The 67394-nt window shown below is 44.5% G+C and overlaps 10 protein-coding genes across 19 annotated transcripts in view; 3 read left to right on the forward strand and 7 right to left on the reverse strand.

The window, feature by feature from the left end:
* Nucleotides 1-1335: 1335 nt before the first annotated feature.
* rab11al (RAB11a, member RAS oncogene family, like) lies at nucleotides 1336-10677 on the reverse strand. Its single transcript, XM_037454551.2, has 5 exons — nucleotides 10316-10677; nucleotides 7266-7461; nucleotides 6334-6527; nucleotides 4924-5004; nucleotides 1336-3157 (listed from the first exon to the last, which is right to left on the reverse strand). The coding sequence occupies exons 1-5, from the start codon at nucleotides 10353-10355 to the stop codon at nucleotides 3018-3020; spliced, it is 651 nt and encodes a 216-aa protein (XP_037310448.1). The 5' UTR covers nucleotides 10356-10677; the 3' UTR covers nucleotides 1336-3017.
* Nucleotides 10678-12562: 1885 nt separating this feature from the next.
* rab25b (RAB25, member RAS oncogene family b) lies at nucleotides 12563-19944 on the reverse strand. Its single transcript, XM_037455168.2, has 5 exons — nucleotides 19619-19944; nucleotides 15239-15434; nucleotides 13390-13583; nucleotides 13213-13293; nucleotides 12563-13134 (listed from the first exon to the last, which is right to left on the reverse strand). Exons 1-5 carry the CDS (start codon nucleotides 19653-19655, stop codon nucleotides 13016-13018), a joined length of 627 nt encoding a protein of 208 aa, XP_037311065.1. The 5' UTR covers nucleotides 19656-19944; the 3' UTR covers nucleotides 12563-13015.
* Nucleotides 19945-20680: 736 nt separating this feature from the next.
* lamtor2 (late endosomal/lysosomal adaptor, MAPK and MTOR activator 2) lies at nucleotides 20681-23043 on the reverse strand. The gene is made up of 4 exons (XM_037454152.2): nucleotides 22848-23043; nucleotides 22130-22292; nucleotides 21935-22024; nucleotides 20681-21222 (listed from the first exon to the last, which is right to left on the reverse strand). Exons 1-4 carry the CDS (start codon nucleotides 22913-22915, stop codon nucleotides 21166-21168), a joined length of 378 nt encoding a protein of 125 aa, XP_037310049.1. The 5' UTR covers nucleotides 22916-23043; the 3' UTR covers nucleotides 20681-21165.
* Nucleotides 23044-23338: 295 nt separating this feature from the next.
* On the reverse strand, nucleotides 23339-29521 carry ubqln4 (ubiquilin 4). Its single transcript, XM_037453535.2, has 8 exons — nucleotides 29514-29521; nucleotides 28653-28893; nucleotides 27507-27658; nucleotides 27222-27388; nucleotides 26514-26776; nucleotides 25809-25924; nucleotides 25395-25569; nucleotides 23339-24966 (listed from the first exon to the last, which is right to left on the reverse strand). The coding sequence occupies exons 1-8, from the start codon at nucleotides 29519-29521 to the stop codon at nucleotides 24826-24828; spliced, it is 1263 nt and encodes a 420-aa protein (XP_037309432.2). The 3' UTR covers nucleotides 23339-24825.
* Nucleotides 29495-30781, forward strand: LOC119197651 (uncharacterized). The gene is made up of 3 exons (XM_062565621.1): nucleotides 29495-29557; nucleotides 29699-29773; nucleotides 29860-30781. Exons 2-3 carry the CDS (start codon nucleotides 29721-29723, stop codon nucleotides 30704-30706), a joined length of 900 nt encoding a protein of 299 aa, XP_062421605.1. The 5' UTR covers nucleotides 29495-29557; nucleotides 29699-29720; the 3' UTR covers nucleotides 30707-30781.
* Nucleotides 30782-32040: 1259 nt separating this feature from the next.
* On the forward strand, nucleotides 32041-36368 carry LOC119197099 (uncharacterized). Its single transcript, XM_037453094.2, has 7 exons — nucleotides 32041-32185; nucleotides 33382-33569; nucleotides 33641-33760; nucleotides 34492-34548; nucleotides 34699-34950; nucleotides 35708-35833; nucleotides 35967-36368. The coding sequence occupies exons 2-7, from the start codon at nucleotides 33393-33395 to the stop codon at nucleotides 36030-36032; spliced, it is 798 nt and encodes a 265-aa protein (XP_037308991.2). The 5' UTR covers nucleotides 32041-32185; nucleotides 33382-33392; the 3' UTR covers nucleotides 36033-36368.
* Nucleotides 36369-36493: 125 nt separating this feature from the next.
* Nucleotides 36494-41638, forward strand: LOC119197100 (uncharacterized). Of its 5 annotated transcripts, none has more exons than XM_037453099.2 (7): nucleotides 36494-36956; nucleotides 37561-37697; nucleotides 37790-37900; nucleotides 38022-38078; nucleotides 38179-38364; nucleotides 41085-41201; nucleotides 41383-41638. In XM_037453099.2, exons 1-7 carry the CDS (start codon nucleotides 36908-36910, stop codon nucleotides 41449-41451), a joined length of 726 nt encoding a protein of 241 aa, XP_037308996.2. In that variant the 5' UTR covers nucleotides 36494-36907; the 3' UTR covers nucleotides 41452-41638. The 5 variants fall into 5 exon arrangements, with proteins under 5 accessions (XP_037308996.2, XP_062421315.1, XP_037308994.2 ...); XM_037453096.2 differs by lacking the exons at nucleotides 36494-36956; nucleotides 37561-37697; nucleotides 37790-37900; nucleotides 38022-38078; nucleotides 38179-38364 and adding exons at nucleotides 39361-39724; nucleotides 39882-40048; nucleotides 40131-40241; nucleotides 40426-40482; nucleotides 40713-40877; XM_062565331.1 differs by lacking the exons at nucleotides 41085-41201; nucleotides 41383-41638 and adding an exon at nucleotides 38444-38903.
* Nucleotides 41639-45563: 3925 nt separating this feature from the next.
* LOC119197097 (protein rapunzel) lies at nucleotides 45564-55180 on the reverse strand. Of its 6 annotated transcripts, none has more exons than XM_037453091.2 (3): nucleotides 51003-52241; nucleotides 48386-48445; nucleotides 45564-48231 (listed from the first exon to the last, which is right to left on the reverse strand). In XM_037453091.2, the coding sequence occupies exon 3, from the start codon at nucleotides 48209-48211 to the stop codon at nucleotides 47033-47035; it is 1179 nt and encodes a 392-aa protein (XP_037308988.2). In that variant the 5' UTR covers nucleotides 48212-48231; nucleotides 48386-48445; nucleotides 51003-52241; the 3' UTR covers nucleotides 45564-47032. The 6 variants fall into 6 exon arrangements, with proteins under 6 accessions (XP_037308988.2, XP_037308990.2, XP_037308989.2 ...); XM_037453093.2 differs by lacking the exon at nucleotides 51003-52241 and adding an exon at nucleotides 50354-50975; XM_037453092.2 differs by lacking the exon at nucleotides 51003-52241 and adding an exon at nucleotides 48907-50347.
* A 1218-nt stretch (nucleotides 55181-56398) lies between these two features.
* On the reverse strand, nucleotides 56399-58585 carry LOC119197748 (uncharacterized). Its single transcript, XM_037454332.2, has one exon. The coding sequence runs from the start codon at nucleotides 58523-58525 to the stop codon at nucleotides 57344-57346; it is 1182 nt and encodes a 393-aa protein (XP_037310229.2). The 5' UTR covers nucleotides 58526-58585; the 3' UTR covers nucleotides 56399-57343.
* Nucleotides 58586-65917: 7332 nt separating this feature from the next.
* LOC119197069 (uncharacterized) overlaps nucleotides 65918-67394 on the reverse strand; it is a 3099-nt gene continuing 1622 nt past the window's right edge. Inside the window, exons 2-3 of the mRNA XM_037453027.2 lie at nucleotides 67292-67394; nucleotides 65918-67205 (exon numbers count right to left, since the gene is read on the reverse strand). The exon at nucleotides 67292-67394 is cut by the window's right edge and continues 395 nt beyond it. Of these exons, the coding sequence (XP_037308924.2) occupies nucleotides 66515-67205; nucleotides 67292-67394 (794 nt within the window). The 3' untranslated portion in view covers nucleotides 65918-66514. The remainder of the gene's footprint in view (nucleotides 67206-67291) is intronic.

The following is a 67394-nucleotide window of genomic DNA, read 5'->3' on the forward strand; positions in this document are numbered from 1 at the left end:
CACTACTCCGAACGGTTTTGTGATCAATAGCGACAGAGCGTAATCAGCTTAACGGAAGCCTTTGAGAGACTTTCCCCTCGTGTGTCAATCGGGCGACGTGTGCAAAAAAAAAAAAAAAAAAAAGGTAAAAAGAAAAAGAAAACTGAGAGGAAGCAGCTCGGAGAGGACGGCGGCGGCGCGCTGTGTCGTAGATCTATGTAACTAGACGCACACATATACACAAAACAGGTTCATTACCGTACTAGCTTGCATGTATGTTGTATGGTCACTTAGACGGGAGAGGCGGCGCAGGGCCCGTTCGGCGTCCCCCCCCCCCCCACCCCCTTTTAGCGCCGGCGCACTTGGGCCGTTTCTCCCATGTAGATTTTCATAGTTGGGAGTCTCTTTGGAAAGTCGAACAAGAGTTTGGAGCCAGACAAAAAAAATAATAAAAAGAGTCCATTTCAGTCCCCGCATCAAACGTTGGATTTCTTGTATTTCTACGTTCCCAGTTTGAATCAATCTAAAAACACCGTTCTCCCCCCCCCACCCCTCCCTCCCCGCACGAATTAACTCGCCATTCTCAGTTCTGCAATGAAAAGACTTAGAGAAAAACTTAAAGAGCGCCACACAGCGGTGGCGCAGAAGGACGGACGGGGACTGAAGTGGCGCTCGCTGGTGAAGCTCGCGACCTCTTCCAGGGGGGGTCAACACAGTCTGACAGTTTGTCTTTGGTAGCGTTTCCAAATGTTCCAGCACAGTAGAGGTGTTTCATGCCGGTCTAATAGTGGTCGTAGTGCATTAGTTTTTTGGGTCAGCATCAGCTGGCGTTAGTTTCTGGTTTCTCTGTGAACGGTGGAAGAGGGGCGCCGACGTGGCCCCCCCGGTGGCTGACTGTCAACTTTTGATGGATTTAAAAAAAAAAGAGAAAGAGAAGTCTTTGAACTCTGTTACAGTATGCCGTGCCATTACAAGGCATGCATTATTGCAGGTTTATTTGTTATAGCACATGTTTTTTTTGTGAATTACATTTTTGGGGACGTTTTTATTATTATTGTATCTGCGCCATGTTAGTTCTGGTTCTTTGTTATTTTTCCAAGATTCAAGATGTATTGTAAATGTTTCTAATAAAACAAAAATGAAATGATGAATTGTAACACTTGCATTTATTTTCTATCCTACTTTAATCCCGGTGATCATAGAAACTATAATTTTACAGCAAAGAGTTTAATAACAGTAGACATTAAGAATTATTTAATTAAATGAATTCTGCCCTCCACCAGATTCATTAAATGAAAAAGCCAGCCACTTGCAGCCTTTGTTGTTTAAAGCATCTTAAGAGAGACATGAGAAGAGTCGGGCTATAACAAATAAGATTTATTTATACATATGCAGTCCAAATATACATATATTAGAATAAATGTTTAAAAAGCCCTAACCCTCACCACCCAGTTTAAGACCTGTGAAGTCAACAGAAGTTGGTGTTTATGTGGACAAACACATAACCAGGATAAACACCATCTGTGTGCATAACCTTTGGATTTAATTAAGCCCCTCCTAACGCTAACCCTCCCTTCTCCTTTTCCCTCGATCTATTAAACTATTAGATACGAACAAACCCCATCCTGGTTCCCCGAATACAACCCCCGCACCCTCCACAGGAAATAAAGACAAGTGAGCGCGAGGGCAGACCTCAGGGAGATCCCAGAAGGCAGAGTCCTGTTCCAGTTACATACAGTGTGGAGAGACAGAGAGGAGGAGCAGGTAGCAGGCAGTGGAGGATTTCACTTACAGTAAAACAAGCCGTCTCGGCTGCACCAGAGACCACAGCAGCAGGGCAGGGCTGAGTGCCCTCACTAACTCATCCCCTGAAACAGTATCCAACCATCTATCCCCAGCAAGCAGGCAGCAGCAGCAGCAGCAGCGTAGGGTTGTCCGTGCACTCAAACCTATTCCCCAAACCCTCCCACTCCCTCCAAAAGCTCAGGGGGGTGGGGGGCACTGAAACAGCCGTCAGGAGAGCCGATGCTGCCGTCCCACTGACTTGTGAGGCGTTTAACGCGCTCACTAGCGGCGCAAGCTTTGCGCGCCGTTAACTCTAAATGAGACGGGATAGCTGCAAGAGCATGACTCATCTGTAGAGCCCAGAGTGTGCAGGGGCAGGGAAGCCTTCAGAAAGAAATGACATGTAAGCCGGTGGGGAGGGATGTTGTTGCTCTCGAGTGGAACACAACCGACTTTGACCAAATTCCAGCATTAGCATTTAGGAAAAAAGAAGGAAGAGGACAACTTGAAATCCTCGTTAATGCGTCAGTGAGATAGAGTTGCTCCCTCAAACGGGGATATGATTGTGGGCATCGAAATTCAAGAGATCTTTCTCCTCTGCAAAGCCATCAGTGGGGAAGATCTAAACCAAATAGTGTTAAAAATAGTTTAGCTGGAAAAGACCTTAATCTAGTGTTCAATAAATAATGTACGAGACATTATTTTACTAAATAATATACATTTAAGTGAAAATAGGAATGACTGCGGCGACAGAAGGGTAGCAGGTCAGTCTTTTGGATGTGGATTTTTATTGCCCAATATATTGGTGATGGGGAAATGAGAAACTGGCAGAAATAGAGCTTTCAAAAAAATAAGGACAGTTTTGAAAGACAGAAACCATGATGAGATACAAAAAAACAACAAAATACATTTTTCATTAGATTATGAATCGGTTCTGATCGTATCCCTCTTTTTTTAAATGCCTAAAGCACCGGGTGTACGTGGCATCTCCCCGTTTTCCTCCCATTGATAGAGTTTCCCCGCACACCGCAAACCCTCTCTAAACTTCTTTACCACCCCTCCCTTACCGGTCCCCTTCTTCAAACTCTCATCACGTCGTCTTAACAAGACAACTGACAAATAAACTGTTCTGTGTGAAATGGTAGTCTGTACCTGCCTCTCCTTTCTCCCCGTCCCATCTGCCTGTCTCTGTCTGTCTATCTGGTCGTTTCTCCAACTGCTCGGAGGTGAAGGAGGAGGTCAGTGGTAAGGCCTCAGTTGCTCTGGCAGCAGACGCCCTTATTGGCTGAGTTTTGGGTGGGCTCAACCGTGATGGGCACTACGTTGGAAGCAGGCGAGAAGTCTGAGTCACTTCGCCCTGACATCTGCCGCTGTGACACGATGTTGTAGATGGCTGTGATGGAGAGAAGGAAGAAAAGGGAGTGAGTTACGTGTAGATGCCTACATATCCAGCCCATAGTGGGACATATTGTGATGAGGACAAACAACATGGCAAAACTGAACAACAACTGTTCTATCCAGACTGCTGGCAGCCGGGAAGGATGCTTTTCCTTCCTAAACAGGCATCGTGTGGCAGCGCTGCTTCTCATTTACAGCATTCAACTCTACAATATGCAATACAGTTTAAATTAAAAAATGCACCGCCTAAATAAATATCATACATTGTGAGATTTGCTTCTGTGAGCCTGCTTTCTCGCGTTGGAAGAAAACTACAAGTCACACAGGTGACCTTATAGGGGAAGGCTGTGCAATCAGTGTAGATGGTCAATTCAGCCGGTCGACGGAGTAAATCCCTCCCTGTGCGCCTCATCCACAGAGGACGCTGCCAGATCGGTTGCTCTTCTTCCAGCATCCAGCGCCAGGATGGAAGGTGGCGGTGATGTAGTCGGTGGCAAGAACTAACTTCAGCGTGTTGAGAGGCCACTAAAACGTTTGAAAGCTTTGATTCACGTTACGGTGTATAAAGTACTCTATTGGTATCACTTTTAAGTACTGGAGTACTCGTTAAACATTCTGCAGCTTTAACTTAAAACTACAGCCAGATGTGGAACAAAACAGTCCTAAAATGAAGAAAGCTAATATAGCAAGAAGCTTTAAAAACAAGTCTCATGGCTAATTGTGACGTGACACGTCAGGTGGAGAAATCATGACTCATTACTCCAGATCCTCCACAGCCAATGTAATCCACGAGGACTGACCTACGCTCTGTCTGCCGCCGATATCCACACACACACACACACACACACACACACAAACACGTGACGACTTCTCTGCTCCGCTGGGTCCAAAGTTCAGCTCTAACTGGGCCGCTAACGTTCAGCTTACTTCCTCTCTTCTCCTCCCTTGACGAGCTAATTAGCCACGTTAGCTAAATGGAGGCATGTTGGTTTGATGTTACCGTTTAAAGTTACTGATAAAGCTGCGGTGGGGGGCAGAATGTCTCAAGCGGCTGAGGCTTCGGGGAGTTGAACACAGAGCAGAAGCAGGATATAAACAGTAAGTGGCGCAGATTGATAGCCCTTTGGAGCAATTGAAGTGGAAGCATCACTCGCTGTTGGGATGCTCCTTTACGCACTCCAGGGGTCGACTCAGTCACAGCAATTTTTTTTTTTTTTTTTTTCATGGTACCAAATCAACAACATCTTATGCACTAGTTAGTGCATCCAAATTTCTCCAAGGGACTGTGTAGACATTTGCTTGATAAAACATCTGAACCAGTATCTTGAACAGATGCGTCTGGTACAGTGGGTGTTAGCGCTTTGTCAGTGATCATCAGACATCCTAGCAGCGCTCTCTGCCACTGGTTGGCTGAGTGCTCTTTCATTGTGCAAAACCCATCATATTTTATTCGGGTGGTGTTCTTACCACAGACTGCCAATTCAGTGATGGGCATAGAAAACTGATGAGATGGATTTTGCTGCCATCTAGTGGCAGAAGATGAGTGTTATGTAAACATTCACTGAATGAATAGATGGAAATGTAACACCTTGAGCCAAATCAATAACCAGTGTGTTTCTAATGTATATAGAAATGTGTGTAAATATATTAATATATACACAGGCATATACATCATTTGATTGCTTGGGACCCTCATTCATTCACTCAAATCTGACTTAAACACTCAAACTAGCAAGAAATAACCACAAGTGTGAATCCCACCTGTAAGAATCGTCTGGAAAGCCAGCTCCACATTAGAGGAGTCCAACGCTGATGTCTCCAGGAAAGAAAGGCCATGCTTCTCTGTAAAACACACATGCAACAATGTGAAAAGCCTGCATTATTGTAGACTTTCATAAGTATGCCGAGCTGAGGTGTGTTGCACTGGCATTAACACAGCACTGATTCAGGGATTGATTTCTTCTGCATAATGCACTCACTCCAGGGTTCCCCCGTAGAAGGTTAGTCATTTCAGCTGCTTCCTGTTTGAGTGCTCACAGTGAACGGCTTTGTACTTATAGGATATCTAATGGGTTGTGTGACGGCAGACTGGTCTGCTATATATGTGTGCTGAAATACAATGGTGTTGTTCACAATGCCAGAATAAAGAATATAATGGTTTGTATTCTGACCATGAAAACCCTTTGAAAGCAAATAATATACTCTGCTGGGATACCAATTTAAAAAAAAAACTATACACGGACTAAGGCAAGAGTAATCTGTATCCAAAAAAGGAATAATGGTTTACTCTGTACGTTTCCATTCATGTATCCTTAGCATTGTGAGAGTGAGCCAGGACCCTGAAACCAAAGCAGCTTAATGGAATTCACCCATCATATTGTTTCTTAATGTGAAAAATGTAAAAATGCCTTCCATTTAAAAAAGGGTTAATTAAATCAATGACTGACAAAATCCTATCAAGAAGCCAAAAACTTTTCTTGTTATGCCTAATTTATCTGACCAAACAAAAAAACTAAAAACATATGACATAGAAACTAAGAAACACGTCCTATTTTTATACATATTATTTTGCCAATCATCATGTATCACTCTCATCTCAATTGGTCCTTTCTTCGCAATCTGTACGTTTTGACGGAAGTGTAGAGTTGAAAATTTGTCAATGTCACATGTGCGACATCGGATTGTTCCACTGTTGGGTTCTTTGGGAAACCCTTCACACGTGGCATTGCAACACACTTTGTCCGCCCCCGTGGTATTTATGTAAATTAGGCATCATAAATTGTTTCACTGTGGTCCAGAAAAACAAATCAAATATTCCCAGAGCAAAGAAAAATTATTCTTTTTACCCCAATATAAATCAACAAGCTGGACATTCTTACAGGTCGTCCTACCAAGAGTCATTTTACCAGTCAAAGCAAATACATCACTGACTTGGACCCATGCCGACAAACTCAAGGGCACAAGGAAACACGTGGCCCAAGCAATCTAAAAATAAATAAAAAATAAACTGAAAAAAAGAACTGAGTTTCAAGGTGGGGAATAGAAATTGTACTGCAAGGCTACACATCTTAAAATCTAATTACAGAAGCTCGATTCCAGCTCAGTTCATCTAGCTCATTTTCCCAGCTTTAACGTGGCAGTAGTGAGTCAGTCCACAAGCACACGCAATACCTGCCAAGGCCTTGGCCTCCTCTGTTGGCACCGCCCTCAGGTGGCGTAGATCACTTTTGTTGCCCACTAGCATGATGACTATGTTGCTGTCCGCGTGGTCCTGCAGCTCCTTCAGCCAGCGCTCAGCATTTTCGTACGTCAAGTGCTTGGCGATGTCATAAACCAAGAGAGCGCCAACTGCTCCGCGGTAGTACCTGAAAAACGCGAGAGGAGGTGGACATGAAATACATGAAACTGAAGCAGCAAACTCCTTCTTGTCACAGCCTGTTGAAAAAACAGCAGACAAAGCTCATAAGACAAGTGAACATTAGCTGACGTTACTCATTTTTAATTGAGGACTGGCTATAAAAGCTTCTTCCGCGGTGCCTGTGGGGGAGGGGGGGCATGTACAGCGCACACATGCCAATGCCTCAGGGTCGGTTACGCCATCGAGGCAGACAACTAAAAAAAGAGGGACAAACGCCAGGACGGGAACTCGATCGAGAGACAAGGAGAAGAGGAAGCTGTGATTAACTAAACGCTTCCTGCCCCGGGGTAAAAAGGTGGTATTTGTAGAATTAATCCCTCCAGAGAATATATTGTTCTAACTATTTTAGGTAGACTAAATCTAAACAAATGGATTGAGGACTCTCCCACAACCCTACACATTCATAATGCAGTGAAGCAACGTGGGATTGTTAATAGCCTATTTTTAAAAACATAATGAAAAAATATATGTATAAGCAAAAGAGTCACTTTTACGTTCCTGTGCCTATTATGAATCTGTAGCGAGAACATTGACAATTAAATTGCTGAGTCTCATTTGAGGAACCATCATATACCTCAAGAGAACTTGTGTGAAGTAGTTAGTATCACTGCTTATGTGTGACAGACATGACAACGATGTAATTGAGCATCCACAAAGGCTTCAACGATGACTGTGTTGTACTCACGCAGAAGTGATGGCCCGGTATCGCTCCTGTCCAGCCGTGTCCCAGATCTGAGCCTTGACGGTCTTGCCCTCTACCTGGATGCTGCGAGTGGCAAACTCCACCCCGATGGTGCTTTTGCTCTCCAGGTTGAACTCATTTCGGGTGAAGCGGGACAGCAGATTACTCTTCCCTACCCCTGAATCTCCAATCAGCACCACTACGGGGAGATACAAGGGGGGGATCTCAGTTAAAGAATGGAACAGGCCTCATCAATTACAGGGTTTATTGGAGGCTCTGCACCTTTTTCACTTTTTAAAATTCAACCCTTCCTACCGTGGGTATAAAAAAACATAATTGTATTTAACCATAAAGCAAAACAAGATGGGTAGATCCTTCTTAAATTAAATCTGATCCTCAGTATTCTCAGATAGACTGATTCATCCATGACGCATGTGTGTGGCCCCCGGCCAAACTTTGGCAGACACTCAGAGGCCGCCCACCAATAGTAGTAGCATCTGATCTTTTCAGGAAATACCCACAGTTTGGAAGAGGGTGAGACAGGTGACTCATTACAGATTTCACCAGTCAAATGTACCGAGGCATATATTATACTGCATGGTTATTAAAATAAATTTGTACATGTTAAGTTCTGCTTCTGAATTTTAAAAAAAATCTAATTGAAAACGTTTGGACATCCGCGTCTAAAAACTTTGCTGAAGTTTGTGCATTTAAACTTCCCAAACCAAAACAAAGCATACAAATCTGTTAAATATAACACAAGTGTTGGACTGGAAGTCACCTAGCCCTCCCAACTGCTCCATGTGGTTAAAGGACCTGTTGTGTTTTTAAACCCTACACTCAGAAAAGGACCCTCATTTTGGATAAGTAAGTAGAGCTTTTACCGATTATACTAAGACTGTAAATGAATAAATTTACAATGTAGAGCTTTTCCTTATATGCTTACTGAGTATTCATGACAATAAAAAAAGAGAAGTGTTGATGCTGCAATTCCTCTTCTGGACCTGTGCCTAAAGTATACTTAAACAGGCATTATTAGGGTGGGTTGTTTTTAATCAGAAAAATACTTCCACAAATGGCAGGTGTGGCATTGTGACAAAGGAACCAACCACACATACCTCCCTGCTATCATGAAATAGGAACTTGTTATGGAATGTTGAAATGGCATTAACCAACCGACCACCGTGTCTACACTTGCATTTAAGCAATACAGAGTCCACGGAGCTCTGGTGTAACAGGCACGAGTAGAAACCTGCTGATATTAAAAGGGCTGACTTAGACCTCACATACCAGCAGTGTGGCTCCTCTACGTGTCGTAAAATAAGGTAAGATTGTGATTCCTGATATCGTCAAAGACAAAAGATTTGGGTGAAGGACAAAAAACACATTATGCAAACATTTCCAGGTGCTATGCCATGAGACGGGTAATATCATGGCCACATCACAAGCCCACTCACTGTTGGTTTGCATTCTTCAGCTTAAAAAGATATGACACCTCTTACATCATAAATCACTGCACCCATTGATCGAGCCCTGGCTATGGATTGTCAGAAGGTACAGTAGAAATACACAATGGACCTAAATAATACTAAGAATCTGAGTCAAGTGGGCCTGTGCAGTCAATTTATATCCCCTGAATCCTTGTGAATGGAATAACAAATACCCATCACATGAGTCCCACTCATGTGGAATTAATGCAGTGTATAATGCTGCCAATCATCGAGACACAATTTCTATTAAAGCAGGATGACTACTTTCCAGTGCAGATTTTCTAGCGTTAAAATGCCTCATTGACATTTAAATACACATATTGTATGTTCACGGAAATAAGCAGCCGACCGTGACATATGATAATCAGTTGGGCAGAGAAAAAAAAAAAGAATTGAATAATTTAGTATGCAAAGTGTCTACAACAAATACCCATTATTAAATCTCATACCGGTCACTAAAATGAACATGAACAGTAAAATGAAATACAGGAGGACTTCCTGCACTGACGTGTCTCCATCAGAAGGGTTCACATGACTCACTAACAGCTCGCCAAACTTGACTCGGGCAATCTAACAGCAATGGACAAAAGGAGGTTGTAGGAACAAAGGCGAGCCGTGACAATAGAGCTTCAGCTCTTTCCTGGTTCCAGCAGAGGACGGAAATGGCAGCATATTCTTTTTAAGTGTCCTTGCAATATGTTTTAAACAAATATGCTTTTTGGTCATCAAGAATCATGTCCTCGTCATCAGTGGTTGAGTGAGTGATTGTGTAAATCTCATCTTCTCTTTGTTCCACACAAACTAACACACAGAGCTCATGCAGGTATTTCCAGTTTTACCACACATTGGGTGTTCTATAAGTGAACAGACTTTCGCTCGTGACAAGATTCAACTATGAACTAGTTTTTGTACCTGCTAGCCATGAAGCGCAAAAACGCAGTATTTTTAAACACTGTGGTATAGTGTTTCTGCCTTTTAAAAAAAGGACATTGTTCAAAATATGTAGTCACCAGGCAAACTTGCTGTGGCGCAGGATCTGGACCATATCGAGGGATTATTACAGTTAAGGCGGCGTTACAATTGAAGCCGGCATTACCTGTTATTCACAAAAGAGGGGAGGATTTGTCATTTAGATTAAGGTACAGTTCAGTACACCGTAGAAGTCCCCAGGAAGCAAAAAAACAAGGAACCTAAACTCCATTTATTCTCCCATTAGGTGTGGATGGAGGTCTGCAGTCGTTTGCCCTGCCACAGATTGTGACCCCCACTGCCCCCCTTGTTGATCAACACAGCATCCCCTAACGCGGTGACGTCATCGGCCAGATGCCGCTTTATACTTGATGGGTAGAGAGGGTCGCTGAGGTACCTCTACACGCTGCCCGTGTCAGGTGGACGGCTGTGGCGCCGTGTGCAAACGATATGTCCCCGAAGAAAGCAGGTGCCTTCGTCTCTGACGTCGCGCGACCCCTTCTTGTTCGGCACGCGGGTCAACACCTCTGACAGGTGAAGGAGGGCTCGGCGTCGAAGTTTAGCTAACTAGCAAGGCGACAAACAGCTACTCACCCTTGAAGAGGTAGTCGTATTCGTCTTCTCGGTTGGTCATAGCTCCTTCTTCCTTCGGCGTCTCTACGTTACCGAACTCGTGAGTGGAACCAACTTGTGGCGTGTTTCAACTCACGTTACTCGGTGACGGACGACTTTAGCGTTAGTTAGCCTCGGGCGGAAGGCGGTGAAGTCTCACTCAAACGACGGCCGAAGCCGAGGAAATTATGTCAAAGTACAAGAAAAGACAGAGAGAGAGAGACTGCGACACTGCTGCCTGTTATCGAGCATAAGGGCGAACCGACGTCAACTGGTAGCTGAGAAAGTTTCGCCTCGTCTTCCTCGCCCTCTGTCACCAGCCGTTACCCGAGGATGCGACGTAACGTCAGTTTCCTTTGTCCCGCCCCTCTCCGCTCGCTCCCCAATGGCTAGCCGCCGACGGACACCTGTCACGGCGTTCGACGTGATTGGTCCCCGTGCGCCGTCGGTCCTCATTTGTGCCGCCGTGGTAGTTTAACGTCGATGACGTAAGGCGGCCCGAAGCACCAACAGGTACTACGGAGCCGCAAATTCATTAGGAGAAAACCGGAGCGGCGCTGGCGAACCGTGGCATGACAAATGCCTCACTGCGGCGCGTGTCACAGTAGTGCGGAGCAAGTTTAACCAACGTGTACAACACAGGAAGCAATGGAGCCGACCAGGAGGACAGAAGTAGACTTACTGAGAATGTAAAGCTTATTGTCCCGGGTCCTAGTTTAATAAAAGCATTTAACATTTAGCTCGATGCATCATGGCGTGTCCTTAAGTCTATGAGATTTGCTTAGAAACAGGTTTTGGAGCTGATTCATATTGTTGTCCCAGTCCATAAATTAGCTTCCTCAAATGGTTCTAAAGTGGTCGTAATAATAAGTAAATGATTAAATGTTTTCATATTTTCACATATTCTAGTTAGAATGCTGGTTACACCTCCTTAAAAGTGGGAATGTAATGGTTATCTTTGACATACATAAAGTATCTATAATACAAAATATTTATAAAGAAGCCACTTTGAATCTGGCATTTTGACAACATTATGAGTTATTATTAATGACACTGTTCATTAAAAAATGAAAATATTTGTGAGTGGCAGCCCTAAAAAGATTTTTTAGTGTATCCTTCCAGCTTCCTACCATGCACATCACTGGGGCCCTGGTCCACCTAAATGAAATGGGGCCCTAATAATTGTAAATAATTACACCTATGTTTAACCTGCAAAGAAATGTCAAAATGGCTGCTGTGAAAAGCGCCTGTCGTCGATGCAAAACAGTGAGGAAGTAAAGACCGTGTCTGCAGAACAGGTTGATCAAACTCTACCTTCTTCTTTCACAACTTTCTATGCAAAAAGTTATTTTATTCTGACGTTCCTGAAAGACAACATTTCGTGCCCATAGCATAAGTAAAGCGTTTACATTTTCAAGTTGAAATAGTGTTTTATTTATTTGTTAAGTAAGAATTGATTTTGGACAATAGAATTCATGATAAGTCAAGCAGTTAAATGTAGACTTCCATCATTTAAGGGATTTACATAGACTAAAAGTGGCATTCAACACACTGAAATTTGTAAATGTCACTTTCTTTGAGATTGACCTTGAAAGTATATCCATGGATTGACTACAGTAAAAAGTTATTTTGGATACATTTTCATAGTCATTCGATATATTTGGACAATTTATCTCTTGGCAGGAGTTGGAAAGTCCCTGAAACTACGTGCAGTCAGTGTGTAAACTCATCAATGAAATGAGATATGATATCGGTCATGGATTACACTAACGGGCAGAAAGCTTGTGTTTGATAGTCTTGCTTCTCCGTCTGTAATTAAGCAATCCGTAATATAACATCCCATAAAACTGACAGCTGGTTTGGTTTAGCTGATATCAACATTTCCACCTTATCTCCCAGGCCGAATGAAGAGGTTTGTGCACTCAATCACTATTCACCTCATTCCGGAAAGGTTTTTTCAACCTTAATTGGGTCGGCCCGCGCCTCAGAAGAAAAATGAATCTAACGCTTGAAAAGATTGCGTTCCCTTGACCCATTCAAATATTTAGTTTGACAGTTTTCAGACCTCACAAAGGAGTACCTGCACACCAGTGTGACGGTGAGAGAAGCTGAATGGACTTCACCCCATCATTCATCTGATCCTCATTCACAGTCGAGTTGTTCTTATTGCAGGTCAAAACGTCCCTTGAGAAAAAAAACTTGTCCTCAGTCACAAATGGCACGCACAAAGTTCTCCATGAATGATTTATTTTTCAACAGGATTGCAATCCATTTATCCGCGCATGCACAGCTGTGACAGCAAGACTCACAGTGCCAACGACACACAATGAAACAGTCGTGTGCAATTTACATTTACACACACAGTGATGGGTCTACGGTGCGCCAATTGTGTGCACAGATTATAAATATAAAACCTTACAGGTCCCACGGTTAGGTGTTGAACTTTTGACCTATGTTCCATAGTCAGCCGAGGCGAATGATGTTGAACACCAGCTACATTTACTGACACAATAAAGAGGCATCACTTAAGCCAAAAAAAAAAAAAAAAAACGTTTATATTGGCCCCCGTGGTTGTCGCGTGCCTCCCGTCAATCTCAACCGCCGGGTTGTGGGTGAAGGTCACCTGTCTGCCACCCTGAGCCCCCCCCCCCCCCCCCCCGGGGTTCCTGGAGGACCCTGAGATCAGATGTTTCTGCAGCAGGCTTTGTCCTCCTCTGGCTTTTCTGCACTGGAGCTGTTCAAGGTCACAGCACTGATGGGCCCCCGGACCACCTCCTTACTGTTCGCCTTCCTGTGAATCTCTGTTGGTAGAAAATGAATGTAAAAGGCCCAACACACGTCATCGGAGTGGCAGGGTGAAGCACATTGCAATGACTTACCTGCCAGGACATTGTTGAATGCTGCCTCCACGTTAGTTGACTCCAAAGCAGACGTCTCCAGAAACAAAAGTCCATTCTTTTCTAGGTAGTGAAAACAAGCTATGGTGAGTTTTTTTTAAAAATCATCACGCGTTCAAGGTGCCACGACACGGCGGGCAACACCTGTTGAAGTTGTACCTGCGAAGTCTTTAGCCTCTTCGTTGGGCACGGACCTCTCGGATTCCAGGTCGGACTTGTTGCCCACCAGCATGACCACGATGTGCGGGTCGGCGTGGTCGTACAGCTCCTTCAGCCAGCGCTCCACGCTCTCGTAGGTGAGGTGCTTCGTGATGTCATAGACCAGCAGGGCTCCCACAGCACCCCTGTAGTACCTGTTCACAGATGGATTTTACAGTCACTCCTTGTGCGACATGTAGGTTGTGGTTTTTTTTTTTTTTAGGCTACTTTAAAGCCTAGGAAAAATGTTAAAACAACATTCAATCCCATTTTAAGTTGTTAGGGCAAACTTGTTTACACACGGATACACATTCAGAAGTTAAGGAGCAACATAATCATTCGTTTGGTGTCGTGCTTTCGACCAAATGAGGAATTTAGGTCAAACATTCACCGCCGCTTAGCTGTGGGTTTGGTCCCCTCATACACCAAACCTACTGTGTCCGTCCTCTGTTTGGTGCTCAGCGGGTTGTTTACAGTTGCTTTGTATTGCTGCAGAAGCCCCAAATATGCTCTGAGAGCAGTGAACCGAGACCGGGAAGTTAAAGGTTAAAGATGCCATAAAATCCCGGCCTGAGTTGAGGGAAATGATTCTCCCCCGACTCAACACCGAGAGTGACCCTTTTCCCCAAAACACACATAAACGCAATCTTATGAAGGGAATATCGATTGGCCGCTTCAACCACTGTCTTAAATCCTTGTGGAGAATAAGCAGTTTCTCTTGGTGTCAACTGGAAAAAAAACGCAGCGTCTGGGGATTGCCCTGAATTCATGAACCAATCAATAGTTTCTTCACAAATATATCTCGGCTTCCCACTTCCAGCTATATAATTAATTCCGCTTTAATAGGTTTTAGACGGCTGTTACAGCACAAATGGGAAATTCCATGGGTGTGAGAATTAGCATACTGGAATAAGTCGGCAAGTAATTACTCCAAAAGCCAAGCTGTCAGAAAGGAGTTAATCCAGCAGTGTGGCACATCCTCGGATTTTTCCCATGTCTTAAAAATAAAACTGACATGGTGCCATTGTTTTAAAACCAATTTCCACACTGTTAATCCAACTAGATTAATTAATAAGAAGGAGGAACCGTCCTCAGTTAGGACGGGGACTGACGAGAGCAGAAGGTGCCTTTTTAGTTGTTCAGGTAACGTGAGAGGAAACTGTGGGATCAGTTCCTCCCCTTGCGTGTGTTTTGGCTGACAATGACACCACCGGGTTGTTGCCGACATGCAGGTTTCCCAACAACTGTGGGGCAAGAAAGCAAGCCAGACAATGTCTTAGAATGTCAGCGTGCCTGCATGTTTAAGAAATAAATAAAGCATCGTCGGCGCAATGTGAGCCACCATCACCTCCGCTAACTGAGACTTTTGGGCAAAGTGTTTGCGATGCAGAACCAACCAGTTGTGCGTACAGACATTGGCCCGTGATGGCTATCAGGCGAGCTGTTTCCCCAATTGTGGCCTTTACGCTAATCTGAGCTAACCGCAGAATGGTGGACTCTCAACGGGAACATAAATGAGCGGATTTCATATTCTTTTGGCGTACTAGAGAAACAGTATGTTTTGCTTGTTGCAGTATGCACTTGTTTTAACAATGCAGCCCAATGGCGTCTTCATCTCATGTCCAAGGTAACCCCCCCCCCCCTACCCCACCTGGACACCCGCAGTACAAAAACACACAATAAAAGGTCCTTTGAGCCTTTGACCGGAGGGCACGAGGCCACGAGGTCACGGGAGCTCTCCGTGGGGGGGGGGGGGTCCACGTCAGCCGGTTGCCGTGGCGACGGTTCGGCGGATGAAAGCCACACTCACGCGGAAGTGATGGCCCGGTATCGCTCCAGCCCGGCCGTGTCCCAGATCTGGGCCTTGACGGTGAAGCCGCTGAGCTGCGTGGTCCGCGTGCTGAACTCCACCCCGATGGTCGTGCGGCTGTCGTGGCTGAACTCGTTTTTGGTGAAGCGGGAGAGGAGGTTGCTCTTCCCCACGCCGGATTCTCCGATTAGAACCACTGCGGGGAAGGAGAAGGGGGATGGGGGATGGGGGGGGGGACACACACGGGGTAAACGGGTGGAAAACACAGGGTAACACAGATGCCCTTGCATCACAGTTTGGGTTTGGTGTTCAAACCGAACTGACTAACAGGCCGGGGAGGAGGGAGACAAGCCTCGCATTCAACGAGCCTCTCGTGAGCCCATCCTTCACCCTTTTTTTACGCGCCCCGTTCAGGGCGTGTCCGTAAAAACCCTCGTTCTCAGCCGTCTAATACTGGGAGTAATTACACCACCTAGGATCTGATGTACGATTTAAAAATTTTTAAAAAACCACACCTTCATGGTCAATTATTTACCTGTTTTGACTAAAGCAGAGCAAAAAATAAAGAGAGAGTGAAACACCGTAACAGAATACAGCAGATTATTGATCAGTAAGGAGCTAACCAAGGAGCCTCTGGGCCCAGCATGCACTTGCCAAATCTTGAATTGATTTACTTCTTTATTCAGACAGAGAGCAGTGAAGTAAAGGCACAGGCGTGAAACCAGTCGTGGCAGAGATGCAGTTGCCGAAGTATCAGACTTTACTGATACTTCGGCAACTACAATTCTTTTTTTCCGTTGGTTTGTAATCTTCCAAATATTTTCACTTCTATGAAGCGAAAACCTTGAAACAAGCGAACCTTTATTTCAGGAAATAAAGCCGTCTGTGGGAGTGTAAGGTGATCCCGAATCAGGTGGAACAAGTTAAGCTGCCTTTGATCTTGGTCAGAGGAAACCTACCCGGTAAACAGCACGAGAAATAACCCCCCCCCACCGTCTTTCCTCCAGTGACTAATGTTGGTCTCTCAGAAAAAAAAGGGCTTGGCTTAATTGGCACAAATGGGACAATATGACCACACTGTGAAAACCCAGAGGCTGTGGGATCTCTGCACAGGCGAACAAGACACAGTCACGGCTTCCCGCTGAGGCGTGTGAGCTCGTGATCACCGAGGAAATAATCCGAGTTCTTGTGACATCTCCACAAGATATTTACCGTGGACTTAGGGTGTGACGATGGGAGGCCAAACAAGAGTTAGGGTGGTTTTTTCGGGAGTTGTACTTTTTGGCCCTCTTGCCAAGAGTTTAATGACAAGATCGACATCACTCTGCATGTTTGCATGACACCTACCGACAAAAGTCATCAATCAACATGTCAAAACTACTGGGACTCATGCGCATCGAGCTTTGAAGAAACGGAGGTGATATTTGCCCGAAACTATTAAGACGGAGCAAGGCTCGCTGTTTCAAGTCTTTACGTTATTAAACCCATACATTTGGGTTTGTTTCTTATATTTTGTATAAAAGGTAGAAACATTTGGTTTATTTATGAGAAATCAGGTGCTTCTTTAAATAATGCCCAATTTCATTTTTTATGAAGGGATATTACACTTCTGATACTTTTCTGTGGTGACATTTTGAATATAGGGCTTTCACTTTTACTTATAATGTGGTATTGGATTGGTGTGGTATTTTTACTTAAGTAGAATAACTAAACAGCTCACCTACAGAGCAACCATATTGTTTATGACATTTTGACCATATCACACCTTCTTTAGCAGATGGAGGTTGTCATAGGAAAGATTTTCATCCTCCATCTAACATTTCCACATCCGTCAGCTGGTGGAGATCATGTGACGTGGGTTAAAGTTACTAAATGAGTCACAAGTTTTTTGTTTTTTTTCCAAGATTAAACTTTGCACCTTTATCCATGACGCAGACATGGATTGGACGAGAGGTCCTTGAAATGCCTCCACAAAGAAATGCAGATTCCAACGACGCCGCGGTAAACCCCCATCTGCTGATGGAGATCATGTGATTGAAAGCACCTTATGGGACATGTGGGGGCATTGTTTTCTGAACAGCTGTTTCCCGAAGACAAAGAACAAGAACTTCTGTTGGAGCTCACGGATCCTTTCACCAGCCGCAGGGCGGCAGACAGAGAAACGCTCTCTCTCCTCCGGCCCGGTAGCCCTCCGGCCCGGTAGCCCTCCGGCCCGGTAGCCCTTCGGCCCGGTAGCCCTCCGGCCCCGCTTCTCGACTCGTGGAATGGTTGACCTGACGTCTGAAGCCACGGCAAAAGAATGGCTCACGCGTCGTTCCACTTGGACTTGTTTTAGGTAATTGTTCACTCAGATCACTGCACGGCTTTGTTCTCCAATGGGTGAGGTGAGAATGTCCCCCCGCCCCTCCCCCCCTCCACACCCGTTTCCACCACCACTCAGTAACTTCTTATGCAAACACTTCCCGCCCCTGGTTTCCATGGCGATGCAGGACAAGAGGCCTTCGAGCCCTGGTCTGTTGATCTTGAGAAAGAACTTGTGATGGAGTGAGGGGTAAATTGTGCTTTTTTGGAAAAGTGACTCCAGTACTCATTACCGCCATCAACCAGGTCTCTATTCTGCTGTGCTGCATATTAATTCATGTTTAAGGGTCCACGCTAAGAATAATGAATCACGTTTTCAGTGGTTTGTGAGCTAAGTTTAGTTTGTGAGCAAAGAGTTTTGGTGGCAAAATCACAAATGCTTAATCCTATAATCACATAACTGCAGGATGACCACCTTCTATGAACTTTTTAGACTTTTACTTACTGATTAAAACCTGTTTACATCTCTGAGCCTGTTTACACTCAGTTCATTAATATTGCATTTTATTTTATATTGTATGTTTTCATATAGTTTTTCTATATTATATCTGCTCTATTTAGCGTGGTTTTCTTCATATATATCTAATGGTCATTGTTGGAGGGAGCCAGATCAAATATTTGTATTGCCAACGACTGCTTTCACGTAATTGATGCGCATGTGACAATAAATAACCTGAAACCGGAGAGTTCTTTGCTCGACATGCCCGTGTACAGTGGTGCCGGCTCACATTCCAAGCAAACGCTTTGCAGATAGAGATTTAAAAGATTAGTTTATCTGAGCTATCTGTGGATCCCTGGAGGAATGAAGCCCTGCTCGTATCTGGGAGATACTACACCCCCCCCCCCTTTTGTACACATTAAAGTAATACAAACTAGCTAATTGTTTTGTGAGAAACAGCCACGTCGCGTTTTTGCAGTTCGACGAGAGGGTCAATTTGTGCCTCCAAAGAGCTACTCAAACAGCAGGCGGTTAGCTTAGCTTAGCATGCAGACTGGACGCAGGGTGAAACAAGTAGCAGTGACTACCACAACTGTGTGTGTGTGTGTGTGGGGGGGGTGGGGGGGCTCTTGTGTTACTTCAGCCCTTACACAACTTGAGGTCATTCTTTGCACGGATGAAATGAAATACGTCAAGTTGATTTGTGAGCTTTAGAGTCAAAGATGGGCACAGTTTGGTGCATTTGGACAGTGACATGCTAGCATGTATTTATGCTAAGTTATAAATGCAATGTAAGGAGCTTTCTTTGACAAAACAAATACACACAAAGACTCTTTATCATTGATTTAATAAACCTCAGTTTCTCCGGAAAACTATAATGCAAAAGCCCCACATTAAATTGTGTTTCTCGGGCCTGTGGCTCTGATAGTTCACAGTGTAGAGATAAGAGAACCGTTGTCATTTTTCCGTGGAACTCTGATACACAAAGTGTTTCTCACGATTTATAATTCACCCGCAAGTGGCTTTTATCAACATGGCCCTTTGTACCCAAATGTCAAAGGGCTGCAACGGAACCAAATCACCTCTCTGAACCACTTTCACTTCTCTTGTACATCGGCTAAGAGCCACCCCGCTGCACAGAGGGAACAATGACTGTGCCATGTGAGTCGAGTGCTGAATGGATGGAGCCAGAGGCTCCGAGCTGCTTCTCCTCAAGGAACGGGGCACGATTCAAGTCCGACACTCTTACACGAGTTTACAGCTTTGTTCCTCCACGGGATGCCACAGATAAGCAGGAAATGAAGTACACATCCTGGTTTCGACAATAACCTGTAGCACGCTTACTGCTCACTCCCAAAAAGGACAACGTGCTGAAATGGGATTGCAGCATCCGTCACCTAAAGAGTTTTTAAATGATGTCTGTCTGTGTGTATTGTTCATAATAGGCTGTTCATTACTAAAAGAGCACTGCCTTCATTTTCCACACAGCACACGTTCCTCTTCACAGGCAAGTTACTAATGAACAAGGAAGTATCATTTGAAGGGAATCGGATCAAGTAGGCAGGAGAGAGCGCACTCACCCTTGAAGACAAAGTTGTAGACCTCATCTGACCCCATGTTCTGTCCATCCAGTGTTGCCGCCCCTCAGTTCACTGCCGTGTCTCCAGAGCCTACGGGGGCCGACCTGCAGGTCAAGAGGACGCTGACTGACGCCACAACGCGGCCTCCTCCTCCTCCTCAGGTCCTCGGCCTTCGAGGAAACACCGTGGCCGCAGAGATGCTTTTGGCACACGTGTGGCGGTCGCCAGTTTTATTTTCTGCCCTTCGCCACCCGGTCTCTATCTGAGCTGGAAAGCTGGCTTGTTTGAACAAGACATGCTGAGTGTACCCAGGTTGTTGTTGCGCTCTGCGGCAGGCGGGGCTTGAGTCAGGGAGTGGCGGTGCGGCTGCAGAGGTGTGTCTTAATGCAGGGCAGGTTGGACAGGTGGATCCACTATGCGCGGGGGGCTGTCAGGCGCCTCCTGCTGGGCAGGAAGCAGGAAGACGCTCTGAAAACAGAGGTCACAGCTTTTTTTTTTTTTTTTTAATCAGTTTCTACTGAAGTGTGTGGATTTTTTTTGATCCACTGTGGTTTAGTGGAATTATTTTCTTTATTTGACTTACATCCGTTTGTAGATGCATTTTTAAAAGACGTCTAATTATTCTGCAACCTGATATTTTGAGGTGTCTTGTCTTTAATCGACGATTTCATTGACCTCTAAAGAAGTCGAGGTCAATCAAACTGTAGGCCGTTCTCCTATGTTCTGGGCCATAAATGTGACGTAGTGAATATTTGGAGAAAACATGAAGATGTAGTTTTGTTCGTACCTGATGAAACCAGTAGAACAGCTTTATTAAAGAGTAATGATGTAACCAATCCAAAATACATCTAAAGGGCTTCATATTGATACAATATATACTCTCGGGGCTTTTCTTAGGTGACACAAAAGCAACTGATTCCACATTCATTTGTTTTAGAGAATATGGAAACGTTGGCTGCTTTCAAAGCTAAATCCTAAATACAAAGCTTTGAGCAGAAATAAAATGATAGCCCTTTCACACCAAGCACTCTGTTCAGGGCATGAAGACAATAAACAAGTGAATATTATTCCCCAAAAAGGTTTTATTTGACAGCTTTGAAATAAAATGGCGGAATCTTCACTGCATTTTATCAGACAGACTTTCTCGTGGAAGTTCTGCACAAATCATTTTATTCCTCTGACAGGGTTCAAAATGTTACATTTTCAAATCAACCGGGATCGGCAAAGAATGAACTAAAACTAGATATGTTTGAATGAACCGCGGGAACAGTTGACAAATGGAAAACATCCCAGCAGCCGCACACTCTGACTTCATATTGACAGAGGATGTCAATATGAAGACATGAGGGAAGACAAAGTGTTATAAACCCACACACATTAGTTTTAATATCATCATTATAAATACGCTGCCCCCCACCTCTCACACTCACTCTCACACACACACAATCATATATTAATGCATGTACACAGAATGTTACAGTAGTCCATGAATGGCCTGATTCATGTGATGCTTTTGTTCCAGGCAGACAAGAGTCGTCACTTCTCTACTACGACGCAGCCACTTGGGTCAACGGTTCCTCCAGGTACTGCACCAGAGCCTCTGCCTGAGAACACAACATAAACACAGCACAATGTCAACCAGAACTACTCCTTTTGGACATTTGTGTGAGAAAGTCCCATGATACGCGTAGAAATTACACAGTTTGATATTTTCACAGTCGTCGTTGTTATGAACGTTGATCAACTTCATCTGCCAGAGAAGGTATTTTGATCATTTTTAATGTGTGCAATCCAGCACATTCGACGTTTGTTTCCAAAGCACAACTGAACTCAGCCCCCAGAGACCTGAGTTAGTGAAGGCTGACGCCTGTGCAGGATACTCGCCCTTCAGTGACTACTTTAAAAGTTTCCGATAGTCACCTAGAAGGGGAAGATATCGCTCACAATGATGTTGGAGGTTTGAGAATGGAAAACATCAATATGCACCCCACTCGTTTCTAGAGGGATCAGATGTTTCAGTCCAAGTGGCCGGAGTAAGTGAGGGCAAGACATTGCATCCATGATTATATTGAGGATATTAGACTTCATGTTCCACTACGTACCGTGAGCCAGCTGTAACCAAGTTATGGTACGTTCAGAATCAGTGTTGGCATATTCTCTATTGCCCCCAATTTAATGCTCATACATGTCAAATAAATCAATTTCTTTTGTGGACGGTGACGTGTTGGACCTTCAAAGGCCCCATTAAAAAAAAAAAATTGGTTCGATGGGAAACCAATGAATGAGGTCAGCAGGGACTGTTAGACAAACTCTCACCTTGGCTTTAAGCATCCCAAAGCCCACCGTCTCTTTGGCGTACATACACAGCAGCAGGTTGGCGACGCGAGTGATGGCCACTCTTCCCTCCTGAGGGAAACAAAAACAACAACAACAACAAAAAGAGAGCGGAACAAAACGGTTCAAACATGTTTACATCTGGGTCACTGATCACACAGCAAATGCACTACTTACCATACAATCCATGAGTATGAATTTGAGCGTGTCCTCGTTAAAGGCCTGGTGGCCGTTCTTATCGTAGGCCGCCCAGATGTTGCTGGCGATGGCAGCCGTCACTCGTGCGTCAGTGTCTCCGTAGCCGGAGTAGGCCAGAAGGGAACCTTCATTATTCAACAGGCTGGTGGGGAATTTAAGGTTGGATGTTTCAATATCCATGAGATACATAGAAATGATTTTAATATAGACAGTCACTATGTGGATTCTCCTAGATATCAACCACTCGTGATGTGCCACACATTTAACTTCAGTTATATAAAACGGACAAATATAATTCTACCAACAATAAAATGCTTATTTCATATTAAATGATATGCAATTTTTTTGATATGGTAAGTTGTAATGGAGCTTGTTGCACTTAATCGATGATCTTCACATGTTTAATTAAACTGTACTCAAAGAACATACAACAAAAAACTAAAAGAGCATCTGAAGAAATGCAATCACTATCTAACTAACACACTAACTTGTCTTATTTAATGGTTATCACGGTTGTTATTCGCTCGTCAATATTTTATCTTACGTTCGCAGACGTTTAGTTTCTCCCTGCTGTGTCAAAAAATTAACCTCAGTTTTAACCGCGATGGCATACAACACTTTATGAAATGGTCAATAAGCACATCATCACTCGTGTAGCATGTAGCATAGCGCTAGCCTGCTAGCTAGCTGTACTCACAGTGTGCTCTGGACTCCGTTGGTGTTCGCTTGGCTGAGAACCTGCGTCAGCGCCTTTGGTCGTAACATAGCTTACTTTCCCCCTAACGTGTGGGTTTTTAATCACTCATGAAAGGCCTTTAAACTGTCAGGCAACACTCAACTAGACACAGAGTACTGTCAGCTGACGTTCTTTTCCCTTTCCGGTTGCCTTCGCAATGCATTGTGGGACTAGTAGTCATTGAAGTTATTTACTGACGTATTTACGGCTCAATGACGAACGTATTTAACGTTAAGAGTGTATTGTAGTTTACCGAAGTATTTTATATATAGCGGTTTGGCTGAATAGTGTAGAGACTCCAGTTCATACTTTAGTATTTACAGAATTATTACATCTGTTCTATATTTCAGAGGGTCGAGCTTCACTTTCATTGCATTGCATTTTCTGACGTCTGCAGCTCAAGTTCAGTACATGGAATACACAGATGAAGGAAGAATGAGTAATAACACATAATAGGTCATTTAACTTTTAATTATAACAACTGCGTTGTTATGTTTGATAGAAGGCACAAGACAGACTTTTATGATTACCAGATTAGTATTTAAGGTAAGCTACATTTACTTATTTTAAATACTACTCTGCCACTGCATAACTGCACAGCGATGACATTATTTTAACTGATTGGATTTCTAAGGAAGACATATACAGGTCTACTTCTGATACCGTTCAAATATCACACGACAAAAAAAAAACTAACAGGCTACAGGCAAAAACACTCAAGTTTAACTTAATATGGTTAAATTTAACATACCAGTCGTCAAAGTGCCTTTCAAACCATCACACATTTCCAATGGACAAGACACATTGCAAATATTTTATTGGACTGATAAAACCGTGTTTGGCTACTTGGTCCATATAAGGAGACATGCAACAATAGTTTTTAGATTGTTTTGCAGAACAGAAGATGGCAACAATGACTTATCAATTTCTATAGCATAATTGGAAATCACAATTAATCACAGTATAATATAGGCATAGACTATTTTATACTTTAGAAGAAAGAAAAAAATCAATATTGATGAAGCGGAGGTTTTTATACTTTTACACAATCAACATTAAATCAATTTGAACTTCTATTGTTTGCTCAGAAAGTAAGTTCCAATGAAACACAAAGGGTGGGTGGTGTACGGTATTTGTTGTTTTTAAGGCGATACTGTGATTCTGGGGCTTCCTTTGTGGAACAATCTATGGATTCAAACTAAAAAGATGATAATAAAAATACTTTAATAATAAGATGAAAATGACTTTTGGCCAATTCTGTAAATGAAAAACCTGACTAATGTACCTGAGGAAAATCTCCCTCGCCCCCCCCCCCCCCACACACACACACACACACACACACACACATTACACCCGCACTTGGTCCTGGAATTCAAATTCCAATCCTAAAACATTAAAGCAGCAAAAAAGAAAACTTTGAACCAATAACTTAAAAAAGACAAACACAAATAAACAAGCCGAGAGACTACCGTTCAACCTACTGCAACAACAGCCAAACAAAAAGTAATTACAATGTGTTACAATTATATAATGTCAATCTAAGTAGCAATTCAAATTGAATTCCTTGGTAACCATGTGCGGACATCCAGTGAATGCCTCGTCACGTCAGAAATCCTCTCGGGCCACACAGGCAGGGCGAACTCACTGGCTGTTGGCTCTGCCAGTAGCGCCACAGCATGGGACCAGTTCTGTTAGAAACCAACCACAAGCCTCGTCAACCTTCCCCCCAACTGGGATTTCCGAACTTCCCCTGTTTATACTTCCTATAATTTAGAGATCAGACAGATAATAAGTGAAATCTGGGTGCCAAGTCAGACCTGCATTTGATGTAGGACTGCATTTGTGTGTTAACTTCGTTAAAAAAGAAAAAGGAAAAAAAAAAAGAAAAAGAATCTTCCATTCCAGTCCAGGACTGTACCAGTCTTCCACCCCGAGTGGGTCAGGCCAGAAGTCTCTCGATGGCGGCGTTGACGTCCCCTCCCGTGGCGATGAGGGCCTGCAGGTTGGCTTGGCGGTCGATGAAGCCCATGGTGTTGAGCTGGTCGAGCTGCTGCTGGAAACGAACCTCTGGGGTCTGAGGCTAAGAGGGAGGAGACGTTGCCTGATTACCACCAAGTGTTTCTGCATAATAGCTGATTGACACTTTTGCTTGAGCACTTCTTCATCACATTTAATCACACTTCACGCATAATAAATGGATTAAAATAAAGATAAACGTATACTCGCTTTCAATGTCATATTTTAAAGGTTAGGACCTTTTACCTTAAAGTACAACTAAAAAAGTAATTCAACTCACTAACTGAAACTTTAACTGTCAATTCACATCCTTACTTTTGCTTTGTTAAAAAATATACACCAATAAAACATTAAATGATAAGAAAAAAGTGGTTGGATTATGTGGTGGACTCAACAAAAGAAAAAACATTAAGAATTTTAACACATTCTCAATTATTAGGAGGTTGACAAGAGAAAAAGAAGGTCAGATAGTTGCAATTAGATAAAACATACCGTTTGCCTTCCTCCAGCAAACATCTGTAACATCTGTTGAAGCAGCTGTTGGTCGGAGGGACTGGTGGCTGAGGTGGGGCTGGATGCTGTTGCCATGGCAGGAGGCTGAGGGTTCTCTGGGAGGATGCTGCTGCCGCCGCTCGCTGGGAAACCTGCAAGACCTCCAGGAGCCAATCTGGGAATGGAAATCAGCTATCAGCAATCCCAAAAAAATATGGCAATTCCATGAATTGTTTTCTAAAAACTACGGTGACTTCAAAGACACTAAAAATGCTTCCAAAGTGTCAAACATAATTCTTACAGTATACGTACATGACAAAAGGAAAAATGACAGAAGGAAATCCGAATAATTCTGATTTGACCGCCTAATTTAGACAATAATACATGGTTTAACTGTTAAATTTAAGCCAGTACCTGGACATAAATCCCGGAGCTTCCGTCTGTAAGGTCTGCAGGCCCTGTTGGATCTGTGTGAGGGCCTGCATGGCTCTAGGGTTGGTCAGCATAGACAGTGTTTCGGGACTCTGCATCTGCTCAATGACAAACATGACACGAGTCAACTCCAAACCCAACACAGTCTACAAAGACCAGATTTGATCTTGTGCATACAAAATAACTTTTTGATGTCAGCATTCATTCTCCACAGAACATTTTAAATCTCTGAGGATGCTCTGGGGTTACTAAGCACCCGGTCCTGGTTACACATCACCTCTTGCATCACTGCTGGATCCCCTTGACTCTAGGGTCTCTCAAGGGACAAGAAGATGTAAAGACCAAGAACAAAAACAAGCCGTGCAAGCTGAGAAAGGGCCAACGGTTAAGTACCATCTATACTCCAGCACGTTCTACCGGATCAAGTTGTGCCTTATTTTTTTATTTTCTCCACGATAAATAAAATCTAACGCAAGTCGCTAAATTAAACATTAAACCAATTCAAAAGAATATAGAGATATATGCAAGCAAATGGCGTGGGACAGCAGAGGTTGATGCCACAGCGGGAGAAGAACACACTAATGTTTTTATATTCGACAAACTGCTCCAACTTGTAACCAGAGACGTTAATCTGAATGATTGGGCATCCATCGGGCCAGACAAACGCCTCCGACACGCCGCTCTGACCTGTCTCATGAGCTCAGGGTTGTTGAACATGCTGGAGACGTCTGGGGTCTGTCCCATGAGCTGCTGCATCTGCGGGTTGCCTGCGAGCATCTGTCTCATCAGGTCCGGGTTGGACATCATGTTCTGCACCATCGGGTTGCCCATCATCTGCGACAGCATTTGCGGGTTGGACATCAGCTGGCTCTGCACCTGCTGCTGCATCTCCATGAAGCTGGAGGAACGCATGCCCAGACCTAACAAGCTGGACATGTCCTCGAGTCCACCTGAGGAGGAGGAGGAGGAGGAGGAGGATAAGTTCCTTTGTGGTAACTGAACGTACGTCACCCAAATATGATTTTAAGGTGCTATATTCATGATGGTATCTTGTCAAAAGTCTGTGTGGAAATTCAGTTGGAACATTTTGATTGATTTCAAATCTAGGCTACGTTCAGTCACATACATAATAAGTATTGTTGCCCCAATTAAACTTTCATGGTTGACCAATACTGAGCACACAGTTATGTATGCTCCATTGTAAGTCATTCACGTTTAGTGAATGGCTCTTTAACGTGTACAGTGGCTCAAGACAAATCCCCAAGCGGTGCCCCAGTGGGAAAAAAAACAAAGAGGCAGATGTGGGAAGTACTTTGCAAACCCTGATTATGAGGGCACATCCATCACAAGAATTCAAGCAAGCAGGTTAACTCTAATTCTGTTTATGATTCTAACCCATTGCATTAGCAGGTGGCGTCTGACTCGTGCCGCCTGCGGCTCTGTCCGCTGTGGCGGTGACATTGCGGCTGCTGCTGCTGCTGCTAATGCTGCTGCTGCTGATGCTGCTATTTTGAGGTGTTGCCGACCGGGAAGTGGTCTGAGATGTACTGTCACCTGTCGACCTTTTGAAGAGAAAGCAACCATCAAAAAAAAAAGTGTTCATTAGATTTACACAAACTGACAGAATAACCACGATTCACGCCCTTTTTGTACTACACATGCATTAGAGCTGGTGCTTACTTCGGGGCAGTCTTGATGACAAGATGAACGGTCAAGCCGTCTTTGATACCGTGCTGGTTTAACGTATCGCCGTCCTTCAGAATCTTTCCAGCAAATATCAACACCAGCTGGTCGTGCTGGGCCTCAAACTTCTTGGACACCTCCAGTTTGAACTTTTACAAATGAGACAAGAAGAAGGAAAGATTTCGAACAGGGCAAAGTACAGACTTTGATAAACTGATTTATCAACAGCACTGACGAATGTTGAGCCAACTCCTCAGATGTTTTCACGGTTAAATTTGTTGCCAACGCATCATGAATGTGTGGATTGTTGATTCATTGAAATCAGGCCAGTTTATAACCAAGAATTATCCGCTTTTCTTCCGCTAAATACCAGGAAAAAGAAGGATTTTAAGCTTTATTTCAGAGCAAGCAGAACGACACACCAACAGAGAGCTGTTAAGAGGTGAATATAAATATCTAGGGACATCAATGAAACCATTATTCACAGTTAGCAGCGGGCAGGCTTTCGATCATCCGTAGTGCGTCACATTGCTGTTTCACATTTAATTCACAGTAGGTGATCATTATCAGGTTGAATCGTCCCGAGCACCACGCCCAGATCCCACCGGCGGCCGCTCGATGACGTCAAGTCGTCACCGCTTTAGACAAAACGTAACGAACACAAATTTGACTCGAGTAGAATCGCGTAGCTAACGTTAGCTGTCAGTTAACGTCGCTGCCCAGGTCAAATATCGCGATAACACACAAGTTTTAAAGTCAGCTGCGTGGACTGCGGGTTTAAAAGGTTAACGTTAGCTCTTGTAGCGTGACGCTACAAGAGCTAACGTTAACCGTAAGCGTCAATTTATTTTTATGGTTATTGTCGTGAGAGCACAAATCATTTAACATGTCCGCCGACTTAATAACGGTATAGCTCGGATGTCGATTTAAAAATCACGGAACGTGATTTAAAAAGGTTGTTTCGGCACCAGACAAACGCAGTAGATATCAGTGAGAACAGCAATGTAACGTTGCTTTCTATAAAGGTGCGCAGCGCTGCTTGAAACGTGTTATAAAGTGACGTTTTGACCGTTTCCGAGTGAACGTTTAACGTTAACTTAAACATCTGCTGCCGGGGTATCGGGAGAAGCTGAATCAACGCACCTGAGAGACGGAGGAATCCTCTGGAATCGAGATGTCCTCTTTTCCATTAGGGGTTTTCACGGTGACCACCATCGTAGATGCTCGGGGGGAAACATTTTTATCCATGTTGTCATCCTCCGTGCGCTCCGCGCTGCTTTTCTCCGCCATCTTTACTAATGTGTCTCTTTTCTTCTTCTGCGTCATTTCTGGTGTTCTTCTTCGTGCCCTTCTGTCTTCGCGTCGTGTGGAGGCCAGCGTTGAACTAGCGCCACCCACCGCCGCGGAGTTGTACAACAAAACGAACGTCACAAAATACTACAATGCCATTTTAGTTTCTCCCCTTACTTATTATTATTATATTATAATACAATACCTCTTTTTATATTATTTACAGGATACATAAATCCATTGGCACTCAGGGTGTTGGTATTATTAAAGGTAAATCTCTACTTTCACTTTATTGTAAGTCTATCTACCTTTTCACTGCTCCACCAACATGGAAGAGGGACCTTTATAGTTGGATCAGTTGGTTCATCATTAAATGATATATAGCATAAACATAAAAGACTTGTTTAATCTCCTGTGGGCTCACCGCAGGCGGGTGTTGCAATTTTCCACAATCTTGCCCTGCTTAACGAGGTGATACGTTATTGCAGGCAAATGTTCAATAGTCTCTGATAATTATTTTGGTTGCACTGGTGTGGCTGCTTGCCTTTTTTGAGACACACCTTTTCCAGCTGTGGAAACAAACCCAATTGTTGAAAACATGTTTGAACAATCAGTCTAACTCTTGCAACTAATATTTGTGGTCCACGCCTAGATATTTGCAGATAACCAAGCAATATAAGTATAAGAGGTTTTCTTTTGTTGAGTTGTTCACACTCGGCCATCTGAGTAGCTTGCAGTAAGATCCTCCCCGCTGTAAGGTATCGTACCAAAAATGTGTTTATTTGACCTGAAATTGTTAATCAAATCTTTTCAAAGGGAACTGTCTAGTGCTAATTAATTGATTATATATCCATGTCTTTTATTCAAAATCTGTGATATTGATAACTGCATTTTGCCAGGTTGCTCACCTCTCCTGCAATAATGAAGGCTGGTCATCAGAGTCTGCTCTTCTACTATACCCTGTTGTCTGTCACGTAAGTATAATAAAGAAGTTGTGCAAGCAAAATACAAGAATGGATTGCCTTCTTGAACCTCCCCAATTCTTATTCTGAACCATCAGCTTTTTGTGCCACGGTGACGACCGATCCTTCAATGACGACGGAAACCTCATACTCCCCGAGTCCTACAGAATCCCGTGGATGGCGGCAATTGAGGATTTCCGCACCCTCTCTCTCATCTCCATCCCCGGGACCCATGACAGCATGGCCTCGCACGGAGGACCGGAGGCCAAATGCCAGGCCTGGTCCCTGAAGGACCAACTCCGGGCCGGCATTCGGTTCCTGGATCTCAAGGTGTTTGGACTGGGGGACACCCTCTACGTCATGCATGGACTGATCTACCAGCGCAGCACTCTGAAGGAAGTCCTGGACACCGTCCGGGGCTTCCTGTCAGAGTTTGAGAGCGAGGCCGTGCTCATCAGAGTCCAGCCCGAGTCGTTTGAGAAGAGCACCGTCAACGAAATGGTGCAGAGTCTCATTGGCAACGACCAGAACGTCTGGGTGAACCCCGGGATGCCAAACATGGGTCAGGTCAGGGGGAAAATTGTATTTTTACAGAAGAGCACCTTCGCGCTAGGGATTCCCTTCATAGATACAAACGGGAAAAGTGACGAAAAGGTTAGCAGCATTAAAGATAAAGACAACCGAATAATGAAGCAGCTGAACGAAGCCACCGAAGCGTATGGTGGAGATAATGCTGTTGTGACTGACACCAGCGGCTCTGGCTTGGGTACTTTCTGGGGGATGTTTCTGACTCCAAAGAGAGTGGCTGAAAGGATAAACCCCTGGCTCAATCAATACCTGAGACAGTTTTATCCTAATCAACCGAGGCCGTGCATGGGCATCATCGCTATGGACTTCCCCAGCTTTGACCTCATTCAAACTGTTATCAACTTAAACCAGTGGTGATTATGTACCCGTGTTTGAGAAGTCGAGGGTCTGAATCCAAATGACATGTTTCCTGAATCTTGGAAATAAAAAAATGAATATGAAAAATGACTCGTCTTCATTGGTTGTATTGTGAATTGTGTATTGTTGCTAACAATAGCATTCATATTGTTTGAACGTAATGATGACAAAAACAAAAGTAATTTTATTGCATCCTCAGTAGTTTATAGATATAATGCTGCCTCAATGTGCTTTTTTCATGAACGGTTGGAATAAATGCAATTCTTGAACTCAAAATCCTCCTTTAAAATTAAAGAAAAGGACAAATGTTTCTGTACTTTTAGTATTGAGGGTGTCTTGATACATCAATTATTATTACATTATATATTATTAAATACTTACGTTTTGTTGGGTTGTTTAAATCAGAATAGATAAAAGATTAAGATTTTAAAAAATAAGGTCTCAGAATATGTTTTACCTGTAAAAGGTAGAAATGTATTGTCAGAACTACTAAAATTGCATTTAAATGGAAAATAAGCAAAATATGGACTTAAGTACTTTGTTGAGATTTAACTTTTAAAAAGTATATTTCTATGGAAAGGATTTGTACAATAAATTCTCTGAATGCTCTCCTTGAAAATCCACACAGGTTCTTCAACATGATCTTCGTCACGCGTCTTAACATTATGACCAATGATACATTTCTGAAGTGAATATCATACGTAAAAAGAGAGCAAAACGGAGTTCATTTAGACTGCAGCCTTCAGCATTTGTAACTTCTGGAGGTGATTTGGTTTTAGTCACTAGAGGAAACAAATTTCCAACCATATATCATTTGATATCTTCACCATACAGGTGGAAAAGACAAGCAAAGAAAGCTCTTTCTGAGAATCTTATCTATACTTCCAGAGAGAGTCAACGCCTTTTGATCACACTGGCTTAGATGGACCAGATAAGAATGTGATGTACAAAGTCCAGTGAAGGACCAGTTTCATGTTCAACTCTCAGCACTGGAGTTTTTGGTAAGCAAGCTGGTGTTTCTAATTAAAGCAACGCACTTGTGTTTGGATCCCTTTGTGACTTCATGTATCATATGAAAATATGCAGAATATATTCTTTGTGTGTTATTCACTATAAGCAAAAGTTTAGCCACAAATACTAGTAACACCTACATTGAGAGAAACTCATCAACATAACGTGTAGTTGACTAGTTAAATGAACAAAGAATAAATAGTAATCAGGTGCTGTTGCATCGGGAGAATCTGGACTTCTGATCTTCTGGCTCCTGCTCTGCATGTTCACTCACTGCTTGATCTCTTCCTCTCCGTTTGTTTACATAAATGTTCAGTATAGGGTTAAGTGTATTTGTGGCAGAGGGAGGTACTTCTGGTAACAGCTTGGCTCGCGTCACTTCCTTCTTAAAAACAATAAAAACTGCGCAACAACTGTCCTTTAAGTTTCCGTTTCAGGGATTTCGTCTTCTCTCACAGACTCAAACAGGTACTTGTTTTTTTATCATGTTTGATTCATTCTGGATCCTAATTATATTTCAGCCAACACTAATTATGAATATCAGGGTGTTCTGCTATATGAATATTTGCATACCTCAATACTCAGTATTTCAAGTTCGAATCTACTAGTGAAAGTTCTTGTGAATTTGTCATTGGAGACAACGTGAATGTCCCGCGGCTATTAGGGAACAACAAGTACGACTTGTTAATTAAATTAGTGCTGAAGAAAAATCCGACGTAACTTCGCCCGCAGGCTGCAGGGCTCAGTGCTGCTGCAGGAGGCTGGACGCCATCTTACTGCAACACACGTGGGATTATACTAAAATACGTCCATAGTGGCATTTTGGGAGAACGCTTTAGCACCTTTTACGTAGTGGATTTATTGTCGCTGTCAAACGGTTTTAGGTGAAGTGGATGTTGACGTTCTGAGATAGTTGCAGTACAGCTTCCGGCCACCGGCGGCAGCACTGAGCGCAGGCCGTTAATTCGGCGGCTGAGCGAGGAAGTAGAAGTGCTTCTTCTACTTTGAGGAAGTTCTCCCTAGATGTTTCCATGCACTTCTCCTGCAGCACGTCAGGGTCGCGGTCGAACGGTTGATTTATCTCTATTTGCTAAATCAATTACACGTTTTAATGGCCCAGACATTCGTCCTCCTAGTGATAATAATCTGGCACTTTGTTTGCACTCTCAGTTGGTGTTTTATTAAAATAGATACAACCAATGCAGTCTATTACAACAGGGGTGCAATAAACATCTCTTCTGTACATACAGGCTTCAGCCCTTGATTATTGTGCTTTCATAAATTCAAGTTTGAGTCACAATAGTAAAGTCACAATTAAAACAGTAGACCTTGTGATATCAAGATTTTTCTGTTCCGTTTTTTAATAGGTCAATTTCTTAAAATGTATCTTGATGGCATATTTCATAATATATACACACTGCTGTTAAATTTCTTTTCAGACTTTAGAAGGCTCCCTACAGCGGTATTAGACATCCCTATCACTGTTTCCACAGGCTTTGTAACACTTCTCCTGCTAACTAAACCGATCTTTGCCGTCCTTTAAAAATCAACCCTTAATCTATCAACAAAAATCACATTTTTGTGAGTTACATAATGAGATATTTTTGTTGCATTGCTATAAGTGTTCCATCCGTAACACCTTCTCTGTCTCTCTTGGTCTACAGACGGCTGCAGAATGTCTGTCACCGTGACCAAGGCCGAGGGGGTCACCGTGTTCACCATGACCTCCGACCCCCAAAGTCTCCTGCCTCCGCTGTGCCAAATCCTCAAAAACCTTTGCTACAGCCCCGTGTGCTGCTCCCTGTCTCCGCACCTGAGGAGGGTCCAGAGAAATGCGCAGTTGGTCCTCGGCGTGAGTCCCAACCAGAATGATGCTGCGGGTTTCTCTGTGGTTTGGTTCACGCGGCGTCTCCTTCTCTGCAGGCGCTGCACATCGTGGCCGGGCTGCTGAACGTCGGCCTGGGGCTGATACTCCTCTGCGCCGTCAGTGGCTATTGGTCGCTGATCAGTGAAACCATGTTTCCTGCGTGGATCGGAGCGTTGGTGAGCGAAGATTACGTCGTTATTGTTCTTTTGTGTCTGAGCCACATTCCAACCGAGTTTTCTTTGATGAACGTGCGTCTGTAAGTTGTCGTGTAGACATCTACAACTTTAACTGGGATGTTCAGAAGAAATTTCATGCCGAGTATTCGATGCAGTGTGCAATGTTTTGATCAAGTTATGGACCGTATTTAATGAAAAGTACAGAAGAAATGTGCGTATGGGGAGATATTAAAGATGTAAAATCAAACGGTTCTGGAGACACTCGCTGAACTGACTTCAAAGCTTCAAATGTTTTTAAATCCACAAAAATCCCCAGAGATTCAGAGTCAATCCTGAAGGTCGGTTTCAGATCAAAGGTTATTTATATGTCTATAGTATATTGATGATATACGGACTGGATATTGTCTGGGATTTTGGACGTCTTCACCTGGATAAAAGGCGTCATGGTTTTAAAGGCCACATAACAAAAAATTGATGCCATTTTCTGAACTTACCAGAATGTTCTTGCAGATTCTCAATCAGCTTTTTATTAAATTTTGCAAATTAGAGTCAACCCTGCAGTATTGTCTCGATATTGATATCAAAGTATCTGATCAAATATAAGATCTTGGATTTGTCCCCCATGTTTGTGTCTTTTAGTTCTCAGGTGACATTGATAGGTGGTTCGCTCAGTTTGTGTGGACGAGCGAACATTTGAAGTTTTTCTCGTCTTGTTTTTTTTCTCCCTCCAGATGATTTTGTTCGGCATCGTTTCCATTTTGTCTGAGAAGTTCCCCAGTCCGTGCCTGGTGAGTAGCTCCTAGTTCCTGCCGAAGCAACCCGGCCCGGGAAACCGAGGCAAAGTGGAGGTCACGTTTTCCTCGGGTGCCTTTTTGAATTTCATGAGAACAAACTGCCTAGTGAGTTTTTTTTGTTTTTTTTTGTTGCCTGGGTCACAGGTCGCCATCAATGTGATCCTGAATCTGGCAGGAGTTGCTTTCTCCATTACAGCCATCGTGTTCTACAGCATCAACATTGCAAACATTCACCTGTGGTGGATGTGTGGTAGTTATGGCGACGATTACGGCGGCTCTTACGGCGGCCATTACGGCGGCTCTTACGGCGGCCGCTACGGACAAACCACAACAACCGCGTCTCCCGAGAAGAAGTACTTGATGGAGCAATGCTTGGAGACCAAGGAACGGCTGCTGGTAAGTTTGGAAAATGTCTTTCCAGTCTTCAAAATAAGAGTTGAGTAACTGATGAGTTCCAAAAAAAAAAAAAAAAATGAGGTCTTTATTATTTTAAACCGCCATGAAAGTTGCCATCCATCATAACCATTTACACTGTAGTACAGAGTTTAGAATGAGTATATGGCAGGATAAACTAATAAACCATTGATGAAGAATTAGTCTTATCAAAAATAAGTATCACAAAAGATTGTGATTATTTATTGAAGTCAGTTATCAAATAAAAATGCTAAATGTGACAAGTCACTTAAAGACATCGCCTTGGGCTCATGCATATTTTCTATTGGCTTCTTTTGTAATCATTATACACAAAATGTTGTTTTATGTTGTCAGTTATCAGTCGCTGTCTTTTGAGAGTAATATTAATGTTACTATTATCTTTACGTTATTATGTTGTTATCCGTCCTGACGGTGGCCTGCGTGTCATCACCGTTCACGTAAAAAACACAGTGTTTGTATGAACTTCTTGTTATTGACTGCTACCTGTAGGCCTGATTGACCCATATCGATATAAAGTTCCTCTTGAAGCCAATTCCACGTCTTCTCGTAACCTTCGGATAGCCAGTTTTAATCATGGGGTGACGTCTCCGTTTCTTGCCCTTCAATAAAAAAACAATTAGAGATACAAAAAAAAAAATGTAATGAAGTTAAACAAGTAAGACCCAAACGCCTTGGAGTGTGTTTTAAAGTCAACTCCCGTGTTCTCGTGTCCCGACAGACGCTTATGAGGTGCATCAACGCGGTGCTGATCGTCCTCTCGGCCCTGGAGCTCTGCCTCGTCATCAGCTCGGCCGTCGTGGGGATCAAGGCTCTGAGGAGCAGACAGAGAGGAGGAGAAGAGGAGGTAGGAGCTCCCTGCGTCCTACTGTTGAACCTTGTTGAGGGAGCACAAACATTCTTTAACTTCTTCCACCTCCCCTTGGATATTTTCCGCGCTGTTCAGCTTCACTGATGTTTTTGATCTTTCTCTTTGATAGAAGTCGGGCGACCCAGAGCTCTACAAACCGCTGGTGGAAGAAGTCTGCAGCGACCCAGAAGCCTGAATCACACCTTGTGCTGTCAGATCCCAGGGACTCTGTCCCTGAGATGTTGCACCTTTACTGTATGCGCTGCAACGTTAACGAATCTACCAAAATCAACCTGTAAGGTCTCTGCGTTTTTCACTATAAGCCTTGCTTGAATTCTCTTGCACTTTTCTAATAGCATACACTAAATTGTATAATGCTGCTGTCCATTCCGTCGGTTTGATTAGGATTTTCTACCGGATCCTCTGCCTTATATTCAACTTAACAGACAACGCATTGATGTACTGATGGGCATTTTGTGTGCTATTTTACAATTTAAAGCCTTTTTTAAATGAATAAAGTCATCAAAATGTTTGAGTGCGTATTTCTTTACAATAAATCTGATACAATGGTGACAAAATGTAATCCGTTGAATATGCAATTTGGCTCTTTATGTATAAATAGAAGCGGTAATCCTTAAATGTTGGGGGAAGGAGATTATATATCGTTTCAAAAACAAATTATGTTCTGTTTCTGGTATGAAATATAAAATGTTTCCACTGCTTAGCGGTGTCAAACACGATGTGAGCATCCTGTCAATGTGTCTCTGGGTGCAGACAGAAGCCAGTGAGAGAAGCTCCTGTTATGAACTCAGCATTATGATCTGAGTTCATGTAATCTGACTGGAAGTTCCCATCGGACCGAGATCCCAACAGGACTGTGTTAATTTCATCGACTTGGTATTAACATGCTTAATGTGAATGAATGAAAACAGTCTTGCTTCTGTTTAATTAAATAAAACGTTGTCTTACACTGGTAGTTACTTCCTGTTAGGGAAAAGTGATGGCTTTTATTTTGAAGGAATGCGGTGGTCAACAGGAAGAAACGTTGTGCTGTGAAGGGAAGAGAGGCTGATGTCACAAGACCCAGACTATCACAGGTACGGCATCAGATCATCAGCAGGTGAGTCCTCAACACAAACCGACGATAAAGTGATAATAAGAATTTGTGTAGCCCATCATTATTATTGATTATGTAGTTGATAATTGTTTTTTTTTAAAAGCCAGAATTGTCCGATTGTGGTTTTTAGAAGATTTTGGAGTTTTAAATGCGGCTTTGAGAACCAAAACTTTTACCTAAAAAACACTAATCAACAAACATCTATTGTGAAACATCTTTTTTTGCAACTGGTCATTTGTCATTTTTTTGCAACTTGAATTTGTCACGTCGTCACGACAACGTGACAAATTCTTAGTGTTTGGTGAGTTTCTCCTCAGAGAAAAGCTTCTTAAACACTGCGTCCTTTTGCTTTGGCAGATAAAGCCTCTGCTGCATATTTTACACTCGCCAAATAAAGGACTTTGAGAAGGCGACAATGAGAACAATCTCGCTGCCACACAGAGGAACCACATCTGCATGTTTGGATTCGATAGGGCTGTTGGCCGATACCAGCGACTCTCTGTTGACTTTGCTAGGCGCTGAGATTTTAGCCCATTCATGCACTGAGCCGTTCACACACACACACACACACACATATGTAAAGATAAAATACCACCTTGTGTTCCAGGTGTGTGGAGGACCGAGAAGATGGCCGTCATCACCGTGCCGACCGGCGGGAGAGGCCCATTTTCACCACTTCGCCACATCTGGAAGGCTTTTGGCTTGGCGGCGCCGACACACACGAGTGTCACCGCAGCTCTTGGGGTGGGAGAGGAAAATTCACGCACATCTGTCGCCCGTCTCCAGATGTTCCGTGTCAAACGATCAGAGATGGAATTGTCTTGAATCTCTGGCAGACCATGCAGATCATGGCGGGCCTGTTCAACATCGGACTCGGGCCGGGACGAACCAGCACAGGTTCTGGGGATCTGAGCAGCTTGGGCGCCGCTTACTGGCTGGGTGCTGTGGTAAAGTGACATTTTGAGACCATGTTGCATGTCTTCTCAGACCTGTCGGCTGTGAATTGTTACCTGTTGATCAGATGAGAGGTTTTTTTTTGTGAATTGACGTCTGCTGACCTCCCATCAGTTCATCGTGACCGGGATCATGTCCATCTTGGCCGGACAGTTCCCGTCCTCCTGCCTGGTGAGTAGAGTCCCTGCGCCGCGTCCTCGGGAAGCATCAAACGCTGCTTCAAATCAGAGGCGTTTTGTCCCCCCCCCCCCCGTCCCCCGCCCCCCCTCAGGTGGGCTTCGCCGTTTTCATGAACCTTGCGGGCGCCATCTTTGCCGTCACCGGCGTCGCGCTGTACGCGGTGGACCTGAGGAAGGCCTCCGTCCTCTGGATGTGTGAGCGCAGCGACCACGATGCCGATCGTCACGGCGACGACGACGACGACGACGACTGCACAAAGGTGGCGCTCTTTGCGCAGGTGAGCACACTCACACACACCGAGTGGCTTTTTCTTGTGAAAATTAGATACAGAATTGAAACTAACTTTTTTCCATCAGGCCGTGTTGACGTCCATGGACACCACGCTGGTGGCCGCGGCCGTTCTTCACCTCTTTGGGGACGTTGTACTCGCTGTTCTGGGCATCGAGGCTCTGGTCAGCGGGGATGAAGGAGGGAGACGTGTGGACCAAGAGGACAATAAACAAAATGTGCAACTTGATTTAGAGGATTTTCAGAAAGGTGAAGCAAACTGTAGGAGAATCGTTGCTGTTGGATACAATTAGCTGCAAATTCTGGTGCAGCTATAGTTCATGTTTGCTATTTTCAATTCAGTAAAAGTCAAATAAAATAAATCTCAACTTTATTTTGGTTTTGCTTAATGAAAGTCTCCATTTTTCTGTGCAAACAGGGTGATTTTGAAGATGAGCAGTAATTCAAGGATGTCATTAACCACCCTCTGAAAGTTATCTTGTTTGAATAAAATATGTAAAATAAAAGAGAATCAGTTGTTCAGTTTTATAGTGTTCTAATTTCTGACTTAAATTCCATTCACTTAATTCTTTTCACTGTATTTTTGGTAAAGTTTAGTGAGTACATACATATCCCGACAGGATCCGTTCTGCTGGGATCATCCGTCGAATACATTTCAACAGGGACTGTTTGCGAATTATTTTATTTTGAAGGGTTAAAAACGAGCGTGAGGAAGTATTCGAGTGCTCTGTTGCTTGGTGAACCCTCCGTCCAGGTACAGTCGGTCTGCAGCTGCCAACCAGGTGAGACCTCTGCACACGCAGACACAGCATTCATCATCATGTTAATAATTTTACCTTTGTAATAATCAATCAGTAGTGAGACAGTTTGTTTTAATCCGTTCTCAATTTGGTTGTTTATAAGTTATATTAATGTTTTTACCATCGTAAAAGATGTCATCGACAATTTAAATCTTTTTCATCATTTTGAAAAGTTTCCGTGTGTGCTTGTATGTTGTTTGGTGGACGTTCAACACACGGATTCGTCGTTTTTGTGACAGCTTTCAGCGTCTCTTTCTGTGTTTCTGGTCCATTACTTCTTTCATGTGGGCAGCTGAAATCTGAATGACACAGACACCAAGCTGTATATGTTTAAGGTCTCAATATATTATATTACCCGTGATATCGATTTAGTAAGTTATGATCCCATTAACAGTAAAATAGATTCCTCTGCAGCGTAGAGATTCATTTCTTCAAATCTAAAAAGCAAAGTTTCCTTCAACAAAATATTTCTTCCACAGATTCCAGTGACTAACTGTTGACTTTTGAAGGTTATGAAACAGACATATCGCTGTACCGAACCAATACGAGGTAATATAGCCAATATGCACGTAGACTTGCATTAATAATTACCAGAATGGAATATTAGCATCGTTGTGAACTAGAATTATGCGTTCAGTTTAGGATTGGGGGGGTGGGGGGTGCTCTGTCCAGCCTTCTATTTCAAGAGCTGCACGTCACGCCGCAGGTGTGGGACAGATGGCCGTCGCTGTGGTCAAAGACGAGGGAGTGACCGCCGTTGCCGAGGCGACGGACAGTAAGAGGCCGTTCCCGCCTCTGTGTCAAATCCTCAAGACCCTCTGCTGCTCGGGGTCCGAGGTGCTGATGGAGAGAGATGTGACTGCGGCTCTCGGGGTGTGAACGTGTTTGAAATGTATCCGAGCATCACTGAGTGGGTTTGAGGCAGTGAGGTTTAAATGTTTGGGATGTTTTACAGACTATGCAGATCATGGTGGGCCTGTTCAACATTGGACTCGGGCCGGGACGACCTTACATGCGACCCGGCAGTTTGACCTCCATGGGAGCTGCTTACTGGCTGGGCGGCGTGGTGATGTCACGATGTTCTGTTAATATTAGTAGTTTTTAAATGTTCCTCTAAACCGATAAAATAAAGAATTATTTCATGAAAGAAAGAGTCCACAGAATAACATCTCTTTGTGTGAAAGTTTACAGATCTTCCCAAAACTAAACAAATTAAATGCAATACAGTTAACGTGGATTTCTCTGTCCAGTTCAGCGTAGCTGGAGTCGTGTCCATTCTTGCCGGCCGGTCCCCTTCTCTTTACTTGGTAAGTAAAGTCTGAACAAAACACCACGGCCACTTTAACACACTGCCTGGAACGTCTCAGTCCTCCTCCGCTAAATGAACAACATTCCTCACGATGCAAAACAAATCAGTAAAACAAACCTTATGTCTTTTCTTATGGACGAGTATTTCAAAAGGCAAAGGTCCGCGCTGGTGTCAAAGCATTGAGAGTCATGTACACGATTGGGGGGGGGGGGTCTTTTTTTCGCTCAGGTGGGCTTCGCTGTGCTGGTGAACGCAGTCGGATCCCTCTCGGCCGTAGTGGCGGTTGTGCAGAGCTCCTTGGCCTTGGCGGCCGCCCCCGCCGCCGGGATGTGTGACGGCCGCGCCGCCGGTCTCCATAACGACAACTGCATTTATGTGGCGCACTACGTCCAGGTGAGCGCGCCCTTACGCTTAAACCACTGTGTCCTGCCAGGGAAAAAAAGCTTTTATTTGAAGAGGAGTATGAATCCACATCGTGTTCCACATTAAACGGGGTTGTGACATTGAAGGAACCCAATGCAACAGTGCATTTATTGTCCATATTCATTGTCTACGAATCAAGCTGACTTCTTCCTTCTGTATTATTCGTGCGCACGTCAGCGTCTGCTGACGGCCTTGGATGTGACTCTGATCGTCCTGGCGGTCCTCCACCTGTGCGTCTCCGTCAGCTTTGCTGCTCTGGGCATCAAGGCCGTGGTCAACAGGAAGGGGGAAGAGGTATAAATCTGGACTATACCATGCGGGACAGCGGAGTGGTGTATTCAGAAAGATAAATAGTCAGAAGAAGTAACGGCACTAGTTGTTGTACATTTAGCTACATTTCTTGGGTAGAACAGTTTTGAGTTTTTTTTTCTCAACTTTATTTACTTTTTTATGACATTTTTTTCTCTGGAATCAGGTTGTCAAAGATGACGAAGACCAGCATTTACTGATGAAGGAAGCGCTCCTGACCAATCCTGTTGCTTGAACCCCACTTACACGTGGATCCACAGGTCACTGCAATACTTACTTGCTGAAAGTAATCAAAACTGGTTAATATCGCACACACTTTATTCCAGTCTTGTTTACGTGTTTATATTCTGAGCATCTGCTTTTGAATTGATTTTTAGAGAAGACTTCATTAAATAAAAAGGCTTGACTCATTGTAATGAACGTGTTTCCCACAAGGTGGTGTCCATTCCCTGAAGTACACATGCTAGTACACCACCTGCTCTGTGGTATACTTTATCGTATTTTGAGAAGGGGAGTAAGCTCTGCTTTAGCTTGTGCCGACATTAGCTTTATATTAAAAACATGTGCTTCAAATAGAGTCTGTCTGCCGGTCAAGTGGATATTAGTTATTTCTTCAACCAATAGACCAAACAAGACCAAACAATGCAAATGTATTGGGTTTTATATTTTTTAAAGATATAATCCCTGGCTGTATGACCCTTGTACATGAAAAACTGTGCGTACGTTTTTAAACATTGCAACACTGAGCCCATGAAAGGGTGAATCATGGGAAGCTTTTGTGCACTGAAGTGCAAAGAAGGAGTGTTGTTGTTATAAAGTCCAGACTCTCAGGAATGTGCAGATGACGAAAGCCCCCGACCCTATTTTTCTGCAGGCTACAAGATTCTGTTACTCGTGAAAATGACAGCAGGTCCCCCTTGAACGCGCTTGTTGAAACGTGTTGAATTCCTGTTGCTCAAGGGTCACAAACACACAAAGCGGCTTAAGGCAGAGCCACAGGCATGTCTGTGTTTGTATTGTCAATGCAGAATGGTGAGGTGTAAGATGTCTACGTAACCTTTGCTCTCTCTCTCTCTCTCAAAATCTAACCCTAACCCTTCATATCAACTCATGCATGTATGGCTGTGTGGTGCATGTTTTATGAATGTACACATACAGCCTGCAGGGTCATGCCCAGAGGAATGGAATGTGAGGATGGAGGACATGAGGTCACAGTAACGAGGGGGAGGAAGTTCAAACAGGGTGTTTGAGGACGAAAAAAAACTAAAGTTAATACCGTTGTCTTTTTTTTTATCCCGTAAATTCTTTATGCAGAAGTCATCATTCTTTTATTTAAAAAAAAGAGTAAAACCAACAAAAAACCTGAAAATAAATAATGTTTAGCCACATGGCTAAACATTAGTTGCATCCAACTGTAAATAAAACTTTTACATAAGATAAACTAAAAAAACACACTGTTGTCACAATGATATCATGTTTAGTCGAGCAATTTAACAGTGTAGCAAATTTAAATAATTAATGGATATATGAAGGAATTACTGGCATTGTTAGGAGTGGTCATAAACATCCATTAGGAAATGACCATACTTATCACTTAACATCCCTCAGTGAGCATTGTTAACATGACATTTTGTAAATTCAGGTTCCAAAATAGACCATGAAGCTTTAGGGCGGGGCTACATTGTGATTGACAGGCTTTCCTCACAGAACTTTAACTCTTTAACATTGTGTTTCCAGTTGGAGAAAATATGATTCTGTCATTTTTGTATGGCTCTAAATGTCTCAGTCAGCCTTCTGTTGACTTAAGCTCCTCCCTTTCGGGTCCCTTCCGGGTTGCAAAAAACACAAGATGGCGACGACAAAACACTGAGATGGTGACGGCAAAAAAAAAGCATAGCTCAAGGCTTCAAAACGGCATCGATGTCACATGATATCACGCTACATATGGAATAGCTTATAACACTTATTTCTTAATCTTAAAATAAGCAGATGATGCGGAAAGCTGGCCCCTCCCACGTAGCCTCCGACCCAAACCATCCGATTCAGACGCTTTTTTTTTCTTCATTTTCACCCAAGCGACCGTGGAGACCGAATTGAGGCCGAGTCGAGGGTCACGCGGAGGTGGCGGGCAGGCAGCACAATGCGTTCCTGCATCGCCTGCAGCGAATCTTTTCGTTCCCTCGTGATGTTTTTCTGCGTTCCTGAGGGTCAACTGACGGGACGGTGTCAATGCAGGGCTGTGTGGCCCAATCATATTCGGTGCTGGACTAATTCGGGTCTGATTAAAAGCATCACTTTCCTTATTCCAACGTTTGGATGTCAGCAGCCGCCTTCAACCCACCTGGGGCGTGGAGGGAAACCGGCGCCACGAGCCTTTACGAGGGAGAACGGGCCCGGATCACGGCAAAAACCTGCGTACGCCAATGATTCTACTAAGTTGTTTTGTATTTTGTTCCTCCTGCAGATTTGGTTTTGTGTGGATTCACGGTGTGGCGTAGTTGCGTACATTTAGGTACATTCAGGTTCAATGCTCATTGACCCATTAGCATCGTTTCTTTTTTCTTTTGGTTTGAACAGCATTTGTTTTTCGTTGCTCTTTTTGAACGAGTCATTGTGTGCGCATTGTTTCACTCACTTATCCACCTCAATATTAATATTTTCGTCAAGGTTATGTTCAAGGTCAAGGTGTAAAACCCGTTGAAATGGAAGACTTGAACCTTTTGGGTTTGTTTTGCTGTTGTTTTGCTGTTTAGCAGACAGTTATATATTTATAGTATATGTAGTACACTACTTGCTCAACAAAACAGAAATCAGGCAGCAGCCAGCTGGTTAACAGCGTGGAGCGGGAGTTGGTGGAGACCAAAAACAGAGCTAAAAATAAGCAAGTTTTGGACTTGTATTCATTAGATGGCAAGAAATGCAACTCCAAAAGAATGGTACGGTCTTCTTCATCTGCTGGGCGTGTGAATAAGTGACCATGTTACGTCACTTCACTTTGTCCACTTTCCCTAAATACCACAAAAGTTGCTCCTGGTTACAAATACATTCAGAACATTTTGAAAGGCCTTCCCATATTGCAGGAACATTTGTCGATGTTGATCATTTTCAGGCTTCTTTTCTGTGGGGTTTATTTTTCTCAAAGTTGCTGATAAAGAATTTTGTGGGGGGCCTCAGCTCACTGAGCATTGATGTGACGTCTCACTCACCAGTGGAAATTTGGAAGAGTTCTGCTTCATTAAAAGCAAAGGGAAAGTTCTAAATTCCTTTGGCAAACAGGTATCCAGGCAACAAGGTCTGTCTCCTCTGCAAGCCACGTTTGGTGATTTGATTTTCAATCACGTAAAAAGTTTCTCCGAGTACCCCAAATGTAGGACAAAGTTCCTACTGTTAATAAAATGTTGTAAATCTATTACGCTTTACAAAATGAAATGTGTCCTTTGGGCTCATAAAGGCTTTAGCTCCACTTAACTTTCCATGTCATATTGTGTTGTTGTGCACCGATGTCCTTCAGGGTCGTCTGTCTCGTCACAAGCTGTTGAGGCTTGTACGTGACTTGCTGCGTAAATAAGTCGAAGGGCCTTGAGACTGTAGGAGGACACAGATAGAGAGAGAGGGTTCTGTGCCCTGCTAGCATGTCATCGGTCATGTGACTCAGCTGATGGGGGATGCAGACCACCGGCGTGGGGTTGGGTTGGTAACCACTGAAGTGGATAAACATCTCTTTAGCCCGTAGGACAAACCAAAGTGGTTTCCACATTCCATTCAAATTGATTCACTGATGGGGAGGGTTGGGGTAAGGGAGCCAATCACAGGGCTCCCACACAGGAGACAGATGGAGATCAAAAGTCAATGTCAACTCATTTGGAATGACCTTAACAAAGAACCACGTTTTTAAAACAGCAGAGGCCTAATTTGGCTTTTTTACAAGCTTGTTGACCTTTGCAGAGGTTTAAATGATCAGACTCCCTTACTGGTAGCAGGTGCTTGAGATTTTGGATCTGCATTATATCTATTTCGATCAAATGTTTTATTTAAATCATCTACCATCTCCAAATTCTTGCTCTTGGGACTTTCCTTTGCCATTTGAATCAGAAGTTGCTTCCGTCTCACATTTAAGAAATTAGCAATAAATCTAAACAAGCACGTTGGAGCCGCATGTTTTCCTCTGCACTTGTTCATTGCTATTTTGGCACTTTGCTTGTGGCCCTGTGATACACAGCAGGGCCGTGAGTCTTTATACGCCAGAGATAGAAAAGCCACAACCACATAATCATAGAGCACAATGGGTGTTTCCGAACCAGCTAACCAGAATATCCTTTTTACACTTCTTTTTTTTTTTTTTTTTTTTTTAAGATGTACGATTTCTCCACGGAGCATTCGGGCTGTTTCATCGTTCGCTTTATGACTCCTCAGTGGATTGGGATTAGTGGTGGTACATTTAGCTTTGAAGAATCAACGTATTACAGGAAAAGCTTTTTTTAGTGTATTGCATTAGCTGAAATATTGGGATCCGGAGAAGAGCCACACACCACATTTGTTTGCATAATAGATTCATGATTAGCACTGTCATTATTATTATTATAACCATCAATGCCTAGGCAGCTTCATAAATGGTTTTATTTTAAGCAGGTATTATTAACACCTCAAAACTCCCCCCCCCAAAAAAAGAAGACAAAATCAGACTCATATTTTCACCCGTCCACAGACAGTCGAAGGTTTGTGTGTCAGAACAACCACACGAACTATGAGTCAGTCACAAAAATAAACAATGACTTGTTTATTGGGAAGATTTATTTTGTTCATTGTTTTGGATTTTGTATCAGAGAGATAATCCAAATGTAACATATGAAAATAGATATTAATAAACAGTGCAAAAATAGCATCTTATCAATATTTCCGTATTGATAACTGCAGTGTATATAAAGGGAATGTTTCAGTAAAATAGTCAAATGTTTTAGGTGATTACATAAAAACAACATACAAAGAACTGATTACAGCTGTTTAAAATATACATGAAATAAAATGATCTAAAACAATAACAGCTTAGTGGTGTCTTTTTTCAGTGTAAACATACATATTTGTTTTTGACTTATTTCTTACAAAGTAGTGTTAATGTTGTACACTTTTTTTTACCAAAACCTCAACAGAACCAGAACAGAACCCGTCCTGTCATTTACCCTTTTCCAGAATTCAATTAAGTGAATCCTTCAGCCTTGAGCCGCTCGTGTTGTGTAGATAAGCAGCTAAGCGAGCTTTGCCGTTCTCCTCAGATGACGAGACGTGAAATCAAATGGAAAAATGTCTCTGGAAAATATCCAGAGACATTTCTTTTTTTTTTTTGACGGTGTGTCAACGAGGCGAAGGTCGCCGCTTATCACCGCGCACACGTTATCTCCCAAAGACAGCCGGACTTCACGGAATTAAAAATGGAAAAAAAAACACGTCCTGCTGAAACTAGCAGTCGTAGAACAAAAACAACAATTCTTCAGCGGCCGTGAACTTTATTAAGATTATAACGTCACACGATTGAAGCAACTCTTGTGACAAGGAGACAAGGAGGGGAAAAATGTCTCAGGGTTTCTTCCCCCATCATTTATATGCTCTATTCTACTCTAAATCAAGGGTGTGGTATGTTGCACTGATTATAGAACCCAATAAGACACAGTGTGTAACATTACATCGTAGAAATAAAATGCACGTGACATGATGCAACGAACTGTTGTGTTGTATTTAAAGGCGCGTACTCATCGTGCAAACGCAAAGTAAACCTAAAAAAACCCCCAGGAAGACCGACCTCTTCCTCAGCGTCTCAAACCTCAGTCCGAGTGAACGCAGACGTAGAAGCTCTTGTGCTCCTGCCAGTAGTGGAGCTCGTCCGAGAAGCTCCAGGAGCACGCCAGGTCCTTGCTGGTTTTGACCGAGTGGACCACGCAGCCGCCGGGCAGCTTCTCGTACAGGAACTCGGCCGCGCCCACCGCCGTCGGCTTCTTCTGGCTCTGGATCAGCTGCTGGATGTGACTGGCGTCCACCGGCTCGGGCGACGCGCTGTAGGACACGCAGACGTTGAGCCTCTCGTCCGACGACGACGTGAGCTGGAAGCGGCTCTTCCCCATGGGGTTGCTGTAATCCTTCTTGCTGGCGAACAGGCCCGAGGGGGACCTGAAGACGCGCACGGACCAGCCCACCCAGTCGTACTTCTTCTTCAGCTTCGCCACGACGGCGTCGGCCAGCTGCTGGTTGGTCAGGCCCGGCTCGTCTCTCACCAGCCGCCGGGAGTCGACCTCCGCCTGTTTGGGGAAGCTGACGACGCAGTCCTCGATGACGGCGTTCATTTTGAGCTGGACCGTCTTCATCCTCTCGGCCCAGTCGGCCAGCAGCGCGTCCTCCTCGTCGTACCCCTTCAGGGCGGCGTGGCCCAGGAGAGCGATGAGCCCGATGCAGAACAGCTTCTTCAGCCGGGCGCAGAAGTCCTCCACCGGCCGGCGGCTCTTCTCCTCGTAGTTCAGCGTGATCTCGAGCACAGACTCCCCGTTGAAGGTGTCCCCCGTCACGGAGTTGTAGAGCGTGTGGAGGTTTTTGTCGCCGCCCGTCTTGGCGAAATGTTCCAGGAAAAGCTTCTTCTTGACCTCCCGGAACTTGGGTTTGGCGTTGAGGATGTCCATGTACTTCCTGAACTGGTTGGTGATGTTCTCCTCCACCGGGAAATACACAGCGTCCAACCCGCTCTTCTTAATCTCCTCGTTGATACGCTGGAGGTCTTCGGAGATCACCTCCAGGCGATCTCGCACCTTCTGAAACTGATCCTTCATGAACGCCGCCTCTTTGCTCTCCACGTTGTCCAGAGCCAGTTTGACGATTGGGGCGGCGATGGCGAAAATGGGGAAAAGGTCGCCGGCGATGCTGGCCACCACTTCGGCCCCTTGCTCAAACACCTCCATCACACCCTCCACCACATTCTTCTTCTCCTTTACGAGCTCCTGAAGCTGGTTCGTCATCTTTGCCGTCGTCTCTCGAGCTGGTTTCGAAAGGAGAAAAAGTCGGTTTTGATATTTGAGCGAGAAAACCTCCTCTAAGAGACAATCAAACCGAACACCAATGAGGCAGAAAGGGTCAAAAGTTTTACAGACAGGAACAAACAGATTTGGGTTTTTTTTTCTTGAGCGACTTACGGTTGTGTTTCAGTGGTTGTTGGACTGCGGCCCGCTCCCTTCGCTCCAACCCAGCAGAAGCTGATAAGGAAAGAGAAAAACAGGCGAGTGAGCTTCAGTGCTGCTCGGTGGCCGCACCCAGTGAGCAATGACTCAACAATGCAGAGACGCATCGGCCCGAACGGTTTGTATTGTCATTCGTGTGTTAACTGTTGGAAGATGTATTGCGTCTCACTGACGCGGTGAAATGAAGCTTTAAAGTTGCTGTAAACCGGCACTGAGCTTAAAGTACATTAAAGTAACGTACATTAAAATAATGAAACCCCTTGTCTTGCACGTCTGTCTTTACTATTCTCAAGAAGCAATGGTTTAAGATGAGGTATAAAAGCGCACCAAGTTATAACAGGTATTATAACAGATACATTTTCACTTCTTGATGTGAGGAAACCTGGGGGGGGGGGGGGGATGTTCAGACGGTTCCTTTTGTAAAGGAAGGATTCAAATGGTACACTCTCCTATTGGCTCAACAAACTCTGTCTCACATGCACGGCCACTGCAGCAGCTTGAGCCAATGAACCTGCCGTCACATGTTCTATTTCACGTCCGTGGCCTCCGGAGAGTTTTCAGCAGATCGCGGATGAAGGAGGAGCAGCGGCGGCGGATCGGACCAGTCGATAACGGAGCGGCGGGCGTGGGAAGTGATTGAGTGAAAAGGTTAAACTTGCTGGGCAAGGGCTCGTGTTCCATTGAAACTCAGCATGTTACCACGGCAACAAGACAACGGAAAATAATCCGTCAGCGTGTTTGTCTCGCTGCCGAGGCGTGCTGCGTGCGGGTAATCCAGCTGGACTGCAGACGACTTATTGAGAGAAGATATCGCCCCGTTTCTCAGCCCGATGCAACAGTCAGGGCTTAATGTGGTTAAGATTAAAGGAGCAATTCAACATTTTCAACAGATTTCCTTTAATCCTTTCTTGCCGAGTCAATGAGAAGGTTGATCGAAGAGCCAGGCCAGCTGTTCCCCCGTATGACCAGACCTTATGCTAAGCTAACTAGCGGCTAGGTGTAGCATCAGTGGTATAGATCTTCACATGTACTTTTGGCAAAAGAAAAACATTAAGGACTTATTTCAAATTGGCAAACTACCTTTTTAAAACATTCTTTGAAGGCCTTTTTCTGTCATAATTGTGATATAAAATATGCATAATTTCCTTGTATGCCTTGAAAACAAAAACATCAAAGTAGAGCAGATTCCAGCAGGATGTTGGAGCATTTACAGTTCCTGCATCTTATTGGATTTAGTCGTGCTCACAATGTGATTCCTGTTTTCCACTGATGTTATCTCTTTATTTCTCTCAAGGTCCCAGGGGAGGGGGGGGGGGGATGTAACCGCAGACTGAGTGCATGTGAAGCACCTCCACACAGTTTAAACATAAAAGTGCTTGGAGAAATCACATTTTTAGAAACAAGAACCTGCAGGTGCATCCCACCAGAGGAATGGACTAAAGAGACAAATAACACGTTTGTTTTTTTTACAAATATATCCAACAGTTTCTTTCCAGTGGGGCAAAGTAACTAAAGTATACCTGTGCTGTACCATTAATTGGGAGGTTTTGGGTATTCCCACTTTATACTACTTGTACTAAATCTCGGAGAGAAACATTTTACTCTTTAACACACTGCTATTTGTCAGATAAAGTATACATTAAACGTTATAAGATCAAAAAAGAACGTTGTTCCCGACATGTTTGGCTCGTGACACAGTTAACTTGGGGCCAGTTGTTAGGGTTTCAGCAAACATCGACGACCTTTGACCTCTCAAAATTCTTTCTTATGACACTTAAAGGGGCCCGACCACTGGACAGAAAAAAAGCAAGTAGTTGTGAATATATTCAATTACGGATGCATAATAATGACGATCACGGGGCACGTTTTCTGCAGGAGATACTTTGAGCTCTTTCGGCTGATAGTTTATTGTGTTTTTTTTACCAGAGGAGTGTAGATATTACTGTAACAACAGAAGGAAGAGGCCGCCTGTCAAAGGGCTCGCGTGTCTCCGTGTTTCCATCCAGGCGCCGCGGCGGAGCTTCCTCTGGACACACGGGTCACCGGACCGACCGATCACTTAACTTAATGGACCACGGATCGATCGGTCCGTCGTGCGGAGCCAAACAAACATCGCAGGTTAACACCGCAGAGCTGCTTCTCTGCTGCAACACGAGTGGGGAAAACGCCTTTTAAAAAAACTTTTTTTTTTAAAACTGTCAAACACTTCCTGGAAAAGAGGAGCGGTGACAGCACATCTGGAAACCAACGCCCAGACAAAAAACCTCAAACTGCATTGATGTCTGTTTTCCCCCTTTTTTTTTAGATTCATCTAATCACCCTCTCTACTTTATTAAATGAAGCCGCGTTGCCAAAATACGGGAATTCAACGGGGTTTTTTTTTTTTAAGGGAACGACGGAGAAAAGAAAAGCCTCGCGCCGTGTGAGGAGCCACGGAGTCGATGGGTTTTAATCGATTATCGCCCTTTCGAGTGTCTCGTCGCTACCAGAAACGTTTCACCCGCTCGAGTCCGTCCGCTGGGAAACGTTTTACGACAGTAAAAAAAAAAAAAAAAAAGAGAGACGGACTCACCTCAAAAAAAAAGCTTCGCAGGAAGAAGAAAAACTAACTTTAACTTTAACTTGCAGGCGCGTTGTCTCGCGACCGGTCACGTGACTCTCGCGTCACAGCGGCGCGCCCAGCGGAGGGTTCAAGAAACGAGGAGTAAAAAAAGACTCAAAAGGTTGCGAGCTTAATAGATCGGTGCCGTGGCGAATATTATTACAGATCCACCTCCACCCGTTTGATTTGAACAATGGCGTGTTATTAAAGCGCCGTTGCTGTTGAAGGAGGTGCGATCAGAGCATTGGGCTTCATAATTAATCATGGGGTTTCATAACTGTGGCAGGTTTGAAAGGGCTTTTGATTAACTGAGTAATGGTGACCAATGACGACAAAACCGTTGATGTTTTTCCTTGTTTATTACAAATTAGAGCGAATACCAAGTTGATTGTGGGATAAGGAGTTTGGCCGTTCGCCCAACATATTGCACCAAAAGCAGCAAGATAATTCTAAAATGATTTTTTTTTTTTTTTAACTCAAGGATATTCTCTGAAACGAATTGAGAAACCGTATGAAAAATGAATAAGAAATCTCAACTCAACGGCCAGTAAACATTTTGGCACATAACTTGGAAATTGACATTATGGAATCTGCCTGTCTCAAGTCTACATGCTAAATTGCTGGCATGTTAGACAGGGCTATAGTTCATCTTTAACATCAGAAACATCGGTTTTATCAAAAAATGCCAGCTCGAGGTGCAATTACTTTCTTGTTCCAAAGCTTTCAGATGTCAATAATGAACTGGAAAGCTTAAAATAACCCTAAAAGAACAATATGGGTACTGCATCACAAGGTGCATGAAGTAGCTCTGCTCAAGGACTTACCGCTTCGCCCACAACGGTCCCACATACCGAGAAGGGTGTCTAGGTATAAACTATATGTCCTTGACAGTTATCAGACTATAACATTGAGTCAACCCACTCTTTTAAAGATCCAACAGGCACAGAAACACCACAAGAGTCATAACACTACGTCAAAGCTGGAGGTATACAGCTCTGAAAAGAAGAAAAAAACCCTGAAGCTGCTGCATCATCGACATATAAAAGATATACGAAAAATAATTAAAAAGTAATCACATGCCAAACAATGAATCGGAAACAAGACAGAGCAGATTATGCATAGACAGAGACTAGATTGATTAATTCAGTTTCTATATTTAATGTCTCTGGTCCTTTTTGTTCAAGCGTGGGGCTGCACTTTAGGGTTTTCTACTCGGAGTGGATACACAGGTAGGCTCTTTTGTGTTTGCCATAGTAGTAACTATCCTCGTGGAAGTTGTTGGACTCCACCACTTCCTTGTAATGACTGACAGCATGGACCAGGCAGTCGGGGAAGCTCCTGTTCAAAGCCTGAGCCACTTCAACCATGTTCCCCTTCATCTTCTGACCTTCTATCTGCTCCTGGATCTGACTCTTGTTAATGGGCTTGGGGTCAACACAAAATGAGACCACCACTTTCACCTTGCTGTTGGTCAGGATTTCAAACCAGTTGGCTCCTCCACTTCCGTGGCACTTCTTTCCTGCCAGCCAGTTGAAAAAGAAGATGCGCTCCTTGTCGCTGAAGGTCCTGATGGACCACTTCACCCAGTCGTATTTCTTAACGAGAGACCCCAGGAGGGATTTGGCGAAGTCGAGGTTGACGGAGCCGGGATCCTCCTGCAGCAGGCGCTCCATGTCCAGCTTGGCTTGATCAGCAAAGTTCTCTGTACAGTCGTCCACAGCCGCTTTCATTCGATTCTCCACATCCTCCATCCGTCCCTGCCACTTCTTCACCATCTCCTCCCCCACCGCTCCTTCCTTGAGGGCGGAGTGGCCCATCACGGCGATGATGCCGACCACAAAAAGCTTCTTCAGCCGGGCGCAGAAATCCTCCACCGCCCTCCTGCTCCTCTGCTCCGTGGTCACCACTGTTTCGAGCAGCGGGTCCCCCGCGGCGCTCTCCCCGACGACGGCGTTGTAGAGGGCGTCCAGGTTGAGGTCGGCGTCGGTGTTCTCGTAGTGGCTGATGAACTTCTCCATTTTCTTCTCCTTGAACTTCGGCTTGGCGTTGACAAAGTCCTGGAACTTTTCGTACTGGCTGAGCATCTGCGCCTCGCGGTCAAAGTTCTGCTTGTTCATGGACGTCCTCTGTAGCTCCAGGGCGATCTGGTCGATCTCACCTTGGATTCCCTCCAGTTGCTGGTTGACCAGCTCGAACTGCTCCGTCAGGTAGCGAGCCTCCTTGCTGTCCGGGTTGCTGAGTATCTCGGCCGAAGCCACAAACACGGCCTCCAGGACGGGGTGGAGCTGGCCCACGGTGGCAGCGAGCACCTCCGAGGCCTGCCCCATGATCTCCACGCCTTTCTCGATCTTGTCCCTGTTCAGCACGAGCCAATCCGCCACGCTGTTCATCTTTGTATCGTGTGCTTTGCGCTAACTAAGAACTGCTTTCAGCTGCCGGAGGCTTTGCCGGTGCCTGAAAGAAGAAGAAACATTGAAACCGTGGTAAAGGTCATTACAGTTTTGTACATTTCAACGTGGCACGTTTGCTTCTCAGACGACATTTTCCTGACAGTGAAAACCCTCCAATGAAGCCAATGTCAGGTCAGGTCTGCACACGTAGGCATCCAGTTTCATGCCGCACCCTCAGAGCCTCGGCTAATGACAGGGACACGTTTGTTGTTTTTTAAAGCATCGGGGTGGCATTGACACGTTAGAAGATGAGCTCATTTAAGTACACAAACGAGGCACACATGGATGGCAATTGAGAACAGATATCAAACACAGCGTGTGTACTCAGGAATTATGACGTATTGTGCAACATCGCAGTGTTGGCCCTTTGGAATATCTTCTCTTTTCTTTTTTTAACTGCTCCAGCAATAGCCACGACACAAAGCAAACACAGATGTTCACTACACGGTAAAAGAAGGGGATTTGCTTTGGTAACGATAGTGGGCTTTTCGATGTAATATACACAAGAGAGATGAGCTAACTAATTTCTCACGGCCTGGAGCCCATATCCAGTTCAGAAAAAGGCACACCCAGGCCCGAGAGAAGAAAATTACCCACCACTGCACTTGTTCAATAATGCAATCACACTTTTACTAATTATTACAGAACAAAAACATACATAAAACCCAACACATACAAACATGTTTTCTGAAGTTTTGGTATGAAAAAAAGATAGACAAATACAGGTTTACACTAGTAATTGCTGCAGTGATGAGATCAGCGGTGTCATTTTACAGCTTTCCCTTACACTACGCTAATTACATCTGATTTATTCAGCCATCAGTGCTTCCAAGATGTATCCACATTTCCGTGTGATGAAAATGAAACAATGCAACATTTAAAATGCAATTTGTAACTGCAGAACTCCATTGTATTACGATTTTAAAATATAAATAAAATAACAGTGAGAAAAAATACTTACAGGGTAATGTGTTTGAAAAAAAAGTCTTCACTTCTAAACCTCCCCACCCCCCAAAAAAAGTTAGTCTCCGTTCAGCACAGAAGGTGAAATGTATTTAGTGAAAGGAAAAAAGGCGAGTCCAACACGGCACTTGATCAAACACTGATCTCCTCTTTCAAAGCCACACAGCTTCAATAGGAACCACAAACGTAGGCCTCTAAGGAGACCACATCCCCCAAAGGACTCATCTCTACCGATGACACGTCTCTTCAATTTAGACTTTTTCCCCTTACTTTTAGGGAAATGAGAAAAGAACAAAAAAAAGCCAAATAAACCAAAACAGAATTTTTGGTTCTTTCCGTGAAACTTTAAGCAATGGTCCATTGGTGACAAAGAAGATGGAGATGCTAAATAAAGAAATAGAGCAGGAAAAAAAAAATGTACTCACCTTTCTAGCCAAATATCCAGTGGACTATGGTCCAGTTATCCAGTAGTCCAGTTGTGAGCACCAGCCTCTTTGGGATGTATATATAGACTCTCCCTCCCTCTCTCTCTCTCTCTCTCTCTCTCTCTCTCTCTCTCCTGGTGTTCCTCTCTCGTCACTCCCCCTTTGCAACTCCTCCATCCCGTTCCAGCATTCCTCAGAAACCCACTGAGAGGGATGAGGGGCCGGCACTGACACAGATAACATCCTGTAAACACTCCCCACGCAGGGGACACCATGCACCCTGGGAAAATGTATGTGTCTGCGTGTGTGTGTGTGTGTATGTGTGTGTGTGTGTGTGTAAGAGTGTGTGTGTCCGTTAGAAAGAGAAACACACGGACAAGGGGGTTGAGAGGAGGAATTAAAAGGAGACCAATGGCAGCAGGGTTCAGCCGAGCGACCCGTGAGCACAAAACCCCTCTTGTTGCGGCTCAAGGTTGCCATGGCGACTGGTTCCATTAACTTCTGTGAGACTTTGCATGCTCCAAAAACCATTATGCTTGCCCTGTTAGTACCCTAAATATATAAAATACATCATTGTACTTTTTCAGAAAAAGGCCTTTTGAGATGATTTGGTAAATGTTGACCTACTTCTCTCCCGATAATTGTGATGTCTACTGTTTTCAAGCCTTTCAAATGGATGACGATGGTCCCGCGGGGGGGGGGGGCAGGGGGGGGAGTGCTCGGCCCCGTCACAGCTCCGTGAAAGACGGTCTGTGTCTTCCCGAGGACACACCATGACAGTCGGAGCTCACTCGTGGCCTTTGTGCTCAAAGCGGGCCGTGACACACGCGTGTCATCGGTGTCACCGTCGACCCTCCTCCTCCTCCTCCTCCTCCTTCTCCTCCTCCTCCTCCTCCTCCTCCTCCGCAGCGGATGGCAAAGAGGCGTGAACAGGAAGAGGAGGGAAGGGATGCCGATGCTCGTCAGCAGAGCCCCCGGCTGGAGAGGTGGCGAGCTGGGTGGCATCACTTTGGCTGTGCCGTTTTAACGAGGGACGTCCTTCTCTCATGTGGGCAGAGAAGACCATCCGCCTGCGGACCATCAGAGAAGCTCTGGCTCCAGCATCCACGGAGAAGGGTTTGAACTCGGGGGAAAGGTTTTGTGGTTTTCCGGCTCCCCAGGTGGAAACACCAGTGAAATATTTGAGATAATGGCCGCCAGCTGAGGAAAAAGCTTGTGTGCGTTAGGCTTTTACAAAGTAATAATGCACGTTTGATACCTTTTTTTGCACTGAATTATACTGGGATGTTTACTAAAACCCTAGCAGAAGAAAAAAAAATCGACCAGCCGCCACTGTGGACACAGTTATCTGAACCCGGCGGAGTAAGCATTCAAGGTGCCGTAGTCGCATAACAAAGAACGCGGTGATGAGCGCTCACAGACGTTGACTTTCCCCCCCCCCCCCCCCCCCCCCGTGTCAAAGCCTCCAATTAACATCAGCCGTTCGTAGGATTGCTTCACAGATTGAAAACCGGTATTTAGCACACGTCGTGCTGGATTTGCCTTCCGTGGGAAAATAAAAAAAGCTGAGCTGTCAAAGGAAAAAACGATGTTTGATTGTGGGATATCGCCGGAGGCCACAAACAGCGGCTTGTCTGGGCCCGAGATAATCACCGTGTGATGCTTCATACGTTTCACTTGAACGTCAGGAAAAGCAGGTTTCGTTTTCACAACGTCTTCGATCAAATTAAAATTGAGGCACCTGGATGAAAACAAGTAAGAAGTATTTGGTAAAAAGTAAGACGATACAACAGTGCAGCGTGTATCATCTACGATCTCAAAGAGATCATTGACAGAGTAATGATGGACAAAAAGGATGATAAAACCGTTCATGTTTTTCATGTTTATTACAAATCAGAGTGAATACATAAGTATCTTGACAAAATTGATTGTCGATTAAGGATTTTGGCCGTCCACCCTGCAGCAACCCATTGCACCAAAAGCAGCAAGAATATTCAAATTGATCTAAACACACGTGTCTTGGACTGAGCAATATCAACATAACCCGTTTCCATTCTTTCTTTTTTTGATAGTCTATATTTAACTGTTAATATTCTCTGAAATGAAATTAAAAAAAAAACCTCAAGGGCCAGAGAATAGCTTGCAAATGGACTTTTGAAAACTTCCTGTTTCAAGTCTCCATGCTAATGAGCTCCTGACTGTAGCCTCACGTATCACAGACAGACATGTTAGACAGGGCTAGTTTCTTTTAGACGTCACAAACAGTAGTACAATTACTTTCTTTTTCCATGGCTTTCAAATGTCAATAATAAACTGGAAGCTTAAAAAAAAAACCAGCCAAACAATGAATCACAAACCAGAAACCAGACAGAGGGGATTATGCATAGACAGAGAGTTGATTGATTAATTCAGTTTCTATATTTAATGTCTCTGGTCATTTTTGTTCAAGCGTGGGGCTGCACTTTAGGGTTTTCTACTCGGAGTGGATACACAGGTAGGCTCTTTTGTGTTTGCCATAGTAGTAACTATCCTCGTGGAAGTTGTTGGACTCCACCACTTCCTTGTAATGACTGACAGCATGGACCAGGCAGTCGGGGAAGCTCCTGTTCAAAGCCTGAGCCACTTCAACCATGTTCCCCTTCATCTTCTGACCTCGAATATGCTCCTGGATCTGACTCTTGTTAATGGGCTTGGGGTCAACACAAAATGAGACCACCACTACGATCTCCCTGTTGGTCAGAATTTCGAACCAGTTGGCTCCTCCACTTCCGTGGCACTTCTTTCCTGCCAGCCAGTTGAAAAAGAAGATGCGCTCCTTGACCCTGAAGGTCCTGATGGACCACTTCACCCAGTCGTATTTCTCAACGAGAGACCCCAGGAGGGATTTGGCGAAGTCGAGGTTGACGGAGCCGGGATCCTCCTGCAGCAGGCGCTCCATGTCCAGCTTGGCTTGATCAGCAAAGTTCTCTGTACAGTCGTCCACAGCCGCTTTCATTCGATTCTCCACCTCCTCCATCCGTCCCTGCCACTTCTTCACCATCTCCTCCCCCACCGCTCCTTCCTCGAGGGCGGAGTGGCCCATCACGGCGATGATGCCGACCACAAAAAGCTTCTTCAGCCGGGCGCAGAAAAGCTCCACCGCCCTCCTGCTCCTCTGCTCCGTGGCCACCACTGTTTCGAGCAGCGGGTCCCCCGCGGCGCTCTCCCCGACGACGGCGTTGTAGAGGGCGTTCAGGTTGAGGTCGGCTTTGGTGTGCTTGTAGTGGCTGAGGAATGCTCCCATTGCGTTCTTCTTGAACGCCGCCCCGGAGTTGATAATATCATTGAAGCTTTCGTACTGGCTGAGAATCTGCGCCTCCCAATCAAAGTTCTGCTTGTTCATGGACGACCTCAGCATCTCCCGATGCATTTCGGCGATGCCACCTTGGATTCCCGCGATTTTCTGGTTGACCAGGTTGAACTGCTCGCTCAGGTAGAGAGCCTCTTTGCTCTCCGGGTTTTTGAGCATCACGGCTATACCCTTGAACACGGCCTCCAGGACGGGGTGGAGCTTGCCCACGGTGACAGCGAGCACCCCCGAGGCCTGCCCCATGATCTCCACACCTTTCTCGATCTTGTCCTTGTTCAGCACGAGCCAATCTGCCACGCTGTTCATCTTTGTATCGTGTGCTTTGCGCTAACTAAGAACTGCTTTCAGCTGCCGGAGGCTTTGCCGCTGCCTGAAAGAAGACGAAACATTGAAACCGTGGTAAAGGTCATTACAGTTTTGTACATTTCAACTTAAATTTGGCACATCTTCCTGACAGTGAAAACCCTCCAATAAAGCCAATGGCAGGTCATGTCTGCACATTTAGGCATCCAGTTTCATGCCGCTCCCTCAGAGCCTCGACTAATGGCAGGGACTTTGTTTGTTTTAAAGCAAGAAACGCTCATTAAAGTACACAAACGTGGTCATGCACGGCAATTCAGAACAAATAAAGGAGGTGTGTGGACGCAGGAATTATGACGTATTGTGCAACATTGCAGAAAAAGGCCCAGGTCTGAGAGAAGAAGATTCCCCACTTCTGCACAGATGTTCAATTATGGAATAACACTTTTAATTATTACAGAACAAAAAACATACTTAAAACCAAACACATGCAAATGTATTTTTTAGATGAACAAAATACACAAGCACAGGTTTACATGTGTAACCACAGAAAATGGACACTAATAATTGCTGCAGTGATGGGATCAAAAGTGTAATTTTACATCCTTCTCTTACAATACGCTAATAAAATCTGATTCATTCAGCCATCAATTAATCAATGCATTATTTAAAGTTGTAAATACAGAATTACATTGTATTCTAGGTAGAAATAAAATAACCGTGTGAAAAAAATACTTACAAAGTAGTTATTTTGGCTTGGCTTTGAAAAAAAAGTCTTCACTTGTGAAACTGGCAATATAAAAATGTATTTTGTGAAAAGAAAAAGTAGTTGCCTCCCCATTAAATGCTACACCGCTTCAATAGGAACCACAAACGAAAGGCTTTAACCACACACCCCTATATATACAGACTCGCTATGTCCTGGTGTCTCTCCCGTCACTCCCTCGTTGGAACTCCTCCATCCAGTTCCAGAATTCCTCCGAAATTCACTGACACGGATCACCTGCAGCCACAACATGCATCCTGGGAAAATGATGAAAAAAAACAACTGTCTTTTGTTACACATCTCTACTGATCGAAAGCAAAAATCTCTCAACTTTTGATGCTTGCTGAATCTACTATCTGCAAAAATGAGAGAAGAAAAGGCCTTTTTGATTTAAAAAAAATTGCCATATAAAGTTCATGACAGTTTTGTTACACTCAATTTAACGACAAATCACAAAAAACTGAGGTTGTGTCGTCTTTGTGGTTTGTGTCTCAGGCTGAAAAGATAAATGACTTCCTGTTTAGAGAAAGCTATTGACCACATTTCATCTTTTTGACCTTAACCAATGGCCAGAGTTTCCTCCTGGCCACACGATGTCTCTTCGGCCCACAGGAAAAGCCCTGCAGGTGGCTCGTCCAATGAAAGAACACACACAGCACCTTCTGGAAGGGGTCGACATTTGAAGACCTCAACGGCCTTGTGATATGAGACACGAGAGAACAGTTCTCGATGGAAGTTGAGATTTGTTTAGTTGTCTATCGTGCAATACGGAAAACGAGATGCAGAGACGCGTTTCTAATGCAGAAACACAAGTCTTTATTTTTGGCAGAGCTTTAAACTAAAACGTTGATGGCCTCCTCAGAGCCAGCCTCAACCCTTTTTTCCAGATGTTTCCGGGTCACAGACAACATGGCGTCCGGGGACAGACTACAACGTCACTTTGTTCCAAAGAAGTGCAGGGAGGGCAGGGACGGGGGAAAAGTCCTTCCATGATTCATTTCGAGGTTCCATGGAAAACAAAAGTGAGAGAGCTTCTATCCGTTGCTCTTCTCTGACTGATGTCGCGATCACTGATGTACTTATTGTCTTGGGCGGCGTTCTGAGCGGTGTGTTTAAAGTCCTTCCATCTCCCAGTCGTGAATGATCCATGAGACAATTTTAGAGGAAAGATTTCAACACCATTAGAGGATAAAACAACCACAAAATGACTCAGAGCCCATCTGCCAATCACATGGATCAATACTAACTCGGGTTGGATTTGAGGAACCGAGATTCGAGGTTCGGGGGGGCTGAGAAAAGGCGACTTATTGATTCTCAGAATGGGCCAGAGCACCTTCGAGCTCCACACAGATCCAATGACTCTCCCACGGCGACATCTTGTTTAATCACGCTGTCGTGGTCCGAACTTCTTAGAGACTCGCGCTGGGGTTAGAAGATTTTTCACAGAGCAGATCAATACAGCAATTACATCCGTGATTCACTAAAGCTTTGGTGGGAAGGACCGATAAAGCAATAAAAGCACCGGGGGACTGTTCACGCTTTGGGGGTAAAAACTCCCAGAACCTGCCTGGTTGACGAGGGCCTCGCGTCGTCATCACGTCATCATCTCGTTTTCCGTATTGCACGATAGACAACTAAACAAATCTCAACTTCCATCGAGAACTGTTCTCTCGTGTCTCATATCACAAGGCCGTTGAGGTCTTCAAACGTCGACCCCTTCCAGAAAGTGCTGTGTGTGTTCTTTCATTGGACGAGCCACCTGCAGGGCTTTTCCTGTGGGCCGAAGAGACATCGTGTGGCCAGGAGGAAACTCTGGCCATTGGTTAAGGTCAAAAAGATGAAATGTGGTCAATAGCTTTCTCTAAACAGGAAGTCATTTATCTTTTCAGCCTGAGACACAAACCACAAAGACGACACAACCTCAGTTTTCTGTGATTTGTCGTTAAATTGAGTGTACCAAAACTGTCATGAACTTTATATGGCAATTTTTTTTAAATCAAAAAGGCCTTTTCTTCTCTCATTTTTGCAGATAGTAGATTCAGCAAGCATCAAAAGTTGAGAGATTTTTGCTTTCGATCAGTAGAGATGTGTAACAAAAGACAGTTGTTTTTTTTCATCATTTTCCCAGGATGCATGGTGTGGCTGCAGGTGATCCGTGTCAGTGAATTTCGGAGGTATTCTGGAACTGGATGGAGGAGTTCCAACGAGGGAGTGACGGGAGAGACACCAGGACATAGCGAGTCTGTATATATAGGGGTGTGTGGTTGAAGCCTTACGTTTGTGGTTCCTATTGAAGCGGTGTAGCATTTAATGGGGAGGCAACTACTTTTTCTTTTCACAAAATACATTTTTACATTGCCAGTTTCACAAGTGAAGACTTTTTTTTTCGTTGAATTTTGAAAAAGGCAAATGTTTTTCCATTGATGACGAGGGCCTCGCTTCGTCATCAATGGAAAAACATTTGCCTTTTTCAAAATTCAACGAAAAATAAGCATTAAATTACAATCCATTTGTTTTTGTTTTTTTAATTATTGAATGCATCGTTGAAATGAAATGTGAGGCGAGGGGGTCCAGCAGAGGGCAGAACAGGCCAGGCCCGGTAATAAATGCAAAGTGCTGTTGTTCATTTCATTTCAAGGTGCAAAAAGGAGTTATTTTCTTTTTAAGAAAGACGCCGCATTGATGACAAAAGGAAAGAAATGAAAAAACGGTAGAAACGGTCCAATCTTTGAGACGTTATTTCTCATGTTATGTCTACAGTCGAGCTTCGCGTCGTGTTCGGTCTGAGTAACAGACTGCTGTCAAAGACCTGCACTTTGCATGTTTGCGTTTGCCTGGGGCCCTCGAACCATTAAAACCCGCCCCTGCGTCCGTATTTATCGACGTTCCCCTTGAGGGTTTGACTCAGATCGTGAAGGATTTACCCGCTGAGAGTCTGTCGGGGGGGCATTTCCTGCTTCTCCTTCTCTTTCATTTCCTCCTTCTCACGCTTTTGGCTCATTCACCTCCCACTCCCTCGGGACCCTTCATCCTCAACATCAGTGTTTCGCCAACCACACTCGCCTAGTTTCTGTTACAGATGAACCAAACGAAAGTGGTGTAACACAAATACATAATTAAAAACATTCTCCAGTTAGTCTGGTAACATGTGTTTATTATTCCCAAAATCAATTAAATATGCGAAAGGCTTTTTTTTTGTTGGTCAGAACACAGAGGAGATGTTTGGCTTTTATGAGGCTCTTGCCTCGTGTGCTAAACTGAGACGAGACGGGGCCCCGAGGAGGGAAGGACGAGGCTCTGCAGCAGCAACACGAGGGGAATTTAGATGCGCCGCAGAGGGTCCGAGACACGCGTTTGCCACCCAGCGGAATTCCACCTCAAAGACGTTCCACTCACAACGTGACACCAAAACACAAAAAAACGCTGCTCCAACACAGAAGAAAGCAGAAGAATATCAACACGTTGACCGCTTCGTTAATGACACGGCGTCTGCACAGCAACACCATGGTGACATAACTTAAGTAAAAGTATTATTACCACTGCGTGAAAAGGATTCTGTTACAAGTAACGTATCTACATTTAAAAGGATGCTTGTGTAAAAGAATGCATTTTGCATTATTGGCTAAATGTGCACATTTTACTTTAATGCTGCAGCTGAGGTGAAAAGTAATAAAGTATTGTATAATGACACATCACACATCGTTTAGTCCACACTCCACTACTCCTGGGAATCAGAGGTATAAAATGTCTCCTACTAGCCCCCCCGGCAGTACCGCTTAAAATGTCACACACGCGGTCCTTCAATCTGAAATTGCCTGTAAAATGTCGGCAACGGTCGACAAAGGTCCCGCGACCTTTCGTGTCTACGACAGTCAGCGAGGTTCTGGGATCAGACCTGCAGCCAGTGTGTCACTGAACAAATGTTTTAATGCTTTTTATCGGATTAGTCCACTCACAGAGCAGCAGGCTGGTCGATGGTCCACTCGCCCTGATGGGTAATAGCATTATGCCGAGCGGGCCTGCGGAGAGGCAGACAGCGGCGTCCTGCCATTGATCGGCTCCCTCCCCTCCAGGGCCACTCGGATGCCAGCTTCCACCCAGCGTTTTCATTTGTTTATGAAATATTGATATTGGCTTCCTATCTCCTGGTGGAGATGAGGCTATTCTGCCTGACGGAAGGGACGGCGTTTAGAGACGCGGCCGAAAGTACCGTTTTTTTCCTTTCTTCGGTGAAAAGGCCGACAGTGCTACCTGCTTTTACACTTTAATTGCTTAGAAACTCCAAAGTTAATGAAGAAGAAGAACGTGAAAAGCCATCGCATTGTCATCTACATTGATTAAAAAAAAACAATGTGGAGTACCTCCAAAAATATCACTCAATCAAACCCACAGCAACACACCATTTTTGTGGTTGGGTTTTGCTCAGAACTTAATTGCCTACAGATCTACATGTTCATGGCGCCCTCTGTCTGCAAACCACCCCTGGTGCCCTCCGTCCTCCAGGAGACCTTCCTCTAACCTTCCTTTAACTCCTTTAACCACAAAACAAGCCAACCCCCCCCCCCCCCCCCCCCCCCCTTCGCCACAGGACGGATGCAGTGGGTCCCGTCAGTAAGAGGAGGCTTTCGGTCTTCCCTTAATGATTGACGGGCTCCCGCAGGCCCGAAGCCTTTTATGCAGGGGAAGAGCCTCTTGGATCAATAGTTGTTACCAAGGCGAAGCCCGCGCAACCGCTAATGAATCCTGTGGCTTCACCCTGTGGTGGATGGAGGCTCTCTATGCCCCCCACAGGAGATTTTTTTTTTGTAAAAACGGGGTGATGACGTTGAAATTAGCCTCAAAACACATCAACTTTGCTTTGGATTAAAAGGTAAAGATCAGGGGATTATAGGGTGAACTTTAGTTGAAATCAGGCCTTTCGTTGCATCATTCCAGTCGTCGCTCCGTATAATCTGTTTTTACAGGGTGGGATTTAAGCACTTGTTTGTCAAAGCGTGTTAGTCACCAAATCTGAGATTTCTAACGAGCTGTGTGCAGTGCTGTGGGTGACGGTTCAGAAACTGTTAATAATAACGATGAAGTTCGATGAAGCTGAGTTTCACGTCAGAGTCCCAACTTTGACCATTTGTATGGATCGCTAACACTTTGATGAACGCTTTATTGAGGTTGATCCTAACATAAAGGTTAGCCTAGCTTAGCATTAAGACTGTAAACCTCTCAAAACGGTACGGTTTCAAACGTCAAATGTCTTCTTATTATTTTGTTTGGATGTGAGATAAGACGTTCTGGTAGACACATCGTTTCTAACCCGAGCCAGTTCGTTGTTTAAAACCCAATGAATTGTTTTGGCCCTAAAATCGGTTTTGTTGCATTGATGGCGTCCTGGGAAACCTCGGGGCTGGTTGAACGCAGCGCACCCCCCCCCCCCTCCTGCTCTGCGCTTTGTACAGCCGACAGCTCCTGATGGATCCCGACAGGCTGGATTCACGAGCAGCTAACGGCCCTCCAGATCCACTGAGATATGGAGCGATGGCCTCCTCCACCCGCCGCTGAACCTGCACCACCGGGGAAACCGCCCCCGCTAAGCCGAGCACTTTGCAGCTCGTCTGCAGGATATTAGTGATTCATGGGCCATCAAACCCGGGCCGCGGTCAGGAAACGCTGACTTACGTGTAAAATATCAATTGAATTAGTCGGAGAAGCCTGTTGCTGAGGCTGCACTGCCTTGTTTTAATGATCGCAGACGCTAACGGTGCCGCGTAAATCACATTTATACAAGAAGAGAGAGTCCGGAATTAGATTATACTTGTTTATCCATTTACTATTTTTATTTTTTCATCAACTGACACAAAGTCTAACAAGAATGCTGAATATCGATCATGCACTGAATATTTGGTTTAAGTAATGATACATGACATTTGATTAAATGGCCATTTCTGTCATTGGTCAGTAACACAGTGGACATCAACAGTTCATAAAAGCACTACACGTGCTGTAATTACAGGTTTCTCTCCCCCGAGAGCACAGCGAGTGAAGTTATTTTCTGCTTTAAAAAGAGCAAAAAAATAAGTGTTTAGCATGATCAGGATATCATAAATCAGATCGAGAAAGATCATATATATATTAGTAAAAAAAAAAGGCTGGAATGTGCAAAACAACACCAACAATCATCATTAATCCAAAATAATGTTGAACAAAATATGAAACGCACAAATGAAGAGCATTGAGCACTGAGGTTCGGGTTGTTTGGGGTCGGGCGGTTTAAACGTATTTAAAACACAAGGCACCTTGTTGCGTCTCCAGTGCCAAACTCCAAGCCTTTCTTCTTTCATTCTTTCACGCCTGAAAAAGAACCCCCCCCCCCCCACCCCCCTCCCCTCCCTTCTCTTCCCCCCCATCAGAGTTATGTAGGCCAGCCTGCTGAGCAGAGACAAAATGGGAGCACGGCTCGCTAGATGCAGCCTCAGCACAACAATCTCTTCAGAGGTGCAGGTGCAGGAGCCGTTTCTCATGGGAGGCTGGATTATTACTGCATGACGCTGCTCTAAAAGCAAAGACGGGGGGGGGGGGGGGGGGGGGGGGGGACGCTGCTCTAAAAGCAAAGACGGGGGGGGGGGGGGGGGGGGGGGGGGGGGGGGGGGAAGAAAGATAACAAAAATGCATTTGTGATTTAGTTATTTTATCTTTAATTGTATCTAAAATACATGTTTTGTGATCCCCGAGGTATGCAGGTGACTACACGCAGTGATCAGTGATCCAAGTAATGAGGTCGATTTTAGCAAGCACTTTACTGTAATACACTATAGTTGCACTTGTGTATTTCCATTTTAAGTTACTTTACTTTGCTACTCTACCAGGTTTTGGAGGGTTGAGACATTGAGACTTATCGTTATCGAGACTTCTCACAGGCTTTCATTTAGATACAGAATCTGAAGCACAGCGGTGAAAACGGCGTTTCAGGGAAAGTCAGAAGGTCAGATGATGTCACTCTTCCAAAGGGGCGTGAATATTGGGAAATTCTGACTAATAACTGCCGTGAGGTCCTGACGTATGTGTGTTGCTCTAAACGAAGGCGGGCTTAAATGTCCATGTTGACACGTGGTCGATACCCGGGTGTTGCCGACGCCCATCGGCCGCGCTCCCCATCTGATCCACGCCATCTCGACTCAAACACACCCCTCCGCTTGCAAACCCCCCCCCCCCCCAAAAGCTTCAAGCGGGCACCGGCTTCACTCCGAGTGCACGCACACCGCCACGTTCTTGTGCCTCTCCCAGTAGTGGCAGTCGTCAGGAAAGCTCCACGCCGCCGCGGACTGCTTGTGGCGACTGACGGCGTGAACCACGAAGCCGCCCAGCCGCTCCTCCAGCGCCTCCACCGCCGCCGGCGCGTTGCCCTTCTTGGCCTGGCCCTCCATCGCCTGCCGGATGGCGTCGCGGGGCACCGGCCGCGGTTCGCCGCTGTACGACACCACCAGGTTGATGTCGTTCACCTGGAGCACCTCAAACCAGTTGCGTCCCGCCACGTGGTGGAAGCGCTCGCCCGCTCGCCAGTTCCGGTAGGAGCTGCCCGAGTGGTTGATGAGCCGCACCGACCAGCTGACCCAATCGTACTTCTTCACCAGGAACTCGAGCAGCTGCTGGGTCGTGTTTTGCAGGTTGTCCTCTTCCTTTTCTTGCAGGAGGTGCTGAGCGTCTAGTTTCGCCTGCTCTGGGAAGGCGGCGATGCAGGACTCAATGGTGGACTTCATCCTGGACTCCACCTCTTCGATCTTGCCGCTCCACTCCTGGATTTTGTCGTCTTCTTCGTCTTGGGGACGCGTTAGGGCGCAGTGGCCCAGTAGAGCGATCAGACCCAGACAGAGGAGCTCCTTTATCCGGACACAGAACTCTTCCAGGAGACGACGGTCCCTCGCCACGTACCTGCAGAGACAACGGGAACCGCTTGAATGTGTGTGGGACGTTTGTCTTTAGCGCCGATCCGGCGAAGCTTGCATAAAACAATTTACCTTTCGACCAAATCTAAAACCGACTCCCCGAAGCTGTTGGTCCCCATCAGAGCATCGTGCAGCACAAACAGGTTCTTCTCCCCTCCGGTTTTGGCGAAGTGCT

Source organism: Pungitius pungitius, chromosome 11, assembly GCF_949316345.1.
Source record: "Pungitius pungitius chromosome 11, fPunPun2.1, whole genome shotgun sequence".
In the NCBI taxonomy this organism is placed as follows: Eukaryota; Metazoa; Chordata; class Actinopteri; order Perciformes; family Gasterosteidae; genus Pungitius; species Pungitius pungitius.

Bases quoted from the DNA above. Each gene is read 5' to 3' on its own strand.
- rab11al (XM_037454551.2), bottom strand. From the start codon at position 10,355: ATGACCAACCGAGAAGACGAATACGACTACCTCTTCAAGG. The intron at 7,462-10,315 runs GTGAGTAGCTGT...ATCTCCCCGTAG, and splicing joins ATACGACTACCTCTTCAAGG to TGGTGCTGATTGGAGATTCA. The intron at 5,005-6,333 runs GTATTGCGTGTG...TGTGTTTTACAG, and splicing joins GGAGGCCAAGGCCTTGGCAG to AGAAGCATGGCCTTTCTTTC.
- lamtor2 (XM_037454152.2), bottom strand. From the start codon at position 22,915: ATGTTACGACCAAAGGCGCTGACGCAGGTTCTCAGCCAAGCGAACACC. The intron at 22,293-22,847 runs GTGAGTACAGCT...ATTCCCCACCAG, and splicing joins AACGGAGTCCAGAGCACACT to CCTGTTGAATAATGAAGGTT. The intron at 21,223-21,934 runs GTGAGAGTTTGT...TTGTGTTCTCAG, and splicing joins TTGGGATGCTTAAAGCCAAG to GCAGAGGCTCTGGTGCAGTA.
- ubqln4 (XM_037453535.2), bottom strand. The intron at 27,659-28,652 runs GTGCGTTGATTC...CATTTGTAAAAG, and splicing joins AGGATTCCTCCGTCTCTCAG to TTCAAACTGGAGGTGTCCAA. The intron at 24,967-25,394 runs GTATGTTTTATC...CCTCCCTCTTAG, and splicing joins TTGCTGGAGGAAGGCAAACG to CCTCAGACCCCAGAGGTTCG.
- LOC119197097 (XM_037453090.2), bottom strand. From the start codon at position 53,422: ATGAACAGCGTGGCGGATTGGCTCGTGCTGAACAGGGACAAGATCGAG.
- LOC119197748 (XM_037454332.2), bottom strand. From the start codon at position 58,525: ATGAACAGCGTGGCAGATTGGCTCGTGCTGAACAAGGACAAGATCGAG.
- LOC119197099 (XM_037453094.2), top strand. From the start codon at position 33,393: ATGTCTGTCACCGTGACCAAGGCCGAGGGGGTCACCGTGTTCACCATG. The intron at 34,549-34,698 runs GTGAGTAGCTCC...CCTGGGTCACAG, and splicing joins AGTTCCCCAGTCCGTGCCTG to GTCGCCATCAATGTGATCCT. The intron at 35,834-35,966 runs GTAGGAGCTCCC...TCTCTTTGATAG, and splicing joins AGAGAGGAGGAGAAGAGGAG to AAGTCGGGCGACCCAGAGCT.
- rab25b (XM_037455168.2), bottom strand. From the start codon at position 19,655: ATGGGGTCAGATGAGGTCTACAACTTTGTCTTCAAGG. The intron at 13,584-15,238 runs GTGAGTGTGGCT...ATCTGTGAACAG, and splicing joins TACCGGGCCATCACTTCCGC to GTACTACAGGGGTGCTGTGG. The intron at 13,135-13,212 runs GTAAGTCATTGC...TTCTACCAACAG, and splicing joins ATTCAACAATGTCCTGGCAG to AGATTCACAGGAAGGCGAAC.
- LOC119197651 (XM_062565621.1), top strand. From the start codon at position 29,721: ATGAAGGCTGGTCATCAGAGTCTGCTCTTCTACTATACCCTGTTGTCT. The intron at 29,774-29,859 runs GTAAGTATAATA...CTGAACCATCAG, and splicing joins TATACCCTGTTGTCTGTCAC to CTTTTTGTGCCACGGTGACG.
- LOC119197100 (XM_062565331.1), top strand. From the start codon at position 36,908: ATGTCACAAGACCCAGACTATCACAGGTACGGCATCAGATCATCAGCA. The intron at 37,901-38,021 runs GTAAAGTGACAT...ACCTCCCATCAG, and splicing joins CTTACTGGCTGGGTGCTGTG to TTCATCGTGACCGGGATCAT. The intron at 38,079-38,178 runs GTGAGTAGAGTC...GCCCCCCCTCAG, and splicing joins AGTTCCCGTCCTCCTGCCTG to GTGGGCTTCGCCGTTTTCAT.